Here is a 72,089-nt window from a genome sequence, read left to right as displayed (position 1 = left end):
GACTCACTAGCATCTATATACATGCTCTTTTCCCTGTAGTTGAAGTAAAATCTCCTTTCAAGGAACTTCATGTTGGCAGCCATGCGGTTGAACCATGGTGCCCCTAGGATAACATCCTCATGTTGGAGAGGAGAGATGAAAAAGTCTTCTTTGTCAATGTAGTTTTGGATATGAAGCCTCAAATTCCCAATCAAGGGAGTAACAGAGGCTTGATGTCTCTTGAAAGCTCCATTGGCGGTTACAATATCTCCCATCTCGAAAGCTTGAATGCCCAACTTATTGGCCAACTCTGTGGATATGAAATTGTGAGTAGAGCTAGGGTCAAACAAGATGAAGGCATCATGCTCCCTTACCTTTCCCAAGCATAGGAGAGAGGTGATACTTTGCAATGAGCATACTCTTTTGGAGCTTTGATCGTTGAAGCTCTAGGAGTCTCATTGCGGGCATTTCTTTTGGGGCAAGAAAGGTAGCCATGTCCTTGCTCCCCACACTTGAAGCATTTTTGGTCCTTACAAAAAGCTTCTAGCTCTTCAGGAGAGAGTTTATTTTTACCTTTGTAAACTTCCTTCTCCTTGGACCGATTGTTGTTGTTGTTGGAATTTCCTTGGAAGGAATTTTGGGAATTGTTTTCCCCCTTTGCATCATTTTTGTTGTTCCATGGGCTTGGCATTCCTTCTAGCCCCTTGTTGGAAATTGATGAGCAAAGCAACCATAGTGTGGTGGATTACTTCGATGATAGAACCAAGTTGTTGAGAGTTGACATACTCGGCCATTTCTTTAGGTAATCCCGCATAAATTGTGTTTTTGCTTGGCGAATATCTTTTGAAAGACGGTAGCCTTGAGACGTAAACCCAAAAATTTGTCCACATACTTGTGGATAGACTCGTTGGAGAGCAACTTCAAACTCCGCCATTCGGTAAGCACTTTGTCCTTTGCATCGCTTGCAATGGATTGCTTTAGAATGGAAACTCATAGAATTTTCCATGTCTTTGGGGCTTCACCGTTTCCACAAAGGCTAGCACACCATTGACGAGCAAATATAGGTGCCATCATAGGTAAGAAAAGAGATACTCTTTCCTCCCTCTTTGAATTTCTTGAGCTTTTGACCACGCAGGGTAGGATTTGCGATGTCCTCTCCTCTTGTATTCTCTAGGAGAATATTTGTTGGTTTTGTCGGAAGAGAAGGAAGGTGAAAAAGAAGGAGAAGAGTGTGACCTCTTTCTTGCCTTTTTCCCCCTTTGTTCCTCTCTTCCCTTTTGGAGTGTAAGGAGTTGGCGATCGTTTAGACCATCGTCTTTGTGGAGCCACATCTTCAGAGGAACTTAGTGATTCGCTTCTTTCTCGTTCTTTGGATTTCTCCTCTCTTATGGGAGAGAGTCTTCTTTTAGGAGTCTCATGAAGAGGCCTCCTAAGCCCTCTCTCCTCTTGGAGAAGAAGGGAAATCCCATAAGCACGAAGTTGTTGAGTAACTTCGAATTGCAAAGCAGGGTTGCCCATAGCTTGCTTCAACCTAGTAACAAGATAATTAATAAATATGGGGGCATCATCATTAGCACCTTCATATGCAAAATCAAAGTTATCAATGTTCATTTTACTTTCTTGGTTATTGTTATCCATGCTCATTAAACTTATATATAGATTACTTTGTGCTTTGGTACCCTCAAAAACCTTAGTCGCTCCTCTTATTTACCCTTGAAAATTAGTTCTCAAGCAGCCACACCCGTGGTTTAGAGACTGTTGATTGCAAATACTAGTAGAGAGGGTCTAACATTGCTCGGGTGATTATGGTTTTTGTTGAGCTTGCTCGTAGCTCAATAATGGCTAAGCCAAAGGCAAGCCCCAAGAGACTCCATTATCAAGACTATAGTTCCCAACGGTGTACCTCGAACTAAGGCCTTCTCAACCAAGATAATAGATCCTGTCCCACTTACCCTATTGCAATGAACATGCTTAACCTTTCATGGACAACTTAAGGACCTCTCTTCTTAAGTAAGAAAAGAGAAACCAATAGCTCTCATACCAATGTAATTGAAATGGCCTAAGAACTTTGAGAATAGAGAAATTAAGAGAATAAGAGTGAGCAGTTTCATGAGACTACTTTGAGAACATAGAGGATGAACTTAATTAGCAGTAGTAGCATAACCATTATACTTAATTAACTTGGCATGCAAAATACTTTTGCAAGAGACAAAATTAGAGAACATGAAAACAATTGAGGACCGCATTTATGTGGAGCCAGTCCCCCCTCCAATAGGCTTTTGTATTATAGATTCTTCCATCAAGAGAGTCTTGGTACAATACAATCTTTGTGTTCCTTGTGACCTAGGTGATGCAATGAAGATGGAAAGCTTCATGCATCACGAGCATAACATAAACTTTGTAAAAGCATTAACCATCCCAAGGCCTCAAACACCTTCGAAGGTGGAGAGAGCTAGCGGGGAATGAAGGTAGGGAAGAGGAAGAAGAAGTAACATACAAGAAAGAGACAGATTCGTACTTATCATCACTCTTCTTGCATATCATAGCATAATAGCATAATAATGATGATGAAGAAGATGGAAAGATTAAGTATTGAAGCATAGATCTTGGTTGGATTTGCTATCCTAATAACTAATATCTAATTCTCCTAAATGATTTTCTCATGTTAAACTAATCATTTAATATGGGGAAGTGCCAGGGGAGAAAAAGCTAGAATACTGGTTAAGCTAGCAGACCGGCCATAGTAAGGATCCAAAGGAGGGAAAATAGGGATCCAAAAGGGGGTCCATATGAAAAAGAGCAAGGTGCAACAATGGGCTAAAAAGACCCTAAGGTTCAGCCCATTAAGACTTTGAAAATGCTAAGGTTCCAAAATTCAAAGGTTGTGTCCAAAGGCCAAACACTAGGGAAATTGGATGCTTTGTGTGTGTCCCAAAAGTCTTCATGCATCCCGACATAGGAGGGGGCGAGCCCTAGTTGTAGGAGATGAGAGAGAAACTCATACACACACACACACACACGCGCGCGCGCTCCCTTTACACAAAGGGAATGAGGGACACATGTCAGCTCCCTAGCCCAGATGCCCACAAGGTGTACTCAAATCCTATTGGACGGCCTTGGAGGTGGACCAATGAGAATTAGGCTAGAGTAAATCTAGTTTAATTAATTTAGAAAACACTTAATAAAGAAACCAATAAGAATTAAGCTCTCTAGAAGACTATTGGACAGTCTCCCAAGGGGTCCAATGAGCATTCAGCAACCTAATGGCTTGCCTGATTCCTATTGGCCAGGACGCAAAGGGATCCAATGAGAGTTTAGTTGCATTTATTAATTACCTAAAGCTCTCACAAAAGGTGTGCGCGTATGTCTCACGTGTCAATGCAAGGAACTTGCTGATACACTATGTGCGAGCCACAAATGGCTCCAAGCACACAACAAGCCTAAACTGTGTGCGGGCCACAAATGGCTCCAAGCACACAACAATCCTAAACTAGTAAGCTCAAAGATGGCGATGGTGTGTCACTCACCGCTCTACGCTTGCTATCGTGGAGGATTCCTCACCGCGAAAAAGAGGGAGATGTCGCTATACCGTGCTCAACCGCCTCGCCTCCTTCGTGCCGTCGCAATGCTCGATCGCACTCTCTCTCTCTCTCTCTCTCTCTCTCTCTCTCTCTCTCTCTCTCTCTCTCTCTCTCTCTCTCTCTCTCTCTCTCTCACTCACTCACTCATACACACACACACACACACACACAAGGAGATGAAGGAGAAGAAGATGGAGGTGGAGCAAGATCTCTCTCTCTCTCTCTCTCTCTCTCTCTCTCTCTCTCTCTCTCTCTCTCATACACACACACACACACAAGGAGATGAAGGAGAAGAAGATGGATGTGGAGCAAGAGCACTCTTCAATCGCACAAATGAGAGAATGAGTGAATTTTAGGTTTAGTTGATTTTTATATGAGCTCGCCCCATTCACACTTGGGTGCCCATGCTTAGCCAACTAATCCGTTGAATGTTCCAGTTAGAGTGCGCCTCTCATCGGCAATTGCTCTTACCCTTTTCCTATTGGACCGACAAGCCTCGTACCTAACTTTACCAAATAAATAATACAATCTCCATCGTATGTGATAGGAATGTGCGTGAGGGTTAACATGCCCCCCTTTCTGATGTAGATTCCGTCCTCAGAAGCTATTGAGTTGAAGCTCGTTCGTTGAGGTGGAAGAGCATTTGAGATGAATGTCCTTAGCCTTCTTCAGTCACTGCAAAATCAAACAACATTGGCACAGTAATTGCATTCTCATATATAATTAAAAAGCATATGCAGTTGTTGTAGGCAGACAATTTGATTGGTAACATAATTTTAAACCATTTGTCAGCAATAAACATTAAATTGCAATATAATCAAACGCATAAACAATTGGGAAGGTAAAAAACTAAACAAGTTCGGGGTTGCTAATTCAACGGTCGAAAGGCATTAAAGATCGACTATTAATACCATGGGTAAGCTTCTTAAGTTTCTCTAGTGAATTAAGTTGTTTAATCACGAGAGCCAAGTATTTCATATTCGAGGGCTGACTAGAGGCTATACCTAGAAGAACTTGTAGTTAAGCTACAATAAAAGGAATTTCTCATGAAATCATCGCCTGACTGATTACCTTTTCTTTGACCCCCCAAAGTCTTTTCACAGTGATTCAATTTTGATGTGTGTGCTTATTTTGTATGCCTTGGGTTTTTTGCTTTTCAAGGAAAAGCGCCCACACTGGGAACCTCTAGGGCTCTAGTACCATAGGCAATACATGTGAGTGAAGTACCCAATCAAGGTGAGATTTCTCTTCCAGCTTAAGATTTTACATTGTGGCACTTTGAATTTTTATTTTTATTTTTTGTTCGTTTTTAGCATTTTAATTTTGTAACTTTGAGGGGTCCTATAACACTGTTACCCTCCCCAGGCTCATCACACTAGTAAACTCCCTTTATAATACTTAAGCTAAAGGTCAATAGGGACTAAGCCCACTAGAAAGCCCTATTACATTTCACACAATGCTGCCTAAATCGGATTAAGAACCTAAGTAACCATTGATTATTAGGAAGGCATTCCCCATGGTATTAAGAGAAGATCTCTAACACCTAGCTTGGTCAAACTAGCTTAGTCAGACTGCTTGATTTTTAAACCTAAACAAGTTATTATGACAAAAAATTACATTGACTTAAATGTTTGATACCAAGCGAATGTGTTGAATATTATGCTACCAATCACAATTAAAGCAGACAAACATGGATGCAAAAAGATAAGGGACGATGCTAATGGACAAGAAACACCTGTTTGCGTTGATGATCGCGTTTGATTTGAAAAGTGGATGAGAAAAATATTCCATGAAGGTTCAAATCCTAACCACAGCAACACGTTCCTGTACACACTAGGAAACAAAGAATACCTCTAGGAGGCACATCAGTGGAAAAAGAACTTTGCTAATCACTAAACTCTAAAACAAAAACACTCTTATTGTACTAATCCTACCTACCCTCCATCACTCGAGTGATGAGGATCAAAGGTGTTTTATGACATAGGTTTCTGTTTCAGTGTACCGGATGTGAATGTGTAGGTATGGGTCAATGTTTTGAGTTTTATTGTGCATACTCGTTTGCTAATTGCTCTTGCTCTTTATTATTTTTGTTTTTTTGAGAGGTCAAGGAGGAAGGTTGAGAGGGAATAAAGTGAATGATGGATGTCAGCAAACACTCCCCCCTTGCTTGGGTAGATCATACCGTTTGAATGTGTTTGTCACCCTTTGAAACCAATTGTTCCAAGTTGTTATGGGTGAAGGCTTTAATGAATAGTTTTTGACCGCCCTCTGCGTTTCATCTAGTTGCAAGGGTGGTAAGGTACTCTCCCATGATTTTATTTGCAACATTGTTGTAGGTGGTGAACTTACAGCGGGAGGTGCAAACTCTTTCTTTCTTTTATGGATATGTACAATGGTAGGTGGAGGTTGTGTCGAAGCTTCTATTTCCGTATAGGAACTACATAAAGAGCAAGAAGCTTCATTTGACTTCCCTATTCTTGAGCTAGGTGGAACAAATCGTTCTTTCTTCGGTACCCAAACTAGCTCTAGAACGGGTGTGTAGCATTTTGTGATTTTTTTCTTTCCGCGATTGTCGATTAGTTTTGGAGCTACGGGATTGGGCTCGCATGGGTCAGGTGACAAGTAAGAACACAATCTACGTTTTGGCACCCAGATTTTTCATTTCCTTGATAGTAGCCTTGGGCTTCCAATAATAGTTTAGGAATCCACCACCACGTTTTCTTACATTTTTTGGATCGAGTGGGAAATTTCTTACAAGACTTCTGTTTTTTAGCATCAACCATGGTCGCTAAAGAAGCTTTAGGGGCCCACTTGTATGTTTCTTCATTATATTAGGATGAGTCTTGTCAAAAGCTATATGCATTGCTTGTAGCATATTTAAGGATACGAGCATTTCATCCCCCTCAAGTGTACCTAGGTCGTCCCCCTATCTCCCCAAGTGTCTATGGTTGCTGCTAGGTGGACCCAATCCACATTGTCCCACTCAGTCATCCCAGGTAGTACATCAATATAAGGAGAATCTTCCCCAACATCAATGTCCGCTTCACACGTGTAACAATACTGCAGTGGGGCCGAGTGAATTGTGGTGTCAGATCTATGATCAATTATAAACCTGTTTCCTAGAGAATGTGCTCGACCAGTCACAAGATCCACTCGAATGACAGAATCTTGGAACTGCAAGTAGACATGGTTTTTAGACCAGTCATGCACCATTTTTGCTTCCCTCATGAAAGGACGTCCTAAGATCATCTCTGATGCCATAGTGTGTTTGGAGAAATCCATAACAATGAAGGTAATCCTTATTTTATGTCCAAAGACCTTGATTTTGAGATCTTCTAGCATCCCAATACGTTTAACAATAGACCCATTGGCCATCTTCACTACTATGGTGTGGCCGCAAGGTGAGGTCTTCCCATAGTTTCCCAATAATTTTTAGTCGCAATGCTAACCCCAGCGCCACCATCAAGGATTCCCTTCATAGTTAATCCCTTAGTAGTGATTGGTATGGTCGCATTGGATTCATCACCCTCAAAGTATTGTCCCAACTTGTTAATAGGTATTTCTATAACAAGGTTCTTATCTAGGTTGGGTTGTGGATCTAAGTGTTCCTCCTCTATTGGCATCTCCCCGGCTCCATCCATCTGTGCAAATTGTGGTAGCCCAAACTTCAGTTCTCCATTAAGGAAGTCTCGAAGAGCTGAGACTACTCAGGGTCTTTATATAGTTTGGACATGATGGTGGTTCTAACTTCTGAAGACATGAATCCATCAATTTGTCAATGTTTAACGGCACCTTTTGGGCTTCATTCCCTTGACGTGGGGAAGATGGGATCTCCATTTTTTCGATAGGATCAGGTAGTCTCTCTGTAAACATTCTTTCCATCAAGAAGTGAGTACGCCCACTTTCCCATGACTTTAAGTCACTTACTTCTTGGATGACACTAGGTATGGCTAAGGGTTTATGGACTTGGTGAGGTTGTTGTTGCGTAGGGAACACGGTGTTTATAATCTGGATCTGCCTAGGTGCTAGTTCTAGATCCCTTTGGGTATCTTCTACCAAACTCCTTAATTGCTTGACTCGCTCAATCTCCTCTGTAGGGTTTGGGTAAGTTCCTATCTTCTTTTTGGATCCTGGCCATTGTGGCTCATGAAGATCTTCCTTGTTGGTTTCTATCTTAGTGGTCGTTTTGGTCTCCATGGTTTCACCTGAATCAGAATCCTCTTCAGCGTCGTTCATTTATACGGGGTCATCACCAGTCCCTATGTTGGTCTTTGAACTGGGGTCTGGAACTGGGGTCTGACTTCGCTGCTTTTTGCAATCTCTTCCTTCGTGTTTTCTTCTTTTTCTGAGATTGGGCAATTGATGTCGTGTCTCTTTCCTCAAGAATATAATTTTGTTTTCGGAGCATCGATCGTGTGAGTACGTTTACTGGTACCACAGGTTTACTTTGTGATGGCTCCTTGGTAACTTCAATCAAGTTTAATGGCGTGATCTTCGATGCATTTGGATTATTTGGACATTGGGCAATCAAATGATCTATGCCACATGGATTACACATGAGTATCGGCATTGTAGACGTGCTCGCTTGACTAGTTTGCATAAGTGTGATGTTCTTTTGTAGCCTAATAGGACACTCGGCTACACGATGTGGACCTCCACACTCACAGCATTGAAGAGGTGGTCTCTTAGCAGTGTAATTGATATTTTGGCCTCTTGCCGCAAGAGCAGCTACTTGATATACAGGTTTGACTTGTCCCCAATAGTCCTCCATGTAGTATTGTGGACTTTCTTCAAGTACATCCATCCCATAGGCAATATTAGGGTCTATATCTTCCTCACAGCCTTCCAAACAAGCAATAGATGACTCACAACCCACTTGATTCACTGAAGTGATTCTCGGATGTGGTGGTTGCGGTCCTAGCACTGGAGGTGGTAAGGGTGTTGTTTGAATAACATTTTGGTCCCTAGGGATCATGTGTTGTGCTGTTTGTTCAAGAGGTGGGGCCGACATCAATGCAGGCACTCGAGGTGTGTCTATCCATGCTAAGGTTGGTCTATTGGCCATCGCACGCTTAAATACTATGCAATCCTTAGCTTGATGACCATACCTCCCACAGGCATTGCAGTTCCCATTGAATTTTACTCTAAAAGTAGGGCATTCATTGGTACTATGCGGTCCATAGCATACTGAGCACCATTGTTGCTCCCTTCTTGGATACATATGATTGTTTTGCGGAGCAGGATTATCTCTAAGACTCTCTTGAATAGCCTTGGTGAGATTTGCTAACATCATCTCAGATATCTTTGGCTCCTTAGCAATAGGCTTTAGGGTCATTGGTTGATGCCCGATGCTTGCGAGCTAATAGATTTAGGCTCAACAGACACTCTTTCTCCTTGAATCATTAAATTATCCTCCAATTGGATTGCATTGGTGGTGACTGCTTCCCAAGTGGTGATACCTCTAATGACTAGGCCATTGTAGATATCCTCATGTCGTAATCCCCTAATGAATCTATCAAGCAATTGATTATTGAAGCACTCATTTGGATTACAATGAGAATTCAAATGCTTCAAGCGACTAATAAAGTCTCTCACCGACTCTCCTTCCTCTCGTTGGGCTTTCTGGAGCTGAGAGGCTACACCCCAAAGCACTCCCTCTCGTATGTATTCCTTCAAGAATAGTCTCCTAAGAGTAGGGTAAATCATATTTTCTTCCACCCTTAGGGTTCTATACCAATCCCCTGCCTTTCCACTTAAGGTTAGGCTTAAAGCATTACTCTTATGCAAGTCATTGTGTTCCCCTAGAGAATTGCATATTTGTTCAAACACTTTGATATGCTTTCTCACATCCCCGTCTCCACAAAATTTTTGTGTGAGCTTGGCTATTTGTACTGCCTTATTTCTAGGCTCTGTATCAGGCGTGTTACGCATATTCTCAGCAATAGATCGACCAATAGCTTGAGCAAATGTTGCCAAGTCACCTAAGTGAGCAGGCACCGTGGGTGAAGGTGCTCCAAAGACTACATGTGGAGTAGGTATTGGCATTGGGCTTGGGGCATAGGAAGCCCTTGGGCTCCACGTTGGGTACAATGTTGTGCCATGTGGTGGTCCATAGTTCATATGTGTGGCCCTAGGCATAGCAGATGTCGGATGTGACATGCTAATGCTAGCCGGTATAGTCCCATGGAAATAAGAGCTTGGGTGTTGTGGTTGTGGAGCATAGGTAGTTGAAACAATGGGAGGGGTAGGGACTACATGAGTGCGATGACCCATAGGTGCATACGATTGGTACACACTTGTAGGTACTGTTGTAGGCATTGAGCTACCATGTAGCGGTGCTTTACTAACAAATGAGGTCCATGGCATGTTCTTGGCATGCCCATCATTGGGGTAGGCATGGTAGCCGTGGTGTCATCAAGGGAAAGATGAGCTAGACTTGGAAAGGTAAAGCTATCACTTGTGGGCTCAGATTGCACTGAGACCCCTGGAGAAACAACATATGGAGGATCCACCGGACTTACCGAGGGAGTCTCCATTTGCAATAAGGTCGGTTTTTTAGCCTTTCCTGTATCTAAGAATCTCATGAGACCCATTGAAGGCATGTTGATCCCCTTGTTTTGTCTCTCTAACTCAATGACCCTATGGATCACCTCACAAAATCTTTGCTGTTGATCATCCACACTAGTAGCACCCATTGTGGATTGTAGGACATCTAACCAACCCACGTGATAGGTGTGACTTGTGTCTAGGTCGGTCAGAGTTTTCGTTTGTAGTTCGTACTCCCAATTCTCATTTAAGAACACTCCATCTAGGATTGAGGTTCTAGGGGTGTCCTTTGAGCTAGATGCAATGTTGCTTTCTAGGGGTTTGCCCTTAGCGGTTGCTAAGTCAGGAGCACTTGATTGCTCTCTTAGCAAGGATATTGACATAGCGGCTTTCTCTTTTAACTCTCTTCGTTGCTCCACCTTGCATAAGCTCTCGACTTCCTTTTCCCTAGCCGCAATGATATATCGCTCAACCTCTTGCACTTTGGCAAGGCTTCTACCATCGGGTAATATGACCTCGGAGGGAAATAACTCTGGAGAGTCAGGAGGTGTAGTGAATGAAGTACTCACGTGCACCTTCACTAAGGGTATAGGGTCTACGTTGGTCACAAATGGAGAATTTACTTCCCCACCCCCCTCATTTATATCATTAGCTCCATGTTCGGAGCGAGTGGCTCTACTAAAGGTTTCCTTTAGGCGGCTAAGCACACTCGGCCCGGACCACGGGCCCATGGCATGCATGTCTTGGCTTGAGCTATAAGGATTAGGCATTGGGAAACCCTCCATTACGTCGTAGTCAGAGGAAGAGTCACTAGCCGCTATGTTCGGGTCTTGGTTTGTACTGCCTTGGGTCCCCGTCGAGGGCCCGGAACCTAAAGTAAGTAGATATTGAGAACTCACGTAGGTCGAAATTCTCTCTAGTTGCTCCGTCTCTAGCACACGACCAGAGCGTAGATGCATGTGCCTTTGGCACCCTACAAGCATCGGCGAATAACCTCGAAGGTTAACCGCTTACTTTTTTAAGCGTCCGTTTTCACTCGTGTTTTTTACGTTTTTAATGTTTTTTAATGATCGGTTTTTTTATTAAAGTGTGTGATAGCTCAAAACGAGCGTATCACTCAGAGGGTCGCGGTGTGCTTTACAGCACAATGTTCGGTCACCTGAAGCTCCGTTGGTCCTCAAAAAATCGATTTTTAGCTGCGTGTGAGGCTAAAATATGTAATTTTTAAAGGGCGACTGGGGCCTGAGCCTGAGCGTGAGCTTGGGCTTGGGTCTGGGAGATATTCCCGATCTCGGTCCTACCTTTAAATTTTATTTTATTTTTTTGGGGATAAGGTCGCCGCGGCCTGCGTGCGAGCACACACACACTCTACCTACCTACTTACAACTAATACACCTACTGTTACACACTAACACACTTCATTAGCTCTCACAGATCTACTTCCTACTTACTGTACTTTGCATTACCAGAACTAACAACCTTAATACTAAGACCTTATCACAGAGAAAAATCACAGTACCTTTGAAAACTCCATTAACAAACAAATACACAGTAGCAACACAAAATCCTTCTTCTCAACACACACACCCTCCTTCCTTACCTTTCCTACAATTGAAATTGCACCACAAAAGAAGCACAGAGTGCCATTCAAGCTTAGTGTATGGCATTCCCCGGCAACGGCGCCAAAAATGTGCGCGTATGTCGCACGTGGTCAATGCAAGAAACTTGCCGATACACTGTGTGCCAGCCACAAATGGCTCCAAGCACACAACAAGCCTAAACTAGTAAGCTCAAAGATGGCGATGGTGTGTCACTCACCGCTCTACGCTTGCTGTCGTGGAGGATTACTCACCGCGAAAAAGAGGGAGATGCCGCTACGCCGCACTCAACCGCCTCGCTGTCGTCGTGTTGCCGCAATTCTCGATCGCACACACTCTTTCTCTCTCTCTCTCTCTCACTCACTCATACACACACATACACACACAAGGAGATGAAGGAGAAGAAGATGGAGATGGAGCAAGGGCATTCTTCAATTGCACAAATGAGAGAATGAGTGAATTTTAGGTTTAGTTGACTTTTATATGAGCTCGCCCCATTCACACTTGGGCGCCCATGCTTAGCCAACTAATCCCTTGAATGTTCCAATTAGAGTGCGCCTCTCATCGGCAATCACTCTTACCTTTCCTATTGGACCGACAAGCCCGGTACCTGACTCTACCAAATAAATAATACAATGTCTGTCGTAGGTGATAGGAATGTGCGTGAGGGTTAACAAAGGGGAAAGGAGGACACATGTCAGAAGGCTATCACTTATGCTCCTAAAATCCTATTGGCTAGGCCTGGGGAGGTCCAATAGGGCTGCAACATGAGCAATTACCAAGAGGGGTCAACCAAGAGAGAGAGAGGGGGCTGATTTTCTGAAGGCATTATTCACTTACGCACTCACACAATCTATGTGTGAAGCAAGAAGACTCTCTCTCTCCTTCTCAAGCTTTAATGGAAAGCTTACCACCTACTCTAAGCTTGTGAGAAGGGAGGCCTACACCAACAACTCTTGGCTTTGTGATGCAAATACAACCAAGAGCCAAGATTCAATGCATGCTCATCTCCTCTATCATGCTAATTACTAAGCTAAGCTATGCTAATATGAGTGATTATGTTAGGAGATGTAGATCTTTCTCGTAAGAGTACTCCTTCTTCCTCTCAATCTACTCTCATACTTCGCAAGCTCTCACCATCTTCGAAGGTGTGTGAGGTCTTGAGTCTGAGACCATGAGGGAATTCATGTTGTGTTTGAGAAGTATTTTGCTTAGTGCATGAAGTTTCCATCTTCATTGCACTAGCTAATATTGAAGGAACACAAAGAATTGTATTGTAAAATGTCTCTCTTGATGGGAGAAACCATAATACAAAGCCTTTTGGAGGGGGGACCGGCTCCATGTAAATCCGGTCCTCAATTGTTGTCAATAGCTTAATTTCTCTCTCTTTTAAAGTATTGTTCATGCTATCTAACTAGGTGTTATGCTTTTTGTTGCTCTCTCCACCCAAGCACTCTTGTTATTCTCATTAGGAATCTATTCTAATGAAATGCTCACTATGTTCATGCTATTTTCCGCTACACACAAGTTACTAGGCCATTAAATGTTACATTGGTATCAGAGCACAAGGTTTCTCTTTTCTTGCTCAAGAAGGGAGGTCCTCAAGCTAGCTATAAATGGATGGTGTTATTAATTGCATGGTGAGTAAGTAGAATAGGGATTTTTCAGCCTTGCAGTGCGCCTGCCTTCGTGCAGATAACGGGGCATCACCGTCGAGAGCTATGGTCTTAATAGTGGAGTCCTACGGGGCTTGCCTACGGCTTAACCACTATTGAGCTATTAGAAGCTTGACAGGAGCCGGTGTTGTTTTGGTGTTGAACGACCCTCTCTTCTATTCCTTGCAATTAATGGTATTTGAGCCACGGGTACAATAGCTTGAGTGTTTTTTTTTGAAGCTTTAAAGAGGAGTAGCAACTAGGGCTTGAAGTGCCAAAGTACACCTTAAAAGTTGTTAGAATGGCTGACAATAGTAAAGAGAGTGAAATTAATATTGATAACTTTGATTTTTCTAATGAGCAGGCTACTAATGATGCCCCTATGCTTGTTAACTACCTTGTTTCTAGGCTTCAAGAAGCCATGGGCAATCCATCCCTCCAAAGTGAAGTGCAACGGTAGCTTCGTGCTCATGGGATTCTCCAAGCTCCCCACCATGACAAGAGAGCACCTAGGAAGCCTCCTTGTGAGACTTCCAAAAGAGGCCTCTCTCTGTTTCGGGAAGAAGAAGAGGATCCATACGAAGGGCTCAGAAATTTTCTCCTTGATGATGCATCTCCTTCCCAAAGGAGAATTCAAGAACTCCCACCGAAGGAACGAGAAAGAAGTGAGTCTCCCACCACCTCGGCGGAGATGGCTCCACTAAGACGACGGGCTTAACCGAAGAAATGGTGGAGTATGTCCCAAAGGCCACGCAGCATATCGGCGGTTATACACCATACTATGGTGGCCTCTCGAATCAATTTCCAAATAGGGGCTAAAAGAAATTTTAAGCCCACGGAAAACAAGGGTTACAATGAGCCTAAGGGGAAGGACAATGTCCAAAAGTCTCCTAAGGGAAACTCCAACAAAGCTAAAGAGAAGGGAGTTTACAAAGGTAAAACTAAACTCTCTCCTGAAGAGCTTGAGCGTTATCGCAAGGATAACCGTTGTTTCAAGTGCGGCGAGCAAGGGCATGTGTACCACGCTTGTCCCCAAAGGATCAACCTCCATGAGCCTCCTAGAGCTACCTTGGTCGAAATCCAAGAGGAGGAAACTCGCCACAAAGGATCTCATCTATGCCATGCTTGGGGAAAGGTAAGAGAACATGATGCTTTTATTCTCTTTGACCCTGGTTCTACTCATAATTTCATATCCACAGAGTTGGCCACCAAGCTAGCCATACAAGCCTATGAGATGGGAGATGTCCTATCCGTAGACGGTGCTTTCAAGGGGCAAGAAGCTTTAGTCACTCCCTTAATCGGGAAATTGAGGCTCCATGTCCAAAGCTATGTGGACAAAGAGTACTTCTTTATCTCTCCTCTCAAGCATGAGGATGTAATCCTAGGGGCACCATGGTTTGATCGCATGGCTGCCAATGTTAAATTCCCTGAAAGGAGAATCTCCTTTAAGTTCAGGGAAAAAGACATGTACATAGATGCTAAGGAAATGGGTAACACCATATCCATTGTACATACGCAAGCTTCAATAAGTCAATAAAGAGATCTATTTCCTTGTACATGATTTTTGTTAAAGACTCTCAAAATGAACTAATGTTTTAGCAAAAGAAAATATACACAATCAAAAGGAATTAGAGTTATTCAATTTTCTCAAGGGGTTTCAAGATGTCTTTATTGACGACATCCCTTGTGAGTTACCTCCTAAATGAGGCAATGATGACCATGCAATTGAACTTCTTCCAGGAATTTCACCGCCTAACAAACCTCCTTATAGAGTTTCTCAAGCTCAGAGGAGTTTATGCGGCAAGTGCATGAGTTAGTTGAGAAGGGCATAATTAGGCCTAGCTCATCTCCATTTTTCTCACATGTTCTATTAGTGCAAAAGAAAGACGGCACATATTGTATGTGTGTCGACTATAGAGCACTAAATAGGATCACTATTAAGAATAGGTTTCCCGTTCCACGGGTAGAAGACCTATTTGATAAGCTACAAGGGTCGAGCTACTTCAGTAGGATTGACCTAAAAAGTGGCTATCATCAAATAAGGATAGTTGATTAAGACATTGTAAAGACCGCATTTCGCACTACGTTTGGTCTTTACAAATATATTGTCATGCCTTTTGGCTTGACCAATGCACCAGCCACATTCAACCGCTTGATGGAGAAGCTATCCATGCCTCACCGAACCTTTACTGGAGTGTTCTTTGATGATATCATCATCTACTCTAATTCATTAGATGAACACAAGCAACACCTCCATGTAATATTTCAAGTTCTAAGAGAGAATAAACTTTATGTTAATCGAAAGAAAAGTGATTTTTTCTTGCAAGAGATTCAGTATTTAGGTCACATTATCTCTCAAGATGTCATCCAAATGGATCCATCAAAGTTAGAGGTAATAAAAGGATGGCCTAAACCAAGAAATCTTCATGAACTAAGAAGCTTTATAGGTATGTGTGCATAGTATAGATGCTTCATAGAAAAGTTCTCACTAATAGCAGGACCATTACTTACCTAACAAAGAAAAATGTTAGGTATACTTGGTCTGCCAACGAGAACAATGCTTTCGAAAAGCTTATCTCTCAACCTGTGCTTAAACTACCGGATCTCTTAAAGCCATTTGAGGTCAAATGTGATGCTTGTGGTGATTGCCTTCGAGCTGTCTTGCTCCAAGAAGGGCACGCCATAGGCTATGAAAGTTGAAGGCTCGACCCTGTTGAGCAAGATCTAGGCATATATGAAAAGGAAATCCTCGCAATTCTACATGCCTTAAATTCATGGAAGCACTATTTATTGTGGACTCCTTTCATTCTGTGAACGGATTACCAAAGTCTTAAGTACTTCATGACGTAGACCAAGCTCTCCGACAAATAAATAAGGTAGGTAAATTTCCTTTCGCAATTTCATTTTCATATTGCTCACATTGCTGGCAAGCATAATCAAGTAGACGATGCACTCTCAAGACGACCGAGAGTGAATGCGATTTCCAAAGCAATTCACAGTGATCTATCTTCTATGATAGATGAGTATGCTATTGATCCCGATTTTAGAGACGTGATTTTAGCCCTTGCATTAGGGAAGAAAGAGGAACCATTTACTTTACAAGATGGTTATCTTCTCTATGGCAATGGACTATGCGTTACTAAGTCACTACATGAGAAAGTAATGTATGAATCTCATGCTCCTCCTTATGTGGGGCATAGAGGGATTAAGTCTACCCTAAAAGGGATTGAAACATATTTCTATTGGCCTACCATGAAAGCAAACATACAAGAGTAAGTTTTTAAATGTGTGGTATGCCAAAAGACAAAATTTGATAGAGGGAAGCAACCTGGATTGCTTCAACCTTTGCCAATCCCTAATTCACCATGGGAGAGCATATCCATGGATTTTATCTTTGGATTTCCTAAGTCTATCCATGGGAGTACGGGAATATGGACGATAGTAGACAGGTTCTAGTAAACAAGCTCATTTTATACTTGTCAAAAAGACTATCAAAGCCCATCAAATGGCAACCCTCTTCATTTCACAAATCTTCAAATACCATGGCTTGCCAATGTCCATAGTGTCGGATAGAGATCCTAGAATGACCAATAATTTGTGGAAGGGTCTCTTTGAGAATTTAGGGACAAGGCTAAATTTCTTTTCGGCCTATCACTCACAAACGGATGGCCAAAGTGAAATAGCTAACCTAACAATTCTTGATCTACTAAAAGCCTATGTAACGGAATCAGATCAAAGGTCCCAATGGGAGAAGTACTTACACTTAGTGGAGTATGCCTACAATAACACTGTACATACTTCCACGGGAAAAGCAGCTTTCGAGGTAATTGAGGGAAGATCAAAAAGTCCCTTGCTACTTAAGGTACACGGGAAGATCTTTGTTGCAGATGAGTATAGCCGAGACCTACAAGAATCTTTCCAAAAGATTAAGGATGCTATCTCTATCTCACAGCAAATGCAAAAGGCTGCTGCTGATAAGCACAGAAGAGCCCAAGCCTTTAAGGAAAATGATTGGGTCTTATTAAAATTTCCCAAGGCTCAATTAAGGCACACGACAGGCAAGAATCCTACGGGACACCAAAAGTACTATGGTAAGTTAGCAAAAAGGAACTATGGTCCCTTCAAGATTCTTAGGCCAATTAATGAGATGGCCTATTAACTCAAGTTGCCCAGCCACTAGCTCATACACAATGCTTTTCATGTGAACCTATTAAAGCCTTACAAAGGAGAGCCACCTCAAGAACCTACTATTGAAGACCCACCGGAGATCCGAGGATCAAGAAGAGGTGTTGCAGTCCGAGTCCATTCTCCAACATGAGACAAGGTACTAAGAGGCGGTAAGACTATCCGATGATATCTTATTAAGTTTAAGAATTATCCTTTTGAAGATGCTAGATGGATGCAAGGCATACAATTAAAGGATAACACTAAACCTTGTCAATGCTTACAATGCTTCCCAAGAGTAAGCAAATGTACAAATGTTAAAAATGAACAAAGTTTTTGTCTTATAAAACTCTCTTTTTCTTTATTGTGCACAAAAATGAAGTAGTATGCATGCTTAAATCAAGTTTGCAGAGATGATGTCTCCCAAACACCAAGTAGAGCTTGTCACTCTACTATGGAAGATTGATAGGACTAATGTGCAGACATGCTTGCGACAGCTTAGGCTCTCAAGCGCCAAATGGACTAGTCATCCATTTTAGAATGATGTCGTAGGGTAACATAGGGATCCTCTACCCGCTAAGAAAGGGCTAATGAATATGCTTTATCTTCTCTACCTCATAGTCGAGGACGACTATGATTTCAAGAGAGAGGTACTGTCATAATAACTAATATCTAATTCTCCTAAATGATTTTCTCATTATAAAGTGAAAATTTAATATGGGAAAGTGCCAGGGGAGAAAAAGCTAGAATACTGGTTAAGCTAGCAGACCGGCCACAGTAGGGATCCAAAGGAGGGAAAATAGGGATCCAAAGGGGGGGGGGGCATCTGCAAAAGAGAAAGGTGAAACAATGGGCTAAAAAGACCCTAAGGTTCAACCCATTAAGACTTCTAAAATGCTAAGGTTCCAAAATTCAAAGGTTGTGTCCAAAGTCCAAACACTAGGGAAATTGGATGCTTTGTGTGTGTCCCAAAAGTCTTCATGCATCCCCACATAGGAGGGGGCGAGCCCTAGTTGTAGGAGATGAGAGAGAAACTCATACACACACACACACACACACACACAAGCTCCCTTTACACAAAGGGAATGAGGGACACATGCCAACTCCCTAGCCCAGATGCCAACAAGGTGTACTCAAATCCTATTGGATGGCCTTGGAGGTGGACCAATGAGAATTAGGCTAGAGTAAATCTAGTTTAGTTAATTTAAAAAACACTTAATAAAAGAACCAATAAGAATTAAGCTCTCTAGAAGACTATTGGACAGTCTCCCAAGGGGTCCAATGAGCATTCAACATCCTAATGGCTTGCCTGATTCCTATTGGTCAGGAGGCAAAGGGGTCCAATGAGAGTTTAGTTGCATTTATTAATTACCTAAAGCTCTCACAAAAGGGGAAAGGGGGACACATGTCAGAAGGCTATCACTTATGCTCCTGAAATCCTATTGGCTAGGCCTAGGGAGGTCCAATAGGGCTGCAACATGAGCAATTTAGCAAGAGGGGTCGACCAAGAGAGAGGGGGGGCTGATTTTTTGAAGCCATTATTCACTTACACACTCACACAATCTATGTGTGAAGCAAGAAGATTCTCTCTCCTTCTCAAGCTTTAATGGAAAGCTTACCACCTACTCTAAGCTTGTGAGAAGGGAGGCCTACACCAACAACTCTTGGCTTTGTGATGCAAATCCAACCAAGAGACAAGCTTCAATGCATGCTCATCTCCTCTACCATGCTAATTACTAAGCTAAGCTATGCTAATATGAGTGATTATGTTAGGAGATGTAGATCTTTCTCGTAAGAGTACTCCTTCTTCCTCTCAATCTACTCTCATACTTCGCAAGCTCTCACCATCTTCGAAGGTGTGTGAGGTCTTGAGTCTGAGACCATGAGGGAATTCATGTTGTGTTTGAGAAGTGTTTTGCTTAGTGCATGAAGTTTCCATCTTCATTGCACTAGCTAATATTGAAGGAACACAAAGAATTGTATTGTAAAATGTCTCTCTTGATGGGAGAAACCATAATACAAAGCCTTTTGGAGGGGGGACCGGCTCCATGTAAATCCGGTCCTCAATTGTTGTCAATAGCTTAATTTCTCTCTCTTTTGAAGTATTGTTCATGCTATCTAACTAGGTGTTATTCTTTTTGTTGCTCTCTCCACCCAAGCACTCTTGTTATTCTCATTAGGAATCTATTCTAATGAAATGCTCACTATGTTCATGCTATTTTCCGCTACACACAAGTTACTAGGCCATTAAATGTTACATTTGCATTCCATAGCCAAGAGTGTTGGTGTAGGCTCTCAACTTCTCAACAATCTTGGAGAAGGAGATGGAGCTCTTGCACTTTGCCAGGCAAGAATGAGCATGAGAGTGTGTGTGAGAGAGAGTATACCCCCCAAGCACACCCCTAGCTTGCTTAGGTCGACCCCTCCTTGTAGCTCATGATTGGACCCCTACAAGCCTAGTCAATCACATGCAGAGTGTATATCAAGCAACCATGCTAGCCTTGGGACAATTGTCCCCCTTTCCCCTTTGAGAGAGAGGACTTGATAAATGCATAAACAGTTAATTAAATTAGCTAAATTATCATTGGACCCCTTGAGAGTCCAACCAATAGGCTTTAGGCATCTTATGAGGGCAACATGGAGAGGAACTTGACGTGTGTCCCTGTTGCTTCTTTAGGGAAGGCTTGACTTGTGTGAGGGTGTGTGTGCTCTCTCTCATGCTTTTACAATGAGGGATTGCCTCCCCATGAGTAGGGATACTTGTTGACTTTTGGAACACCTTGAGCCCTTCAAGTTTGGGGAAGGTTCTCACCTCAAGCTCAACCCTAGCACCTCAAGCACCTTAATCAGCAAGCACGAAAAGCACCTCAAGCGTGGGCCATGTTCCCACATCAAGCATAGTTCTAGCTTGCCTAAGGTCAAAGGACTTTTAACCCTAACCTTTGGAAGTCTTTAATGAAGCTAACCCTAAGGTCTTTAAACTCCATTAGCTAGCATTGCTCTTTGACATACCATCTCTCATTTGGACCCCTTTAACTTTGGCCCCATGTTGAGATAAATCCATAAGCACGTCTATATTTTAACCCTTGTTCCCGTTTATTCTCCCACATTAAATGATCAGTTTAATATGAGAAAATCATATGGGTTGGTTAGATATAATATTTTATGACACATTCTCTAGCTTGCATTAATAACCACTAGTAGATTACATTAAAATCACAAATTACCACCTCTTGTGTGTGTGCATCTTTCTGACATCTTTGCATTGCAATTGCTTATATTGATTTATGTTTGACTGTAAAGAGATCCACTACCATTGTGAGAGGACTAGACATTGCCCCAACTTTGTTTGGCGGGAAGACCTTCCTCAATAGCATTCTTTATGATGATGTCATCCACACATTTGTATGTATGCCAAATTTTTTCAAAAGAAAAGAAAACCAAAGGTGGAGCTATCAAAGCACCACATGAATGAGCTATAGCCCGAGCAAGAACAACAACTCGTAACGTATGAAGGAGGAAACAAGGAGCAAGGGGAGGTGTTATAGCAAATTTGAAGGCATTGATGACTTTAAAGAATATGGGTAATCCTTGTTACCATATATGTGGTAGGTGATGTGTGTGAACACAGTTAGGACCACCGACGCACTTTTTTTCTCACTAGGAGGGTTTTCCCATTGTGCATTGTATATACGCCCATCGCTCTAGGGCTATTTGTGCACTAACCAATATACTCTCTCTTGTGTGCCTTGATCTCCCTTATCTTATCCACCAAGCTGTGTATGCATCCCTATAACGTTAATTCCAACAATTGGTATTAGAGTAGGTCACGTCCTCCTAGTATTGTTGCCAGCACCCCTTCCCTCACGTTCTTAGGTATTTGCGAGCTTTGACGAGCATTCGTAAGTTGACGAATACTTCGAATAAGCTCATAGAGTTCAATGTGCTCATATTTTTCATTCGAGCTAATGTTGGCCTCTGTTTTCACTACAGACAGTACTACGCATGCAATTTTGTCATTTTTTGTAAAATTTCTATCATGCAATTTTTGCAGAACAGGTTTCCTACAGTCCTCTTTGGGTTGTTCTATATAGCACGTGTTAGTCCTACTTTGTTTTTCCTCTTTCAGGGTGGTTTTTACATCGGGTGTAGTCACTTATGATGGCCGACAACGACACACGTGTTTTCAAAATGAGGATAAATTGGATGGGGATAATTGAGAGAGAGAGAGAGAGAGAGAGAGAGAGAGAGAGAGAGAGAGAGAGACTCATTGTTTGGGAAAAGTGTGCCTCAACTTAGCCTTGAGCCGATTGAGAAATCAAAACAACTGATTGAAGGGAGGTGCTTGAAAAACTTAAGAAAATAGAATTAAATTTCAAAAAATCCCAGATTTTTAAAAAAAATTCCTCTTTGAATTTATCCTAAAGGGAATTTTGTATGATGGCAAAATTGATGTTGGGATTTCCTCTTTGAATTTACCCCAAAGGGAATTTTGTTTGTTTGCAAAATTGATGTTTCCCAACAGGAGAGAGGGGGAGAGTGTTCTAGAAAATTTCCAAAATGTTGAAAACTTCCATTGAAAATTTTGTTGAAAGGAATTGGGTATGGTTGCAAAATTGAATTTTCCCAAACGAAAAATGGCGCTACGGGGAGGGGGGGGACACAACACTAAAGGGCACGGGAGAAAAGAGATGGGATCTGCGGTGGGCGTCCAAAGGGGGAATCTCGAGGCGGATGGATGGCGGAAAAAAATGGGCGTCGATCGGAGGCTCGGAGATTCGAATCCGTGCGATCGCCATGAGAGCCCAATGGTTTAACCGCTACACCCGCAACGAGGAAGTTGACATATGAACAAACCAAATAATGATAAATAAACTCGGATAGCCCCCTCTGCTTGTCCAAGTTTACCTTTTCGTGTCCTAATTTACCTCGGCATCTTATGATTGCACGCGTCTCGATCATCGTATCTTGACTTCGCTACCGTGGATCCCACCCTTTGAGCTTCAAAAATTTCCCGCGCCCTTTAGTGCTGAGAGGGGGGTGGCGCAACCGTCACGCATTACATATGCTGCATATGCATGACGGGCCAAAACCTCTTTACCAAGTTTTGGCTGACTCGACTTGGTGTGGCACACTGACAGCCCACAGTGTACTGAACACCTCGAAACTGGATTGAATCCCAATTTTACAACTGACACATGCAGTCGAGAGAGAGAGAGAGAGAGAGAGAGAGAGAGAGAGAGAAAATGAGTTGGTTGGTAGCTGCTGTTGTGGTGACCATTGTGGTAATTTGGATAGGGGTGCACAGGTTGGAGCAGCGCCATAGCCAGGACCCAAAGACATGGCCTATTGTGGGCGCCCAATTGGAAGCCTTGCGCAACTTCAACTGCCTGCATGACTGGTATCTTGCCTTCTTCAACCATCGCCACCGCACTGTGAAGCTCTCCGTCATCTCTGGCACCATCTTCTTCACTGTCGATCCCCTCAACGTGGAACACATCCTCAAAACCAACTTCCCCAACTACCCCAAGGTACCCATTCTTCTGCCTCAGTTGTTCTTGCGTCTTAAGAAGGTTCATATTTTTTGTCAAGGGAATGGTTGGCAGCAGGTGAATTTGTTTCTTTTAAGCTCAATGTAGCCGTTTCATTATTCCTTTGCTTTTTTGTGACTAGAATTTAATGCAAGAGAGGAATTGTCAGCTCAGCTCAACTGCTGCAGCAGGGTGTTAATGTCTCTAGAATTACTTGAAAGATCATATTTTGAATACAGTTGCAGCATTCATTTGTGCTTTAGGACTTGGATGGCAGGGGGAGAGAGCACACCATATAGTGCATGATTTTCTTGGGGATGGGATCTTTAGCTCAGATGGAGAGATATGGAAGAAGCATCGGAAGGTGGCAAGTCTCGAGTTTTCGAACAGAAAGTTACGTGATTTTAGCTCGGATGCTTTCAGGGAGGGTGCCCTCTGCCTTACAAAGATTCTCCAGTCTGCAGCATCTTCGAAGAAGATTGTGGATTTGCAGGTAATCCTGGCATCCTCCATTTTATAAAGCACAAGCATGTAGATTCTTACCATGCAACTTTCTTGCACATAATTGTGTGTTTCATTGGCAACCTAGTTACACACACTAATTTGTGAGTGCAGGTACACACACACTCACTACTGTCTAATATGCATATGTGCACATGCATATGCGTCCCCCCCCCCCCCCCCCCCCCACAAAAAAAAAAAAAAAAAAAACCACCACAATGCGCACACACACACTCTTGCGTATGCTTTCTCTGCATGCATATTCTACATGTTGGCAAAGCATATTCTGTTTGTCTCCTTGAGCATTGTTTGTAGATCTATAGTGGTGGCCAGTATATGTCAGCTCACAACATTGGAAAAGTTATATTATATTTCTACAAAATGTATGTGGCTAGCAGACGAATGTAGGTGCAAATGTTTTCAGCTATAGGTTTTTGTGTTTTTTGTTTAGAAAAACCATGCCCCCTGGTTTGAAGCATTTAAGAATGTTACTGATTATACAAACAACCCAAATTGAGGATGTCCTGAAGAGCTGGCAGCCACTGAAGTGCTTCACAAGCATGTATTTACCTGAGCAAGTGCAAGTGCCTCCACAATAATATCATATTGCCTGATTTGTGGGTTTCTTATGTGTAGGACCTGTTTATGCGAATGACATTGGACTCAATTTGCAAAGTGGGATTTGGAGTTCACGTGGCCGGCCTCTCACCAGACCTTCCTGATGTTCCCTTTGGAAGAGCTTTTGACAGAGTGAATGAATTGACGACCCTTCGTTTCTTCAATCCCTTCTGGGAGTTGCAAAAGGCTCTCAATATTGGCAATGAGAGAGTTTTGAAGCAGGAAGTGGAAACCTTGAATTCTTTTACAAGCAATGTCATACAAAAGAGACGAGCAGAGCTGCAGGGCCAAAAGGAGGTAATGCATGGTTTCAAGGAGTTGATTTTATGGTTTCAGCTTTTTAACATTGAGTGGCACTTTCTTTGCCAATACTGAATGGCACTAGGCCTGATAGAAGCTATTGGTGATTCTCATTCTTGATTTGTTATTGTGTCGGTAATGGAGTGGGAGATATCTCTTAATTCATTGTACATCTTTCCCTTTCCACTACCAGGAGACTATGTATATATGTCTATCTTTGTGTGTGTGTGCACGTGTGTTTCTTTATGCATACATGCATGCACATATGAGGCGTGTGTGTGTGTGTGTGTGTGTGTTGTGGGTCTGTGTTTCGATGTGTACACACATACATACGTATGTACGTATACACATGCACATCATACATACATCATAGAAACATGGAACGCAGAACGGGAATGAAAGACCAGAACGGGAGCAGCTCCCGTTCCACCTATACTCCAGAGTCCAGTTATCAATCATATAAAACATGTTGAGCCTCTAGAAGTGGATACAAACACTTTTATCAATTAAAAGAGGCTGACTCTATTCATAGAAAAAGTATACATATAGATGCATATATACACACAGCCAGACAAACAAGGAGACTACAACAAAGGATTAGAAGCATTCTGGCCAGACACCCAGAATGCTCCTAAGAAGTTTATTTAATATTTTGTATTTAGTTTTTCACATTTACTTTCACACTTTCACACTTTTCACACTTAGTGCTTTAGTACTAAGGTACCCAGACATTGTAGCAGATTCACCACTTTTGTATCAGTTTGGTCTCATAGGTCATTCTGGCCTTTTGAAGATGTTAATATAACATTTCATTTCATTTCTCTCTCTCTCTCTCTCTCTCTCTCTCTCTCTCTCTCTCTCTCTCTCTCTCTCTCTCTCTCTCTGTGCACAGAAAAAGGAGGGCTAATAGGCCTGTAGGCATTACATCAGCCCGTAGGCAACAACACATATAAATGGAACTGAGAGTGAAAAAAACCCCTGAAATATAACCATTACAACAAACCATAGGGAAAAAACCACTAGTGATACAAAGTTACAAAAGATGGGTGATACGTCAAAAACTGGGGACAGAGGTGGTAGGGAAAATTATATCGGAGAGCTGAAGCAGAAATAGGCCATCCACACTTTGACGAGGAGGCCGAAAACCCCACCAAAGAATCTCCAATATTAGACTTTGGATCTCTCAGGCCCACCCCAACAGAATAAGCATCACCATTGCACAAATACTTTTGCACCAAACTTGGGAGAGAGAACCTCAAGCCATCCTTGATGTCAATCAACATGGCTATGATGCTCTTCTAACTTGCAAACAAACAAGCCGAAGATGTGGCTTAACCCATCACGGCCTCCACACGTGCCTAAACCACCCACCTATCCCATCCACCCACCTGGTGTCCAGCAAACTAGAGAACTAAACAAAACAACAGGCAATAGCAAACGAAGCATGCTAATCATGCGCACACACCCCACTTGTAAGCAGACACATACATATGCAGAACACATGAACGCACACATCACATACGAAAAAAAAGACACAAGCAGACAAACAAGGAGACAAGCAACAAACAAAAAGACTTGCGTACAGAAACAGGAAAAGAAAAAAAAAGCAGGGCGACAAATGCAGGTTGCACAGGCAGCAGGTACATTGCTAGTGAATAAACTGAATATGCAATTGGTTAGGGCACTGATCTCCTTATGGGGACGATATAAGGTGTCCAGCTAGCTTGCCTGACCAAGACTAAGAAACCCCATGTCCCAAAAATAGGGAAAAATATGGAACGGAGCCAGGTGGAAACCAGAGGCTGACAGATGTGGTAACCAAGATGAGGCACATAGAGCATATGAGAGATATACATTCCCCCTTTGCCTATCGGGATAAGCTCCATGGCCCCTTCCCTGTGTACATGTGCCATTGACTTGTCTTTGAATATGATTGAACCTTCATACTGCCTCAAATTGTGCATCGAATCACGAGAAGAAGTCATGTGCCTAATAGTACCACTGTCAAAGATCCAATCTCGAGAGTCCAGGAAAATAAAATTTGCTCTTTTGCTCCAAAGATATCTTTGTCTTGAGGAATCTCCGTTTGTGTAATAAAGGCGAGTGTTGAAGTCACTGTTGCACATTTTGTTCTCTGGAAAGGACATTTCGTCCAGTAATGGCCCTTTTGTTTACAATGATTGCAATGTCTCTGGGTTTTCAAGGCTTCCGGCTTTGCATCGGGACACGGCTCACTTCGTCCAACCTTCTGTTTTCCATTGGAGTTTGCAGCCAAAGCCTCGGTATGAATCAGAAGATCTCAATCTAGCTTGATATTTGAACTGCTTCTTCTAGTAAAAAAAATGCAGATCCTCTAAAACTCGCACTGGACGCGACAATACCGGATCTGAATCTGAACAAACAGCAAGCTAACTCTCTGAAAACTTAATAAAAGCGTCGAACACGTCGCAAAAATGCTCCAAGGTTGGACCTCAACAAGGAAGCTTTAATACCATGTCGGGAGTGGCAGCGAAAGATGGCCAGATATGGCTGAAAACAGCGAGAACAGGTGCACAACCTCTCGTATCCGATGGTGGATACCATCAACCTCCAATTGTGGAATCTTCAAGAGCAATCCCCTCACAATGATCTCCTAAGAAGTCTCTTCCACTTCAGATTGCTCCTCAGGCTCCCTGTCCATTGGCACCTCACCTTTGAAAGGTTTCAACAGACACATGAAATGCATTGTGAATCCTCCAAGTGTGTGGTAACTTCAATCTGAAGGATATATCATTGATCTTCTCTTGAATCTGGAAAGGGCCATAGTATCGCATACTTAGCTTTGGAAAAAAAGCCGCTCCTTACCCTTTCGTTTCCGTAGGTATGCCTTCTCAAACCGTAAAAGCACCCAATCATTCTCCTTAAGCTGCAAGTCACATCGATGCTTGTCTACTGCCTTCTTATGCCGTGCTTGAGACTTCTCAAGAGCCTCGCGCACCTTGGCAAAAGCAATATCCAGATCCCGAGTGTACTGATTCTGCTTCAAAAATCTTATATTTGGTGCTTAGAAAAGGTGGAACTTGCTTAGCATCCTCGATTACCTCAAATGGTGCCTTGCCCATGGACGTATGAATTGTGTTGTTGTAGGCAAACTCCACCAAGGGAAAATACTTTTCCCATTGAGCCTTTTGATCCGGAATATATGACTTCAACAAGTCCAAAACCACTGAATCGGCTATCTGAGATTGCCTATTAGTCTGTGGGTGGAACGAGGACAAGAATTGCAACCGTGTGCCAATGTTTTCCTAGATTTCCCTCTAAAACAAACTTGTGAATGGGGGATCTCTGTCCAAAACAATAGACTCAGGCATGCCATGTAAGCGGACAATCTGTGAGACAAAGAGTTTTGCCAAATCATCGGGCTTAATTGTCTTCTTAGCGGAATCAAGTGAGCCTGCTTACCGTATCTGTTGATGACTGTCCAAATGCCATCATTCCCACTTTGAATCTTGGGTAGATAAAAAATAAAGTCCATTGCTACGCTTTCCCATAGTCGAGAGCGTATGGGTAGAGGCTGTGGAAGACCTGGTGCCTTGTGCTTATCAAAGTTGACCTTTTGGCATACTAAACAACTGCGAACAAACTCATCCACATCCTTTTTGAGCCTCGACCAATAGAAATACGCTCGACACCTTTCAAGGTGGTATCTATGCCGCGATGGCCTGAAAAGATCGACAGTGGTACTCTGTCATAACCTTTTCCCTCAACGGCTGTGTAACACACAACATCGTTTTCTGTATCAAATAGCCTTCCCGTATAGTATAGCTTGCAACTGCGTCCCCACTTTATATGAAACCGGCTCGTAGGGCGGTAGACTTTGGCTTTCACCCAAAATACTTTACTTTACTTTCACCCAAAATTCTTTACTTTACTTTAGACACACACAGAGTGAGTACTTTGCAAAAGGAACCTGCGACGGGAATTAACACTTATGCACATACATGGCTCGGAAGCTAGAATGCTCCGAGCAGACGCCAACAACTTGTTGTAGGCCCCAAAATTGGCGCCCCTTTCGGTTTTTCTTTATTCTTTAACAAAGGGAATAAAACCTGTGATTTCCTACAAGCTGTCCTGCATAATCCGGGTAGAAATCCATCTGTTCTGGCCCGATTTCGGCAACATGACTGTACTAGGACGCTTCACAGTCAGTATCCTGACGCATACAGACACTTTGCAAAACCTACACTTTGCAAAACCTGGCGAGAATCTGCAGCACACTGAATTGTTCTGTTTTCTGCTCCAAAAATGCACCAGATCACCTCTATAGCATCCCCTCACGTCCCCGAACCTCTTGGGGGTATTAGGGACTATTTAGGGCCAAAACCCTAAACCTGCAAAAATACACATCAGGCTGTAATTCCCTGTTTCGGGCTCCGTTTCGCGTGCCGGTCGCATCCGTAGCAAGTCCTCAAGCTCCCGCACCTGTAGGGCTACTTGCCTTTTAAATCGCACGAGATTTCTCACGCGAAACCTCTCCGAATTCACCTGTACCTGTGGGGGATTAGCCACTAGCTAATCCAATACGTGTGCAAGAGGCTCTTGCCTCGGCAATTGTGCATGAACCCACACAACTGTACATTAGTCAAATGAGAAGCCCACTTGAGGGGCATAACATAACTGCTCGTAGGGGGGAGAGAGAACAGTGTGTAGCGTGCAGGGCATCACTCTTGGCACTGCACTTTACATAAGAGGGTAAGCAAGCATTCCATAGCTCTTCTACCTGTTGCAATCCGCCTTGCTGCTGAAAATTGCGCCCCCTTTCTCTTGTAGGCTCGCCCAATCTCTCCCAAAGTGGCAGAATTGGTCACAGAGTGATACCTCGCCCAGTTTCCGACTGTCATAATAATCAATATCTAATTCTCCTAAATGATTTTCTCATATTAAACTGATCATTTAATGTGGGGAAGTGCCAGGGGAGAAAAGGCTAGAATATTGGTTAAGCTAGCAGACCGGCCACAGTAGGAATCCAAAGGAGGGAAAATAGGGATCCAAAGGGGGGGCCATTTGCAAAAGAGCCATGTGCAACAATGGGCTAAAAAGACCCTAAGGTTCAGCCCATTAAGACTTCCAAAATGCTAAGGTTCCAAAATTCAAAGGTTGTGTCCAAAAGGTTAAAGCTTAGGGGGAATTGGATGCTTTGTGTGCTCTCCAAAGTCAACACATATCCCTACATGGGAGGGGGTGAGCCCTTCTTCTAGGGGATGAGAGAGAAAGCCACACACACACACACACACAGGCTCCCTTTACACAAAGGGAATGAGGGACACGTCAGCTCCCTAGGCCACATGCCCACAAGGTGTGCCCAGTTTCTATTAGATGACCCTTGAAGTGGACCAATGAGAATTAAGCTAGAGTAAATCTAGTTTAATTAATTTAAAAACATTTAATAAAAGAAACCAATGAGAATTAAGTCTCCTAGAAGACTATTGGGCAGTCTCACAAGGGGTCCAATGAGCATTCAGGAGCCCAATGGCTTGCCTGATTCCTATTGGCCGGGAGGCAAAGGGGTCCAATGAGAGTTTAGTTTAATTATTTAATTACCTAAAGCTCTCACAAAAGGGGAAAGGGGGACATGTAACAAACTTGGACACTCCAAGTCAAGAATCAACCGCGACAGCACCAAATAACCACTTCAAAACAATTCACAGATCACAATAGATTTGCACTGGCCCGGCGGAGTTCCGTGCCTAGAGATATTGGCCCCAAAGACTGGCGCCCCTTTCGGTATTTCTTTTTGTATTAATCAATCATGAAAGTACAAGAGAGCGGTTAGGGTTTCACTCTCAGACTCTGCGTCCAGATGCTCTGAGAAGTGAGGCCCTCACCACTAATTTAAAGGTTACAAGGGATGCCCAAAAGCAGAGCCCCAAAAGCTTTTAAAATCAAAAGCATCAGTTCTTTCTCTCTCTTAGAGAGTCTTTTCTCTTTTTTTTTTTAATAAAAAAAAGCAAAAGCAAAATTCGCGTCGCTCATCATTTTCCAAATTTTTTTATTTTTTTATTTTTTTATTTTAATAATCCGCCTCCGCGATTTCCGGAATTTAGGGTTTTTGGCAAAAATTAGGGTTTGCAGGAATTTTAGGGTTTCTGGCAGAAATTAGGGTTTCCGCTGTCCGCCACGTCATCACTTTGTGACATACCCCCCTCTTGAAAGCATTGTAATCGACCGCGATTACGCCTGCAAAACCGACAAAAGCCATAAACCGTCTTAGCAGACACTGACTGTTAGTACCTACGTACTAGGAACACACATCTAGCACATGTACAAAATCGACAGTCACATCACATGACATCACAGGACATCACCAGACATCACAGGACATCACATGACATTCAACATTCATTCGGATCTTAGACCATGATTTATCGGCAATGTAGCTAGCAATCACATCTAGGTCCAATCGGGACCTCATCGATGTCCGATTGACTAACCCCTATTGCAACCATGTCTATTCGAGATCAATCAGACCAAAATGCTGCAGTCATTTCGTCTATCAGTTCCTGTACTCACAAGAAGTCAAGAACAAATCAGTATCATAATCAGGAATTCCATTTCATAAAGTCATCCAGCAGAATACTGTCAGCTCTCAGTATCCCTGAAGCTCAAAGAGACATCAGTGACTTTAGTATCAAAATCGAGGCATCTGTTGACAAAGGAGTGGAGCGACTCCCCTCTTGTGCATCCCACTGCACCAGATCTTCGGCCAAGCTGAGTTTCTGGGTTCCGTTTGGAGTAGACTATGCTAAACCAAAACATCGAGGTAAAGTTTCACAATCTGAGGAGTATCTGCTAGGTCCTCCTCCTCCATCCACTTCGCATCAAATGCAGGAAAGTTCTTGAACTTAACCAAGAACCGCCTTCGGACTTTACCCTTTTTCTTTGGATCCTTATGTGCCAAAATCTGTTCAGGAACAAGGATCTCCTCGTTTTCTTCCACTTCGGGTTGCTCATCAAGCTCCCCATCATCAGGCACATCACCCTTAACAGGTTTCAAGAGACTCACATGCAATGCATTATGAATCCTCCAAGTATCTGGCAGTTCCAATCGGAAGGAGACATCATTTATCTTGTCAGTAATCTGGAAAGGTCCGTAGTATCACATACTAAGCTTTGGAAAAAGCCTCTCCTTTCCCTTTTTTTTTTTCTTAGGCGTGCCTTCTCAAAAGTAAGAGCACCCAATCATCCTCCTTCAGTTTCCAATCGCGACGATGGCGATCCGCTGCCTTTTTCTGTCGTTCTTGAGACTTCTGTAAAGTCTCGTGAACCTTGGCAAAAGCCGTATCCAAATCTCGCGAATATTCATCCGCTTCAAATTTCTAATCTTTCGTGCTCAGGAAGGATGGAACCTTCGCAGCAGTTTCAACAATCTCTCATGGCGTCTTCCCCGTCGAAGAGTGTATCGTGTTATTGTAGGCAAATTCCACCAAAGGTAAGTGCCAACAAATAGCCTGTACTCTCGAAAAATCCTGTCCATCATCCGGTTAAATGTCGCAGGAGCATTGGTTAAGCCAAAAGGCATCACCAAAAACTCAAATAACCCAAAAGTCGTCCGAAAAGCTGTCTTGTAGACATCTCCTGGCGCTATCCTGATCTGATGATATCCACTCTTCAAGTCAATCCTGCTAAAGCACGAGGATCCCTGTAACCTGTCGAGTATATCATCGATCCTAGGAATCGGAAATCTGTTCTTGATGGTGATTTCGTTGAGAGTGCTATAATCGATGCACATTCTCCAAGATCTGTCTTTCTTCAAAATCAACAACACTGGAGAGCAATACGGTGAAGTACTAAGCTGGACAAGACCCTTTTCCAAGAGGTCTTTCACTGAGTTCATAATCTTTTCATTCTGTACTCGGCTCACACAATAAGGTGGCCGATTCGGTGGTGTGCTTCCAGATATCAGATCAATGGTATGATCTTCAGGCCCTCTCAAAAGCAATCGGCATGAGCGTGGAGAAAAAAATCTTGGCGTTCTTTTCTTCAGGTCAAAACATATTCAACTTTTACCCATGGTTCAGTTCTCCCAAAAGAATGAGTAAGAAAACTGAAGTTCATCAAGTACAATCTCTAAGCCCTTCATTTATCAAAGTCGCTTTCTCGGCCCGGTAGTCAACCACGGCGTAGTTCTTGTGGTACCAAGGGATCCCGAGTAGAACGTCACTCACGTGCCCTGAACACCCCTGTCATTGCAAACGAAGTTTGCCAATGCTCGGTGTAATGGCAACATCCCATCCGAGTGCCAGTCGAACTACCTCCGCCAGTGGCGTCAGTCTGTCGGGCGTAGTTCCAAATCGAGCTGCCAATTCCAAGTGAAAAGAAGTTGGCCTTGGCTCCTTCAAAAGAGCTTCCTGATCCTTCGCTTTGCCCCGAAAGCGGCAAAGTTTGTACTTTCATTCATTAGATTCGGTGTAGGTCCCACGCCATGTGGTACCAGTTCTGCTTTTCTATCTGCCTTTTCTGCCACATTCCTCAGCTGCTCTCGAACTCTCATACCTGTCGTCGTCTTTATCATTCTGTTCTTTCTGTGCCTTATCAGGGCACTTTGCGGAAATATGTCCATGTTCCCCGCATCCAAAGCACTTCCCCTCTCTGATGAAGCGAGCTCTCTCCTCAGGAGTAAGCTTGGGTCGTGCATCCTTTTTTTTTCTCTGGGTTGCTCTTTTTCATTCTACTTTCATTCCCAGAAGTCTGTTTGGCTCGTTGTGTCATGGCCTCATCTGTGGGGTAGGTCAGACTGCCAGAGTGAATGGCAAAGCCCCGCTTCGCATGACTCATCAACTCCTGAATAGAAGCTGACTTCTGTTCCAAGCAGTGATCTCGGATCTCTGTAGGTAGACCCAAGGTAAACCGCTCAATTTGTTCTCTGAACGAGATCTTCTTGAATGAAGAGGCGGGTAGAAAAGAGCTCCAGAATCTTTCACAATAAGAATTCACTGTATCGCTCTTGGTCATCCGGAGATGGTTCCAAGCAGCTCGTATATCTCGCTCAAACTCTTGAGTCAACCAAGAAGAAATAAAAAGCCTCTTGAATTTCAGCCATGTAACTGGCACAGTCTTGCTTAATAGAAGCGTGGACCACCAAGTACGAGCATTCCCCTCAGAGTAAGAGGCAGCTCTCCGAATCTTGGAGTGCTCTGAATAGCGTCCTCCCGCGAAAGCGATGTCAAACTGCTGTATAAGAGACAAAGCCTTCGAAACATCTGAGTATCCTGAAAAGTATCAAACTTGATCGAGTGGCCACCTTCCTTAAACTCTCGGACTTTCTTGCTGTTATCTTCGAGAAAGTCATACTGGTTGGCTTTGTAAAAATTCTTCTTGTTCGCATAAAACTTTCCGTCATCGGAATCTGAGCTGTCTGTAGACGAGTCCTCAGTAGAACTGTCAGTCTCTGGGCGAGATGTAGCCTTCTTTGCCTTTTTCTTGCCCGTTCCGAAGCTTTGTGTCTTGCTTCGCTTTTTGCTTTTTTTTCTGTCTTCTTCGCTCTAATCCGAGGAGCTAGAAGAACTGTCAGAAGAAGAAGAAGAAGAACTGGGTACTCCTTCAAATCGAACACGCTTCTTCCGTTTCTTTGCTTTGTCGAATGTCGACTGACGACCCAAATATCCCGGGAAGTCAGTACCTTTGTTCTGCTTTTTGCCGTGCTTTTTGCCGTGCTTTTTGCCTTTCTTTTGCACGTCGAAAAGCTGAGCAATCCGTGCATCAACCACGTTCTCCAGTTCCTTCTCCGTATATTTCTTGGAGGTAGAAGGTTTCTTGAGAGCGGGTTTCGGGAGTGGTGTTGTGGTTCTCTGCCACTCCATCTGTACCTCTTCCAAAGAGATCTGGTTCATATATTTTGCCATCTTCGGGTCCTTGGCAAAATTGAGCATCATCTTTGTTGCATCGCCGATCAACTGGCGACGCTCTATCTCTCGCCGCTCCGCCTAAGTAGGCCAAGGCGGGCCATACTCTTTGTCTGAATCTTCGTTGTGATCCCAGCCCGCATCTCCAGATGCAGAGGGAGTCGACTGATCATTGCCTGAAGCCATAGGTGCCGCGGAAAAAAAATTTCAGGGATCGGATTTCTCGTAGAAGAGAAATCGGCCGTGCTCTGATACCACTGTAACAAACTTGGACACTCCAAGTCAAGAATCAACCGCGACAGCACCAAATAACCACTTCAAAACAATTCACAGATCACAATAGATTTGCATTGGCCCGGCGGAGTTCCGTGCCTAGAGATATTGGCCCCAAAGACTGGCGCCCCTTTCGGTATTTCTTTTTGTATTAATCAATCATGAAAGTACAAGAGAGCGGTTAGGGTTTCACTCTCAGACTCTGCGTCCAGATGCTCTGAGAAGTGAGGCCCTCACCACTAATTTAAAGGTTACAAGGGATGCCCAAAAGCAGAGCCCCAAAAGCTTTTAAAATCAAAAGCATCAGTTCTCTCTCTCTCTTAGAGAGTCTTTTCTCTTTTTTTTTTTAATAAAAAAAAAAGCAAAAGCAAAATTCGCGTCGCTCATCATTTTCCAATTTTTTTTTATTTTTTATTTTAATAATCCACCTCCGCGATTTCCGGAACTTAGGGTTTTTGGCAAAAATTAGGGTTTGCAGGAATTTTAGGGTTTTTGGCAGAAATTAGGGTTTCCGCTGTCCGCCACGTCATCACTTTGTGACAGGACACATGTCAGAAGGCTATAACTTATGCTGCTTAATAGTCATTGGCTTGACTTGGGGAGAGCCAATGAGGGTTCAGCAAGAGCAAATAGCAAGAGGGCTCGCCCAAGAGAGAGAGGGGGTTGATTTTTGCAAGGCATTATGACACACACTCACACAATCTCATGTGTGAAGAAAGAGAAGACTCTCTTCCCAAGCTTTAATGGAGAGCTCATCACCTACTCCAAGCTTGTGAGATAGAAGCCTACATCAACACACTCTTGGCATGTGGATGCAAATCCAACCAAGAGCCAAGCTTCAATGCATGCTCATCTCCTCTACCAGGCTAATTACTAAGCTAAGCTATGCTAATATGAGTGATTATGTGAGGAGATGTACATCTTTCTCGTAAGATACTCCTTCTTCCTATCGATCTACTCTCATACCCTGCTAGCTCTCACCATCTTTGAAGGTGTGTGAGGTCTTGGGTCTGAGAACGGGGATAATTCAAGTTGTGTTTGCTAAGTGTTTTGCTTAGTGCATGAAGCTTTCATCTTCATTGCACTAGCTAGTCTTGAAGGAACACAAAGAATTGTATTGTACAATGTCTGACCATCAATCACCACTGGAACCACATCTAAAAATGCAATGTCGGCCAGCTATCAGGTGATTTGCACTCGTAGCCCCACCGTGGCTAACCTTAATCCGTTTTGTCCAACTTTAGTGCTCACTGGCCGTCCGGCCTAGACTCTCACTGTCCGCCTCACACCATGCAACTCGGGCATTGGCATTTCCAGAGGGGTGCCTTAAAACAAGTCAAATAAAATTTCCCCAAAAAGAAATCAACAAGTAAAGTTAGTTGCCACAGACTCGTGACATAACCCCCCTCTTGAAATCGCGAAAGTCCTCGTTTGCATGAATATTAGTCCATTAGTGTGTACAGCACTTCGTGGACACTGTATCACGGCTGTCAACCTTTTCGTGTGTACACACCTGGTCGACATGGTACGAGGCATAAATGCTCATAGTTAACACTCTTGTGTATTCAACACTGGTTAACTCATGTATGGTCTACCTGTGAGACTATTCCATTGACATAGTGTCACATTGTGCCACTGGCTTTAATAGAGTCCATAACTTTTAGTACACTTCGAATCCTTTCAAGCATAATAAACCAGCAGTTTAAAAATGCGTCAACATGTACTCATTAGAAGCAATTACTTTACTCTTGACAACTGACAAGACATACTTACTTCTATAGCACTGAACAAACTTTTGGACAAAGCTTTAATTCCCCAAGGGCAATTGCCAAGCAGGGTACACTGCTATTGCACTAAATCCATAGATACATGAGAAGTGCTACCTCCTGGATCACCCCCCTCTAGCGCAGGTCTCTTTCCTTTTGACCTTTGCTCTACTTGAGTTGGAGAATACATAGGTGGTAAACCAAAGGCTTCAAGGTAAACCTGCAATACATTTGGTGATTCTAACAGTTCACTCTCTTCCATCCACTTTGCATCCATAGGTGGATAGTTCTTGAAATTCACCAAATATCGCCTTGTAACCTTGCCTTTGACATTTCTTTCCTTGTGTGCCATGATCTGTTATGGGACCAACATTTCATCAAGCTCTTCAACTTCAAAAGGCTCCTCTTCAATTGGCATATCCTCTGGCACATCACCAATAAATGGTTTGAGAAGACTCACGTGAAAGGCATTGTGAATCTTCTAGTTCTCAGGTAATTTATCCTATAATTGACGTCACTAATCTTCTCTGTTACTTGAAAAGGCCTATAGTAACACATACTAAGCTTTGTTAAGAGAATTTCTTTACCTTTTCGCTTCTTTAAGCGTGCCTTTTCAAACCGCAACAGTACCCAATCACCAAGTGAAAACAGCAATTCATGACGGTGGAGATCAGCAGCTTTCTTTTGCTTTGTCTGTGTCCTTTCAAGGGCATGCTTTATCTTCTGGTACATTTCATCCATATTCTGTACATCTTGATGTGCCTGAAAGATCTTTTCCTTGGTATGCAAAATGGGAGGAACTTTCACATGACCTTCGACAATTTCAAAAGGTGCTTTGCCTGTTGAAGAATGCACTGTATTATTGTATGCATACTCAACCAAGGGCAAATACTGCTCCCACTTCGCCTTGTGCTCTGACACATAGCACTTAAGCATATCCAAGACAATAGAATTTGCCTCTTCTGACTGCCCATTTGTCTGTGGATGAAACGATGATGAGAACTTAAGCGTAGTGCCCATATTCTCAAATATGCCTCTCCAGAATAGACTTGTCATCCGTGGGTCACTGTCATCCGTGGGTCACAGTCACTGACAATCGACTGTGGCATACCATGGTACTTAAAGACATTGCACATAAAGAGACGTGCCATCTGATCTGGTTTTATCTTCTTCCTAACAGGAATGAAATGAGCTAGCTTGTTGAATCTGCAAATAATGGTCCAGATTCCATCATTCCCTCTCTTTGTTCTTGGAAGATCAAAGATAAAATCCATTGCTATGCTTTCCCATTGTTTATCTGGAATCGACAATGGTTGTAACGGTTAGGTGCAGCGAAATGAATGTTGTATTTTCTCAAGATTAGTGATCTTTATTGCTCAAGGTTCCTTTTAGTTCTTAGGGAAAGAGAGAGCTTTCCGTCTTATGGAGAGTGCTATGATCACGAACAAAGTGAGTGGATATTGTGCGTGCAAGTGAATGAGACTGAGAGAAGGAGAGAGAAGAGATACGACACCCGAGAGTTTGTAAAACCCTCCTCCGAAGGCCCCACTCTCGTCGGCGAGAGTGGTCTACTTTGATTGCACAAAGGTGTACAATGCGTATGCAATGGACTATGCCGATGACGACGACGGTGATGATGACGGCGACTTCGTGGCTGAAAACTGTGATCTTCTATGGGCTGAATTCGGTGGCTGTTTCGAGGCTGAAAATGACTGTTTTCTTGCTGTGGTTATGGCTGAAAATGGTGGATCTTGCGGGGGTTCCTGCTGATGGTAAAACGCTGAAGTGTTGTGTCTGGCCAGGCTGCGTTTTTAGGGCTGAAAGCACCTGCTGGAAACGCTGCAAAAAAAGGCTGAGAACACCTGCTAAAAACGCTGATAGGCTGATCTGTTTGCTCGCGTTTTTGCTGAGGCTGAGATCCCAAAACGCTAGGCCTTTGGGGCTGATCTGCAAGGTAACTATCGCCAGAAGGGGGAACTCCAAGGGCGATGGTTGATGCTGTGGAAAGAAAACGCCAGGTATGGGGAGATGGTGGCCATGCTTACTGCTGGGGGTGCTGAGGGGGGTATTGCTGAGAAGTTGCCTGCTGAGCGGGAAGCTCCTGCTGCCTCTTCTGCCAGAAAGTGCTAACTTGGGTTTGCTTATATATTAACTTAGCAAAATTTCCCTACCTACTTTTGTTGGAAAGTCACTTAAAAATAATAAGTGAAAATAACCAATAAATAGAAAAATAGGCTAAATGTACTGGAAAATTCCCCTAACTGATGCTAATGGATTCTGATAGGAATTCCGATGATCATGCTGTGTGCATTGATCGAATCTACAACGAGGTTAGTTTCGCTAGGAAAAGCATCCACTAACACGTCATCCTTGTGAACAATCACTTCATCTTCATGCAATTCATCATGCTTGTCTTTTTCATCCAAATTATCATGCTAATCATTATCCTTCAAATCATCATGCTTCTCATAATCATGCAAGTTTTGTGTGTCATGCTGTGGAGAAAAAGAGACTGAGAGAGTCTCCTTATCTCGAATTCTTTCAACCTTGTCCTGCATATTAGCAATGAGAGATGGAGAAGGAGAAGTATCCACTCCCTGAAAGACAGTAGGAGAATCACTGTCGGCATTGAGAGTTATAGTGTTAGTCGAAAAATTTATGAAAGCATCAGTTTCACGAAACCACTTAATGCCTAAAATCATATCACATCCTGAGAGAGGAGAAACAACAAATCTTCTAGTGAAGGCAGTCTGTTGAATTGCAAACAACACATCAAGGCACTCCTCCGTGATGAGAGCGTCCATACCGGGACGAAAGCCAAAGACCTCGATAGGAGATCTCAGACTAACTTTGAGGCGGGCTCTCTCAACAAGAGAGGAACTGATCACATCATGCATACTACCTGGGTCAAACAATATGACAAAACGGTGCCCCGAGGTACGACCATAACATTTAATGAGAGAATCATCAATGGGAGGGTCCTGAGAAACTGTGGGCACAATCGTGTTATCATTCATTGCATTGACAGATGTAGTGGGTGCTGTGGGTTCTTTAGATTCATTCGATTCAAGCTTAGGACATGTTCTTTTCATGTGACCCTTAATGTGACAATGAAAACAACGACCTTCCTTAGAATAAGTGCTTTGTTCTTTCGACGTGATGTATCCTCCTACAATTCCTTGTGCTACCTTTTCATCTGGAGTAAGCTTAGGTTTAGCAGTTGTGTTAGCCTTACCCTTAGATTCATTGGAAGAATTCTTTGATGAGAGACTGTTGGAAGATTGGTTAGAAGAGTTACCATTCTTACCATTCTTACCGTTCTTATCGTTCTGCGGGTTCTGAGAAGTCTGCGAGGTACTTGTGGAAGTCTTGTTCTCCTTAGGCTTTCCCTTGTTGTGCTTCATCTCCTATGCGAGAGCAATCGCTACTGCCTTGTTGAGATCGATTGGATCAAATACCTCCACATCGTACTTGATATACTCGTCCAATCCAAAGAGAAAAGCCTCTTTGCGCTCATCATCCGACATGCGTAATTGGGTACCTAGCTGTAAAACACGATTAGAAAAAGACAGAACCGGCATACCATTTTGCTTGAGAGTGCGCCAATCGTCCTTCAATCGTGCCAGGTACTGAGGTGGCATAAACCGCGCCTTGAGCTTGTCTTGGAAATCGGCCCAACTAAAAGAGAGGGGCGTGAAATCGTCAGCTGCCTCAAGGTGCGCGGCTAGCTGTGCCTCTTGCCATGAGTGGTACCAATTAATGGCATCACTGGCAAGGTACATAGCTGCCGTCAAAACTTTGCTATTTCTTGTCTTCTTAGTTGTCGCAAAATAAGCATTAAATTGATACAACCAAGAATGAATAACTGTAGCATCCATCTTACCGTCATACTTACTGAAAGTCAACTTTTCTGTGACTGGATGGTTGGAAACCGCGTCGTGGCTTGCGCCACTTGACGAACTCCCACGATCTTTGGGTGGTTCGGTCTTCGAGGCTAGGATGTGGGAAATAAATTCTTGATGACGAATCTCCCTTTGAGCCTCTCGTTCATCGTGCTCGCGTTCGAAAGCAAGTCGATGTTCTTCTTGTTTTGCGGCAAGAGCAAGGCGCTCACGTTCCTGAGCAAGGCGATTTTCTTCTTGTTTTGCGGCAAGTGTGGCGTTTCTTTCATCGCGCTCGCGGTCCTTGGCTTCTTGTGCACGGTCCTTTGCTGCTTGTTCTTCTTCTTTGCTTGCGAGTTGTGCCAATGCAACTCGATTCGTTTCTTGTTGTTGTGCCATCATGTCCAACATCGACTTGACCATCACCTCCATAGGAGTGAGGACAACTCGTGGCATAGATGGCGAAGGGGGAGGGTTGGAAAAATCTCCTAGCGGGGAGAATCCTTCGTCGCCTCTCTCATGCTCATCACCTGAATGCGAAGTATCCATGCCGCTTCGGGTGACGACCATGCACTAGGATCTTTGGTTCTTAAGTTCACGAGGAACTTGGTTCTTGAGGTTTTATTTTGCTTGCAAATTGCGTTGGAGAAGGATCTTCTCTTCACCCGAGTTCTACCCTTTTCTGCGGGCGCACCCCTTGGCGGCCTTGCGCTCACACCAAGGTTGCTTTTTCCCACCTCACGTCGATTGGCCGGCCGCTAAGTGCACGGTCCGCTCTCAATGAGTGAAAAAAGACACAAGGGGAGGCTGGACAAGCCCTTCTTTCTTGGGATTCCTATCACTCTTCAACAAAACACGATTAGGAATCGCCACGTCCAAGTAAACTTGGGTTCGTGCGACCGCAACAAGCAAAAAAATTCTTGTGGTTCTTGTGGTTCTTTCCTTGAGTAATGCAGAACACTTCCAAAGCTTTGATACCAATGTTAGGTGCAACGGAATGAATGTTGTATTTTCTCAAGATTAGTGATCTTTATTGCTCAAGGTTCCTTTTAGTTCTTAGGGAAAGAGAGAGCTTTCCGTCTTATGGAGAGTGCTATGATCACGAACAAAGTGAGTGGATATTGTGCGTGCAAGTGAATGAGACTGAGAGAAGGAGAGAGAAGAGATACGACACTCGAGAGTTTGTAAAACCCTCCTCCGAAAGCTCCACTCTCGTCGGCGAGAGTGGTCTACTTTGATCGCACAAAGGTGTACAATGCGTATGCAATGGACTATGCCGATGACGATGACGGTGCTGACGACGGCGACTTCGTGGCTGAAAACTGTGATCTTCTATGGGCTGAATTCGGTGGCTGTTTCGAGGCTGAAAATGACTGTTTTCTTGCTGTGGTTATGGCTGAAAATGGTGGATCTCGCGGGGGTTCCTGCTGATGGTAAAACGCTGAAGTGCTGTGTCTGGCTAGGCTGCGTTTTTAGGGCTGAAAGCACCTGCTGGAAACGCTGCAAAAAAACGCTGAGAACACCTGCTAAAAACGCTGATAGGCTGATCTGTTGCTGGTGTTTTTGCTGAGGCTGAGATCCCAAAACGCTAGGCCTTTGGGGCTGATCTGCAAGGTAACTATCGCTAGAAGGGGGAACCCCAAGGGCGATGGCTGATGCTGTGGAAAGAAAACTCCAGGTATGGGGAGATGGTGGCGATGCTTACTGCTGGGGGTGCTGAGGGGGGTACTGCTGAGAAGTTGCCTGTTGAGCGGGAAGCTCCTACTGCCTCTTCTGCCAGAAAGTGCTAACTTGGGTTTGCTTATATATTAACTTAGCAAAATTTCCCTACCTACTTTTGTTGGAAAGTCACTTAAAAATAATAAGTGAAAATAACCAATAAATAGGAAAATAGGCTAAATGTACTGGAAAATTCCCCTAATGGATGCTAATGGATTCTGATGGGAATTCTGATGATCATGCTGTGTGCAACCGGAGGATATGCATCTATGCTATGTGACTGGGCATGCATGGTCTACGAATAGACTCACAAAAGTGCCAGATCACTGCTAATCTAACTTGACTGAAATGACGGGAACCCTGCTATGGTGTAGCTTGTCCACGGACACATAGGGTTGGGATGTGTCACATGACAGTAACAACCCTGGCGCCTTTTGCCTATCAAACTTGACCTTTTGGCAAATCACGCATGCTCGCACAAAGGCATCCACATCTCTCCTCAAGGTAGGCCAATAAAAGAATCTCTCAACCGCTTTCACTGTAGCATGTATACCACGATGCCCTGCATATGTGGGACATGACTCTCTACCATGACCTTATGTCGCAATGGCCTAGTGACACAGAGTCTGTCATGCATCATCATAAAACCATCTCTGAGGAGGTAGTGCTCATGACGTTGTCCTTCTTGTAACTGTTCGAAGATCGTTGCAAAATCTTTGTTACTCGCATATTGTTCCTTCATGTCATCATGCTCATGATGATAAGGAATTGACACAGCTGAAATTTATGGCTTTCTTGATAACGCATCAGCCACAACATTCTTCTTGCCTTCCACATGCACAATCTGGAAGTGAAACATGGAAAGAATGTTTGCCCATCGCATATGCTTTTCCGATAGCTTTGACTATGTCAGAAAGTATCGCAAGGTTTGATGATCTGTTTGGACAACAAAATCAGTACCTAGCAGGTAGTGTTTCCAACTTAAGAGCGCATGAATCACAACCAGTAACTCTTTTTCATAGATCTGCATGGTCATCTCTTGCCCTTGCAAGATTCTGCTCTCATAGGCTACTACCCTGCCATCTTGCATTAGCACTGCACCAATGCTACTGCCACAAGCGTCACACTAGACTACAAATGACTTCTTGAGGTCTGGCAAAACAATGACTGGATCTGAAATTATTCCCTTTAAGAGATTAATAGCTGAAATCTCTTTTTGGGTCCATCTAAAAGTGACCTCTTTCTTTTGCGAGGCATGTAAAGGTGAAGCAATCTCTCCAAAGTTGCGAATGAATCTTCTGTAATAAGAAGATAGCCCTAAGAAGCTACGGACATCGTGCACATCCTTAAAGCTGGCCATGTCTTGATTGCTTCTATAACCAAAGGTTTCTCGACGTCTACCTTCCGATGTCCTTCTTTAAGTTCATTCCCTTGGAGGACTAGTGCGAGCGCTACACCATTGGATTACCATCACCATTGTAGGAATATTGTTTGTCCAAGCAAGTTTCAACCATGCAAGAGTTTATGGACCATGCTGCGGTCAACGACAAAATGATGAAAGGAAAGTTGGAGTTTACCATGGAAGCAACTCCGGCCACTAACCAGTACTCCCGACAACAACGAACTCATTCTTGGGAATCTTGTGAGAAACAACCTCAACGGCCTCATCTACCGCAGCGTCAATGAGACACCTTGTTACAAGAAGGCCGATGCTTCGAATGTTTCCAAACAGGGCATACGTTCAATACATTTCATGAGCGAGCCTCGACGTCCTCAGAGCAACCTTCTGCTCCCACATCAAATAGATCCCCGGGGCCACCTCCGACTAAGAGGGCTAGACTTGCTATTGGACTAGTACCCAATATTTATGGTGTACACCTCGAGAGTTTTAATGAATTATGCAGAGCTTATGGAAAAGTCAACGGATTGAAAGCCTTGATCTTCTTTGACCCTGGAGCTATGGAGAACTTCATCCATCGAGAATACTTGAAGCAGATGCATTTTGATTATGATGCAGAGGGTGGAGAAATTGAAACTGAGCTAGCCACAGGGCAAACTCAGAAAGTGGTACCGCTCATTGGTGCTCTTCCAGTGACTATCCAAGATTATAATGGAAAAGCTGATTTCCACATTATGAAGTTGGGCAACTGCGACGTTCTCTTGGGCATGCCCTGGCACGATAAGAATGATGGGGCTCTACAGATTCGGAACCGAACCATCGCCGTGATACAGAAGGGCAAGCCAGTCATCCTCAAAGTTCGGTTGTCCGAACAAAACCCTGAACGAACTCTCTAGTTGTTTTATAGTTAGATACTTGTGAACATTGTTTAAGAAAGTTTTATTTGAAATTTGTTTGAAATGGATGCTATCTATTTTAAACCTGTCTTAGTGCCGGTTTGAACTGGTGACTCTGGTTTTAATACTAGTTTCATTAGTTGGTGATTTTGCTCCCGGATGGAGTACTGAGAAATTTTGTTTTGGTATTGTTTGAACCTGGAAACGACGCAAGCCGTCGTTGTATGTTTGAAAACCTCGGAACAACGCAGGCCGATGTCTGGGGAGTGTTCCATTGTATGCTAGAAAACCTCCGAACGACGCAGGCCGATGTCTGGGGTGCGTTTGGTTGTGTACTTGAATCTCCAAGCGACGCAGACTGCGGTCTGGGGAGCATTTGGTTGTACAGTCTTTGAGCTCATGGCCCGGACCTTTTTAGGTTATTTGCGGGGGGAGTGACGAGGTAGTCATTAAGTAGCTTCATACCGCGGACCGTTTGACTCGAGGGAGTGCTAAGCGGCGCTGTTTGTTGTGTCTTGTAACATGCATATGTGAGCATTTGTGTTGCATTGTGATGTGCCAACCATTGAATATTCCCAATTGGATGAGATTGCTTGGGTATGTAATTTTAGTGCATCAAGACCCATGGAAGATCAGTGCGGTCAGGGTGTGATGGCTAATTTTACTATGCGGGAATATCAAGAGTTCCGATCTAAACGAAAGAAGAAGCCAACTCCTTGATCAAAAGAGCTGAAAGGAGAAGCCAACTCCTTAACAAAAAAAGAGCAAATTGAATGACCCTTAATATTTTTTTTGAGCTGGCTTGAGTTGTTTTGCAAATATGCTGTAATCGTGGACGATTACTCTCTTTCAAGAAGGGGGGATGTCACAAACTGCTGACGTGTCAAGTCAGTGAAGACCTAAGCCAACTTGCAGATCCCGGCCGAGGGGCCTAAACCCTAAGAAGAACAAGCAACAGCAGAAGAAGAAGTCCTACCAACTTATGGGACCCCGTCCAAGTGGCATAAAGGAATTAAAATAAAGCAAGACCCACACACACACACACACACACACAAAGACTTGTGTAGCAGCTGTACGGACAACCCGGAAATTGCGTTGCCATGCTGACGTGGCAGCCTGTACGAATTTCCGCGATTTGCGCTGCTAACGTGGCAGTTGTACGGATTTTCGTAAATCACACTCGTAGCGTTTGGGCATCGCTTTTGGACCAGATGCTTTTGAGTTTGAAGTCTTTTCATGTAAATTGCTTTTGGGCCTAGGGCCTTTAATTTTTAAATAAGAGGCTAGGGCTCATTCTTTGACACTTTTCTAGGAGAAGGTGCAGAGCGTGGAGTACCGGCTTGTACTGTGTTGATGCAATATAAAGAAATACCGAAAAGGGCGCCAAGGTTTGGGGCCAATACTCTCTGGGGTGGAATTCCGCCACTCCGTGTCGCGTGTCATCTCTCTCTCTCTCTCTCTCTCTCTCTCTCTCTCTCTCTCTCTCTCTCTCTCAGTTCAGTTGTTATTAAAGTGCTAAAAGTCTATTCAGTCTGTTCTTTCTTATTGGCACGTGGTGCCCGTCTTATGACAATAGCAACATGTTGTATCCCCCTATAGGTCTAGCTGTCGGGATGACTGAAGGGCTAGCCGAGCATATCTATCTCTCAGAGGTCCCATAAACTCTGCATGAAGGATACTAATATAGTAAGTGCCTCGACCACGAGAGGGGGGCCACTAGCTCGGCTCAAAGAATCTCATGTGGCACTCAGGCCTTAGCCCAAACATCCTCTCCGATCCTCCCAAGGTTGCTTAAGTTCTCGTCAGTCTAGTCTCTGCTGCTCTCCTCAATAAAAACACCGGTCCACTGAAGACGGTTGAGTATACAACCTGTCTTGGGGTAGTCTCTGCTACCTGATCTGCCATGGTGGCCCGAGGTCGGGGGTATTTTTCCAAGTACCCCGTGCCAATGGTTACCACCTACAAGCTCCTTTCCATAATTTTTTCCCAGTTCTCCCCATTTTCTGAGTCATGGGGTTTTATAGTCTAGGTCAGGCAAGTTGGTTGGACACCTTATAACTGATAAGGTGTCCAGTGCCTTGAACAATCGTATTATTAGTTTGTGCATTAGCATAGCAGAATTTGCCAACGTTTTTGGTCTCTCTCTCTCTCTAGCTATTCCTCCCTCTAGCAATGTTCTCTCTCTAGCGATTTCTCTCTCTAGTGTTTTTCTCTTTACGGTGTTTTTGTTCCAAATTGCCATATCCTCTCTCTGCCTTTGAGTTATTGCAGACGCGAGAGATCGGTGAGATCTGGATGTATTGCTAAATACGTTACAATAGATCATGATTCTCATCCAAGATCTCGACGGGGATAGTGATGTGAATGTAGTTTGAATGTTCAGTGGCTGTCGTCTTTGTGCAAGTGTTGGATATGTGTTGTCTAGTGCGTAGCTTGGTGCCTATGTTGGTTTTGCAGGTGTAATCTAGGGTGATTACAATTCTTTCAAGAGGGTGGTATATCACAAAGTGATGATGTGGCACGACTAGTTGGATGCACTCAGGACAGAGGGAGGTCCAAACCCTAGGGAAAGATGTAGATAAAGTTATAACAACTCGCAGAACCAATTCCGAAAGGCCAAAAAGAAAAGATTCGATTTTATAAGTTGTCCCAACTCATATGGTCCTGTTTGATGGGGCCCAAGGGACACTAGAACCCTAAAATAATGCAAGACCCAGAAATCGCGTGGAGAATGCTGACGTGGTAGCACTGTACGGAATACCCACAATTCGCACTTACTGCTGACGTGACACTGTACGGATTTCCGGGATTTGCGTTGGCTGCCACTAGCGCCAGCTTCTAGGCCCAGGATGCTTTTGGCCTTGCAGCTTTTCATGTAACTGCTTTTAGAAGGCCATGGGCCTCTAAATTAACTGCCAGGGCCTCACTCTGGCCATTGTGAAGCTGTGAGAGTTTGACAAAGTTGAGGACTTTTTTCAGTTTCTCTCGTGTGTGTTGCATCATATTCTTGGCTTGGGGTGCCCAAGTCTATTACATTTAGTCACATGGTTTTAGCATGGATAGACTGCCTCTGTTCCAATACTCCTTGGATGCACCCTCCCTATCTCTCACACGTACAGAGATTACTAGACTCATACGTCAGGATCTGATTCAGCTAGATACAAGGAGCACATGGATACAGCCGACACAGGAGTTGGGGCATGAAGATGGCTTTCTAGAGAGAGCATCTTTTCCAAATAACAAAGGGCGGATATGTGATCAGACCGGCCTATATGGACAGTGGACACTCATTTATCCCATTGGATACGATGTGCTATTGGTCACATGCACACATCATCGCATGAGTTAGAAAGTGAGACTGGAAGATTTAGGAGAGGACCAGCAGAGGCCAGGATTTGCCAGTTGTGTCATATAGAGCCAGAGACAGTTACATCACATTTGTCATTGTCCGGTATGCTATAAGATATGAGGCCGCTTTCATTGTCTATTTAGAGAGGGCTTTGGACCGTTGGCTAAAGTCATGAGATATCAAGATCGAAGATGCCTCGGGTTGTTTTTGCTAGAGCTGCGCAGACACAAGGAGAGTCTCTTGAGGAGATCAGGGAGTGGCAGACATTCACAAAGGGAGTTCAGTGACTTTTTTAGAGCAGGGACTCCGCTGTCAGAGGAGCAAGCTTCACGGCAGACTTCAGAGCCCACCTATACCAGAGGTATATTAGTTGACAGAGTCATTGAGCTTTAGAGAGCTAGACGCCCACGTCTAGTGAGCAACCACGACATCGACGGAGGCTCCATCAGAGAATCAGGTCTATTCTAGGGGAGACGTTCAGTACGACTATTTATAAAGGCGGACATTGGCAATGCTCTTCAGCAACTGATGCAGTACTTTCTCAGACGACGCCCAATGTTAGGTATCCTCAGGCATTGATGATTATTTTATTTTTCACTTTACTTCATTTTTATTTTGTACCCAGACATAGTATTAGATCCACCAAGATTGTATCGGTTTGGTCTCATAGGTCATTTTGGCCTTTTGAAGACAATATAACATTTCATTTCATCCATCTCTCTCTCTCTCTCTCTCTCTCGGTGCTTTAGGGCACACATCTTGGACTGACCTCTTCTTTCCTTGTGGTCAACTTAACCATCTATATGCTTACCTAATTAACTAGATGTGTGTGTGTTTGTGTGCACCCTCCATGTATGTACAGGTATATGCTGTAATGCCTATCATATCGCTTTAAAATGCCACCTTTTTCCAATTTGTTTCTGACGAGTATTGTTGTGCCATCAAGCAGACCAGAGCAGATCTCTTGTCAAGGTTCATGGCATACGATGAAGGGCAACCTGGGGCATTTACTGATCAAGAGCTACGGGATGCTATTTTAAATTTTGTGATTGCAGGGCGAGATACCTCTGCTATCACTTTGTCCTGGTTTATTTACTGTGTCTGCACACACCCACACGTTGCAGATAAAGTGTTTGAGGAGACAGTGGAGGTTTTAGGCTTGCAAGAACGAACTCACAAATATGATTTTGAAGAGGTTGCAAAGAGAATATCGTATGAAACACTTAGCAGAATGCATTATTTGCATGCAGCTTTGACGGAGACAGTACGACTCTACCCTCCTGTTCCAAGAGTAAGTTAATTATACCTTGAGTATTTCAATGCACGTTGCATTTTGTGAGCATCATGTAACCTTCATTTAAGGCTGCATGATCGTTAAACTATTTCCAAAAGACTTATAGATGATTCATTCCTCCGAGTGCTCTTTTTAGTTTCTGTGCTCATTTTGTGCTTTATTTTTCAATGCTTTTGCCAGCCCATCTCCAATCACATAGAAATTTTGCTGTGCAATCCGAAAGCCCATTTGCAAAACTTTTTTCTGTTTACATCAATCCGAAGTTGCATCATGTATTTTGTCCTGGTAATGCTGCACAGTGCACACTAGTTCCATCTATTGAAGAGAGGCAATGGTGCTTGTGGCCTTTAGTGCAATTTTTGTGATGTGTTATGAAATCATCTTAGCTAGGCATCTCTACGTGTAGAATGTCATTGGGGTATATCCTGTCTTTGTCAGTCGAGGATTCAGGTGGATGATCAAGCAAGTTTGGTAGATGTATTGGTTGTTATAGTTAGGATTGATTAAGGCACTGGTACTGTCCAGTAGGCTTTGGGTTGATGTACAAGCTTTGTCAGGTTAGCCAAACAATGTAGTTCATCTCTTCAGAGCTTCTCTCGGGTGGTATTATGCATGTGTTTGCTCTCTGCTTATGCAAATTGCTTTGTTAGGTACCCATCTTCTCATGTTATAAAAGATTAAGTGTTGTTATTGTCTCTGGTGTTCTTAAAATTAATGCTTGTGAATGTGCATATCATCAACATACCACTATTTTGGGTTTAAAGTTCTAAGGATAAAAAACAGGATCCCAAGGTTGCTTTTGGCGATGACGTTCTTCCAGATGGGACTCAAGTCAAGCGCGGGAACCGAGTTGCGTATGTCCCTTATGCCATGGGCCGAATGGAGTTCCTGTGGGGAGAAGATGCATTGACCTACAATCCAGATCGTTGGCTCCAAGACGGGGTTTTCCAGCCAGAATCGCCTTTTAAGTTTTCTGCGTTTCAGGTACACACCTATCACCTTCGATTGCAATTTTGTCAAATATATGAAAGTTATTTGTTGCTCTGAGCCTGTTTCAAGTAGACGGGCTCGTATGCTTGGTTGGAAGGCAAAATCGTCTGTGTGCGCATGTGCATGTATGTCCCACACGTGCATGCTCGTGTGAACCTGTTTTAGGGGGCGGGGTGTATTGTGCGTGCATGAATATCTCTGTGTATGCAAGGACACTCGAGGTTGCTTGCTCATGTGCTTGCACCATGGCTCTATGCTGTTGCTTGTGTGTTGAAGTGGAAGCTCTGGAATCGATGCCTCTTTAGACATAGCTAAAGTCTTACTGTTTGAGAGAGAGATGAATACCAGCTGATCAGCATAAGAATGTGCAGTAGGATGGTGGTCTTATGATGCAATTTGACATGAATAAATGTGTTTGACCTAGGCTGGGCCGCGAATATGCTTGGGCAAGGAGTCTGCCTACCTACAAATGAAGATGACGGCAGCATTGTTGTTGCACTTCTTCAGGTTTCAAATTGCCTCTGGCCATGTTGTGCGATATCGAATCACATTGGTGATGCCCATGGCAAATGGGCTGCTTGTGCATGTCTTGCCTAGATGAGTATGCTTTCTGTTATACATGTAAATGTAATTACTTGCTTCCTAGCTTTTCATGCTACTTTGTTATGAATATAATCAGATCATTGATAAGTTCTGCATAAAAACCACACAAATGAATTGGCCTTTCAGTTCATTATTATTTTAGTTTAATCACCAACAAATGTGCTTGATTTGCCTGATTATCGATGCATATGATGATTGTGTCTTGTCTGTCAAAGTAGTAAAGCTTTCTGTAGACCCAAAAAAGAGAGATTCCTTGAAACTTTATTTCTGCCGAGCGAGCTTCCAGAAATTTATGAAGTTTATAAACTCATTAAGTCTTGCCTCACATCCTTTGGAGGGAGAGAGACACACCTTTACCCTAATTACTATTCTTTGGGGGAGAGACACACACCTTCACCCTAATTACTATCCTTCGGAGGAGATTTAATTCCATTTTCACTAAGAAGTTCTAGAAGCTACATGGTGCTCTAGGGAAAATAGCCCTTTTCAACTTGAGTTTTCCAATTGTCAAGAAAATGTGAAGAAGTGGATGCTTTGAAGTTGGAAGATTGAAGTTGGTGAATTATTTCTCTCGCTTCTTGGGATAGGGATAGATATCAGGAAGCTGGGCAATAAACTCGCATATTATACAAAGTTATGTCACCCCAGTTTTATTTGGAAATCAGGAATAAACCTTCTCTTTAATTGTTGATGAAAGAAGCTTACTTTGATATTCCAATGAGAGTCATTACATATGGTAGTCTTAAGGAAGATATTTTCGAAGAATATTATCATGCTTGCAAGGGTGATTTTCCTCTGGCTTTGAGTTGAATATTTGAGTCTCCACAATTTGCTTTGAAGGTATCATTATACCTTGAATGGCATGGCAAAAAATCTATAAGTAACAGTCAAAAAGAGTAGTACATAATCATTGTAGTAGCGGCTTTCAACAAAGTCGAAATGCAAGAAACAATAACACGATTGTGTAGTTCAATGCAGGCAAGTCAATTATTGCTTCAAAAGACTCACTACCTCTCTAAGCCCAGATCAATGCTATGCACATTTGCACCAATTATTTCAAGCTTAAACAATGTTGAATGGCCTTTTATTTCTCCTCATTATAGAGTAAGACCATTGTTGTGCATGACACCAAATCAATATGGCGGTGCTGACATGCCATGGTGAATGAGTGGCAATGTAATGCAATGTGGATGACAAATCGGGAAAAAGCCCAGGTGAGAATGATGAGAGAGAGAGAGAGAGAGAGAGAGAGAGAGAGAGATTTGACTAATTGTCCCTAGCATTTAAGCTGCAACAAGTGGGTATTAGTGTCTGACACTGATGTTGCAGGCCGCCGTAAGTATGGACAAAATTTTGTTGCTTTACAATCTTTATGCAAACAACACACCGAGTGGGGTGTAAAAGGCAAATAAAAAATTTTAATGGCTTTGCTTTTCAAATCTCTCTCTCTCTCTCTCTCTCTCTCTCTCTCTCTCTCTCTCTCTCTAAAAGACACACCCACACACAAGAAAGAGATTACTCATGTCAAAGGGAGAGGAATAAAATGTGATTAGCGAGTTTACTCGCAAAACTCATTGATGAGTCCACTGTCCCCCTTGCTTGAATGAGAATTGCATGTGGCAGTCTTGATCATTGGTCTTGTGTAAGGTTGGATTGTGCAAACTAGTGACTGAATGATGGTGGTGGTGCATGTGAATTGTGAGGGCCAGTGCATGGAAACTTTGTGGATTAATGCCAATGGATGCAACCCATAAATGGCCATTAACCCTGTCGTTGCCTACAAACTTTTTCGTCGGTACATGGACATTTACAGAGATGCAGCCCAGCAATGACCTTTTACAAAGGTTCAACCTTACATGGAGTGAAATCTGCTTTGATACAAGTTTTGCGTTTGAGCCATTGCATGATCAACTTGGGACATTTGTATGATTGTAGAGGCCTTGTGGCATCAAATTTGGATACATGTTGATACACATAGGAATTAAGCCTATTTTGTACACATTACAGATCAATTTGATGATGCACTGGGAGGTTGGTGTGGTGAGATACTTTGCATTACGCGTGTTTCTTCATGGATGTTAAAAAATCAAACTTTGCTTTGACCTATGAAAGCCCTCACACATGAGCAACCATGGAAGCTTGAAGTGTTACTTTGTCCCAAGATGGGGGGTAATCTTGAGTCTACCATTATTCTGTCATCGACCTCCCAAGGCCCCTTTTTAGGGCATGTGGTGGTGACCATGGAAATTTCCAATGGCTCTCTCTCTCTCTCTCTCTCTCTCTCTCTATATATATATATATATATATATATATATATATATATATATATATATATATATATATATATATGTCCCACACCACAGTTATTTGCACAGCTCTCACCATGGTGACTCATGTTTGAGGCATATGAGTCAAGCATAATGTTGCTACACTTTATGTGCACACACTTTATGTGTGTGCACATAACTTCGAGTTAGATGGTCATGAATGTACACTAAATCGATAGCAACATTTGGATCAAGTTGCAACCTTTGAATTCAAGTCATAGGCCTACCTAAGGTTTCATTTAAGGTTAATTTAGGGCTAGATTATGATTGATTTACGACCAGTTTAAAATTAGTTCTACGATTAGTTTATAACCAGTTTTAGTGTTACTTTAGGATTAGTTTAAGATTTAGGTTTAAAAGATGGCCTTGTGGATCCAAGCTATTGTTGATTCATCACAATGAAATGAAGCAAGTGGCTGATCAATTCAATTGCATGCCTGATTTACTTGCAAAAACACGACGATTGGACGAAGATGCCGATCTTGTAAATGTATTCCACTTAAGCCTACTACATCCTCATGGTTTACCTTACTGAGCCAAGAGGGGTCTTACTATTTTGGTTAATATTTATTCTCATGAATATGGTGAAAGGTAGACCAAAGTAAGCTCTTAATTATAAAACATTTTGTATGGTAAGAGGAGAAAGACCCCTCAAGGTATGAAGTGGGCGTGTTTTACTTCGACAGATAAGCTTTGTGTATTTATAAAGCCTTTTTGTATTTTATTTAGACTTTTTATTATTGTCAATGCAGCAGAGGAAAATGCATGAGCAACCTTAAACATGAGACAACTCCTCTCTCTCTCTCTCTCTCTCTCTCTCTCTCTCTCTCTCTCTCTCTCTCTCTCCTCTGTTTAATTAGACAGAAGATTGCCTGTTTAAACAATGGGTGTTCAACTGACTACGAGTGAAAAGGATCCGTTGCAACAGTGGAAACTGGAACAGTAATCGGACAGCATCCTGCAGTCTGCTCTATGGGATTGCCTCGTCGCCACTAACGGCCTCCTTCATTTCACAGGCTCGTCTGTTTTAGCTGCGCTTTTAGCATGGCTATGGACAGGTGCTCTTAGTTAATCCAAAAGAGATTTTTCATATCACACAATCTTAATGGTCTAGTTATTGAACATTTTATGTTATGCTCAAGACATTGGCACCTTTGTTGGCGCACATGTTCAAAAAATTTATATGCGAATCTTTCTTGAGAGTTTGAGTCAACATTAATGTGCTGATCTTGATGGATGGCATTTCTATGCTTCCCTGTAACTATCGTGCCATCATGATGGGCCACACATTGGGCAAGCTTTACACTTTTTTCATTGATCATATACCTAGACTTCAAGCTATCATTGAGGAGACCTGAGCACATGGACGTCGTATCTATTGCTGCTTTGTGGATTTTTGCAAGGCTTCTGATAGAGCACCTAGAACAAGAATAATGCATAGATTTTATGATATGGGTGTTTTGAGTGAGACAACATGGGAAATCTTGACACTTTATATGGGATGATGATAGGTAGTGTATGTGCAGGAGAGGCTATCATAAATAACACACACCACCCTTGGAGTGGAGTTGGATGTCCAGTCTCCTACACTCTATATATGTGTATTGATAAGGTGTTAGACTTTATTGATAGAGAGGAGATAGAGGTGCACAATTATTAGGCACTTGGATATCCTTATTGCTTTATGCGGACGGTATTGTTCTCATTGCTGACTCATCAAGGGAGCTACAGTGGCAACTTGATGCATATGGAGCTATGCATTAATTGTGGATTTTTCTCTAAACCTTGGCTACAAAATCTATTTGCAGATATTGCAATCTTTGTGCTACTCTTTTTGCTAATTTTAATACTCTTAATAGATAGGGGACTAAAGGTAGAGGTAGAGGGGGTGGATGTCTCTTAGGCTATGCCTTCACTTGCTCCTTGAGAGATATCACTTACATCAATAGGTACTTTAGTTATCTTAGGAAAAGTTTGAGATCAATTTTTCCCCTATAAGAAATGGAAGAGAGAGAAAAATGCTTTTCATTTTTCAAAATGTAAGCAAGAATTTCAAAGCCATAAATTTAGAAAAAACCTCCACCTTTTTACCATTTGCCTGGGTTTTGGAGCCCCACATGAAGTGTCGCTTTTAAATCTCTTGGGAATTGTGTCCCACGAGATTTAACCTTTTTACCATTTGCATGGGTTTTTGGAGCCCTATATGAAGTGTCACTTTTAAATCTCTTGGGAATGTATCCCTTTCCAGAAATTCTCCCTCCCAAAGCACAGGTTTCCTCGTTTGGCCCAAATTTAAAAAAAAATCCTTCTTACTTTTGTCAAGCACCTCCTTTTCACCATATCCAAACCCAGCACCTTCTTCTCCATATCCAACATTTGACCTTGGTATTGTAGCCCATGAATCCTCATAGGGGAAGTATCTATCACCCCCATGTTGAGATTGAAGATTAGATATTCTCCCCTTTGAAAAAGAAATAAAATTTATAAAACTTCTCCTTTTGCCTTTGGAGCAATGAGATAAAAGTGAAAGAAGCACATTGAGTTATTGAAAAATAATAGACTGTATCCCATAGACCCCACCACCAAAAGCACTCTACCATTCGTCAACTTCATTAATGAGATTTATAGGAGATGACATAAAAGGGATATTTTTGTTATACACAAAACCTTGCAGCAAAGAGGAACATTCTTAAGCTAGAGAATCATTTGCTACAATAGTTCAAGGATTCTCTTAACCATTAGTTTCAAAAAAGCAAGAATAAGTTAAAGAACCTACAATCATTACTAAATACAATTGGGAGAACGAGGACAGAGCTTGGACTTAGATAAAGATTAAGGAAGCTGAAGAATATTGAGAGTCTCCAGAAAGGAAGTGGAGATTGCAGTACAAGAATGAAAGCAGTGAAGTAAAGGGTAGTTTATAGAAGAACAAAAGCAGTGCGGCGGACTCCTAGTTTATCCCCATGTTGAGAATGGGGGAGAGCGCTCCCGTTATCGGGCCCTGTCTCAAACCTAGCCACACATTTAAAGTCGAGATGCTGGACCAAGGAGAACATTTTGGGCCAGGACTATGCCCCATTGTCTATTGCCTCCAACAAGGATGAGTCGTGGCACTAAGTCACGGTTTGTCGAGATCGGGCACCAAGCCGTCACCCTGAGCAGTTGGACCAACCACCATCGTACATAGGGTTTTTTATTGGATTTATAAAAAAAAACATTTACAAAAGAGAGTTTTTATTGCATAATTACATTTGCAAAAGAGAAATTTTACCCAAAAAAATAAATAAATAAATTTACAAAAGAGTATTTCTCTTGCATTTTGGCAGAACTCATAAGTTTATGAGAAAATAAGGGTTGTTTTATGACCGCATAGGGTGTAAGGATATTGTTTTTCAAAATACCCTTTGAATGCACGTGATATAAATGATTTCTTTAGGACCCCCTTGAGTATCTACTTTAAGTCACCCCCTTGAGTATCTACTACATGGGTGCAACAAAGGAGTTGAATCCTTCTAATTGGAACAAAGTCCCATATAGACACTCTAAAGATCCAAAATTTCAAGAATTTTTAAATATTTCCCTCTCAAATGTCGACATGTGCAGATTGAATGTGTGTATAGATGGAAAGGGATGGAGCTTGTGACAACTCTTCTAGAGTGAGACTCATAGTTACTAGACATAAATTTGAGTACCAAGTAAACTAGTAAGGTTTGATAATGGTTCAAAACTTCAATTATCGAATAATTATATGACATAGAATCAGACAATGCATAGAATCAATTATTGAATAAACAGATTCATATAAGTCTGGCACCAGACTTTAGACAAGTGGTAATCATTATCAAGACATAGAATATTAGAACAAGCTGAGTGGATAGTTTAGTTGTAGAGTCACTAAATAAGACACAACTAAAAATATTATTCAAATTAAAAGACTTAGTGATAAAATAGATCTAAGACTTTGAATAGATTGATTGATAGCTTGGGATCAACTTTTGTTTCAAAGTGATACAAATGGCACATATGGTCAACAATAGCCTCTCTCATAAGGTCTCCAAAATGAGATTAGTGGTCCTACTTATAGGCATCGCCATTAGGTCTCTAATGGTTCAACCCGCATACAATGTGGAACTACTGCAACACCTTAGTATGGAATATGTTGCAACACCTCAATATGGGACAACTCCCAGGAGTATAGATTTCATCCCTGAGAAAAGTGCTATCAAAACAGACATCAATGAGGTTGACAAGAAGACCGTTTCCAGAATTCACTTTGGGGTGTTTGATTGACCAAACCAATGCAGCGTCGAGAGAAGCAAAGCAACAGAGTAAATTTGGAGTTGTGCGATCCTCACACACACACACACACACACACACACACACACACACACACACGGTTCACAATATAATACAGAAATTGATAGTAGCACAAATTAAAACTGGTAATTTTCTCTCTCTCTCTCTCTCTCTCTCTCTCTCTCTCTCTCTCTCTCTCTCTCTCTTTATATATATATATATATATGAGGATCGCACTCTTATGCAACAAAATGTACGTCGCAAAGCATATGAGGAAAGAAGCAAGAAGGTTAAGGTGTCATCTCAAGAAGAAAAGCCAGTTGAGAAGGATGCAAGGCCACCCAACAAATAGGGACACATGATCTATTAGACCAACTCACGCTTGCGAATAAGCTTTTGGAATTGTAACGGGTATCCATGGAATGCGGGAATTGGCATTGATGAGCTTACCAATAACTCCGATGTGATACTTCTTGTCAAAACATGGGAGCATGATGCGCAACGAATTCTTGGATTTGACAAATACGATGTGCATTCTTTGATGTGGGCCAAAAATGCAAAGCAACGAAGAGGCCAAGGAGGCGTAGCATGTATGACCAAAAAGGGTTTGAAAGATGTTTCCATTGTCAAAGAAGATAAGTATAAATGCTACTTATGGCTGAAAATCAGCCCACCAAATGGTCAAGTCATGTTTGTGGCTGGTTGCTACATTCCTCACTATGACTCCAACTTTTATGCTCGCTTAGATATGGATAGAGATCATCCCTTTGTTGAGCTAGAGAAAGACATTGCTCATTAAAAGTATCAAGGTGAAGTCATTGTTTTTGGAGACATGAATGCTCGCACAAATACGTTACAACACGACACGCAACAAGTCGACATGCCGCATGTCTCAAGAAGAATGGATGACTCATACATATATAATCGAAGTTTTAACGATGCAAAAAAACTGGATCACTATGGAAAGTCACTTCTACATATGTGCAATAGTACCGGAATGCTCATTGCAAATCGTGTATCTATATGGCAAGGCACCAATGACTTTACATGTAGAAAGCACAATGGTGATAGCATGATTGACTATATGTTGTTCTTGGAAGCCACTCTAGAACGCATACAAAGCTTTACACTTGGTAAATGGAATCCGAAATCGGATCATAGGATGTTATGTATTGACCTCAAGTGTGGTAAACGGCCCGATCATGTAGCCTCCTCATGATGTGAATCATTTGTACCTACGTCTAGACTTCAAACGAGCACTTATATATGGTGATATGGTGGACCAAATGTTAAGCACGATAGAGCATCAAGAGAGCCCAACATTAGAATGCAAGTGGAAAGTTTTCAAAGAAGTAATTTGCTCTTGTGCGAAGGAATGCTTTTTGGTGAAACACATGTCTTACAAAAGGTCTAAGAAGGGTAGTACCAAGAAGAAATGGTTTGACATGGAATGTAGTCAAGCCGAAAACCACTTGCTAAGATTGGATGCAAGGAAAGACAAGGAAGTTTACTTGGAATGTTCACACACATACAAAGCACTTGTTCAAAAGAAGAGGAGAAGGTGGGAAGTCAAAAAACAACTTCTTTTAGCGCAAGAGAAAGCACATGCATGTGGCAAGTTTTGGCAAAATCTAAAAGGCAAGCGCGTTGAGAGCTTTGGTGACTTAACCCTTTAGGATATGTATATGCATTGCAAGAACCTCTATGAGCAACACAATGTTGATAAGATGGAGTGTTGTAGCTCCCTTCCGTTTATGTCTCCCTTCTTTACCATTGAAGATGTATGCCGCGCGCTTGAGAAACTTGCTACTCACAACTCAGGGGACCTTCAAGGTGTCAAGGTTGAAATGATTAAATGGACAAGCAAGAAAACACGATATTGGATATGCGATATGTTTAACCTTGCACTTCAGCATGGCATTCCTCATGATTGGAGTGCAAATTGGATCAAACCTTTGTACAAAGGAGAAGATGTAGACAATGTGAACAACTATCACACTATAATGGTTGGTTCTTTGATGGCAAAGTTATTTGGATGTATCATGGAGATGAAGATAAGTGAACGGGCTGAAAAGAATGGCAAACGTGCGCTTGGCCAAGAATATTTTCGAAATAATCATAGCACTATTGACCACCTTGTCACTCTTCGAGTTCTTATGGAAGCGTCTCGATTGAAAGGAAAAAAGTTGTATTGTTGCTTTGTGGATTTCAAGAAAGCTTTTGACATGGTACCGCGAGGAAATCTTTGGAGACATATGCAAAGCCTTCAAGTGCCAAGAGAATTTATGCATGCAGTCTTTCGTATCTACTAGAAAGTGATATGTCGATTACGTATGGGAGATGGAATTTCAGAATTTTTTGCAAGCACCATTGGTGTCAAACAAGGATGCCCACTTCCCCCAACCCTCTTTGGGCTACACATCTATGAATTGGAATGCATGGTTCTTGATTTTATGCAGCAAGAAGGCATAGAAGAGGTTAAGATCGGAAATGCGGTGATCATGCTTTTTCTTTATGCCGATGATGTAGTGCTCCTGGCACATACCTTAGAAGATGCACAAAAGCTTATGAGTGTCTTGGAACGCTTTTGCCTACATAGCAAGATGATCGTGAATGGATCCAAAACCAAGGTTATGCTTGTAAAGACCCTCAATGACGAAAATCCATGCATTGTATACAACAATGAGCAACTTGAAACTGTAGATCACTTCAAGCACCTTGGCCTTGAGGTTCCATCCAATCATAAATGGAAGGATTGTGCAATGCGTCGCTTGGAAGCCAGAAAGAGGGCTTATTATACATTTGAGAACATGTGCAATGCTGGAGAGATCAAGTGTTGGGCTCTCAAAAAGTACCTCTTTGACACATTGGTGACACCGGTGCTTCTTTATGGAGTGGAGGTGTAGGGTGGAAGCATCGGGAAGTCTACTTGGAAAGAGTTTGAGAATGTCCAAAAGCGTTTTCTCACCAACTTTCTTCAAGTCAAGACACAAACACCCTACATGCTCTTACTTCTCGAGTCCGGATCGCTTCCCATTGAGGTCTTGGGCATGCAAAGGATTGTGGAGAACATGCTTAAGACACAACGTAGCCCTTTGCATCGACTTCCTAGAATCGCATATGAAGCAAGTCAAAAGGTCCAAAAGATATACAAGAGCAAAATACTAAATTTGGGTTGGATGCTTGACATCAAGAAATGGTTTACGAGATGGGATGCATGTCACTTGATCAAGGATACGTCGATCGACTCCCAGGTTAATGAGGCCTTCTTACAACGCCAATGTATCACGGCTTGGGAGAAATCCGAAGGTTCTCGCTTTAGCCATTACACCACACACGTTGCTCCAAACTACAAATCTCTCTTCTTCTCCGAACGAGGTAACCAAACCCATCCCTACATCCTTGAGCCCATCCCGTTGAGTACGATCTACACCATTGCCTCCATTCGTCTTAGCTCCCATTCTCTACGCTGCGAGACAGCACGTTGGGGAACTGGCGAGGAGTCTCATCAACTTTGCACCTTATACCCTCGTCAAGTGCGAGAGAGTGAGCACCACACACTACTTGAGTGCTCAGCTTTTGATCACATTAGGTCCTCTTTTCCCCATATATTCAACCATGAGCTCTCCCTACATACCTCCCTCTCCCAACCACGATGTGGACTCTCTATTGTGATGCTCATTTTAGCCATTTTTGAGCATCGAGAGTCACTTATGACCTCCACTCACACCACGTGACATGTTCATTTGGTCCCATAGGTCATATTTGACCTCCAAGGACGATTATAGAACTCTCTCTCTCTCTCTCTCTCTCTCTCTCTCTCTCTCTCTCTCTCTCTCTCTGTTGTCTGTGTAAGAGCGCGTGCGTGCCCCCACCCACACACACACACACACACACTTCTAGCTTCAAAGCAGAGAATGAGCGAGAGGGATTCCTTTGCTTTGACACTCTGAGAGAGAGAGAGAGAGAGAGAGAGAGAGAGAGAGAGAGAGAGAGAGAGAGAGAGAGAGAGAGAGAGAGAGAGTACACTCTCACGTGTGTATACACAAGAAAGAGCCAGAAGGTATACACTCTTTCTCGTGTGTATACACGAGAAAGAGCCAGAAGGTGATGTTTTTTGCCTAGTGCATAGGCAAGTAAGCCTAGGCATTCTCCAGATTCGGTGATTTTGGTAGAGAGAGAGAGAGAGGGCACTTGTTTTCTCAGTGCTTCACATCAACGTTTGGTATCGATGTTGATGTCTTTCTTAACTATCTCCCCCCCCCCCCCTCCCTCGACGTTCTCGTGGACGCGTGATTTCGTGCAGACGACATCACTCGTGACATGCGCGGGTGAGGTACGTCTATCATCATAGAGGAGAGACACCTGACATCGTCACCAAGCACATTGGACATGGTTTCAGCATAGTTTTGGCTTTGATCTTTGGTGCTTTTGGCATTTCGTTCGACGACAAAAATCAAGATCCTAATCTACACCGACATGCAGGTTAAAGGGGGGCTTTTGTGCCCACATACACCAATTTCTTCAAGTTTTCAGACACATAGAGGGTTACAACATCTTCGAAGCATCCTTGGCAGTCATTTTTTGCCGCAGTTTCTCTACTGATGACTATGTATTAACAAATGTGCATTTTTCTTGAGTACACAAAGTGCTATTGGCCTCTTTTGAGAGCAGATATCCTCGCAAGGGTTTTGTTTATTGGATGCAACAATTCTTGGCGCTTGTACATTCAATTGTAGACACTGCCTATTGTACACCTTGTGGAGCCCACTTTTGGCAATTTTTAGCATCGCCCGAATGTTTTCGAGACTCGGACCGAAAGAGCCCTTCCTGAGACTGCTAGTCATTGAGTCGTCATACCCTTTTTTGTGAGGGTCATTGTGTGAGGTAGATTTTGATCTTGTCTATGTGTTGTTTAACATTCGTTTTTGGTTGAGATATAGCTCCCCAAACAGAGAAGACTCTGCCAGATTTCTCCCACGGGTGGTTTTTATGCGTTCTTGGCACATTTGACTATTTACATAGTGATTTTATTGTATATTGTCTTGAGCTTTTCCTCTTGTTACAAGACAAACTTTGTGAAAATTCTCGCATAACTTTTTCCATAAGTCTTCTGTCACATTCTCTTGAAATATGGCTGCTAGTAGTGCTTTGGACAAGGATGAGTGCTACATCAAAAAATTTGATGGCACAAACTTTGCAATTTGGAAGCAGCATATGCAAGATGTATTAATCAATAAGGGATTGATAGCACCATTGTGTGAGAGATAAGAGAATGTATACACTAATGATCAATGGGATGATTTGAATGAGCATGCTATGGTGACCATTCACCTGCACCTTGGTGAATCCATTTACTTCACAATCATGGATAAGACCAATGCCAAAGATTTATGGGATGCCTTATGTGGGGCATGGGATGGTAAAAGTGCCTCGAACAAGGTTTTTCTCATGAAGAAACTTACGCGCATGAATATCAAAGAAGACATTAGCATTAGCTTTCATTTGAATGAGTTTGACAATGTTTTTTCATAGCTTACTTCCAAAGGTCTATAAGTTTGATGATGAGATGAAGGCCATTTTCTTGCTATGTTCATTGCCGCCGTCATGGGATACGTTCAATACAGCCATAAGCAACTTAGCACCTAGCGGTAAGCTAGTTTTCAGTAGTGGCAGCCGTGGCAAGACAAGGAAGTGTGATCGTAGTCGCAGTCATTCTCAAGATTTCCAAAATGGTCATAGCAAGAGTCATAGAAGAGACATGAAAAATGTTGAATGTTATCACTACCATAAAAGGGGACGTGAAGAATAATTTTCGTGCATTGTAGCATGAAAAGGGCAAAGAAAAAGCAAAGTATCATACACCTAAAAGCACTGTGAAGATAGAAGAACTAAATGTTGTTAAGTCTCTCACTGCTGAGACTGTTCTTGATGCAATGAAGCCATCAGATGAGTTGATCTTCACCTCAGATTTGAGTCTTGATGCATTGTTAGCTCTTGACGAGTGTTATGTCCAGAATTGGATAGTGGATTCAGGTGCTAGCTTTCATGTGACTCCTCATAAGGAGTGGTTCTCCACATATACTAGTACACATGGTACATTGAAGCTGAGGAATTCTTATGAGCTCGATATATGCGGTATTGGAGCCATAAAACTTTGTATGCGTAATGACACCGAGTTTATGTTGCAGAATGTGAGACATGCACCCAAATTGACAAAGAGTTTGATGTTTATTGTAATTAGACGATTTGGATTACACTATCAATTTTGCACATGATTCTTGGCTATTCAAGAAAGGAAACCTAGTCATTCTTAAAGGCTAGAATTCTAGCTCATTGTATCGAGTCTATGTCTCTTCAGTGCAAGATAATTCTATTTGTGTAGCCAAGTTGTCGTCTATAGAGTTGTGGCATAGCTAGTTAGGACATATGAGTTAATAAAGAATGAAGGTACTGTAGCATTCTGGTTATATCCCTGTATTAGATTACTCTTGACTTTTCTTTATGTGAGCACTTTATTTATGGAAAACAGACTATGCTGACCTCATTGCCTTTAAACAAGGAGTTAGAAAGTCCTCTAGATCTTGTCCATAGCAACTTATGCAAACCTATGCTTGTTAAGTCTCTAAGGGGACACTATACTTCCTAACATTTATAGATGTCTCTACTAGGAAGGTGTGGGTTTATCTCTTAAAACAGAAGATCAAAGTGTATTTTAAAAGTTCTTAGAAATGACAGAAAACAAAAGTAGAAAGCTTAAAGCTTTGCAAATTGACAATGAAGGCAAGTACATCTCCTCTAAGTTCAAGGTCCTCTATGGTAAACGTGGCATTAGAAGATAGTGCACCACACCTTCCACACCTACTCAGAATGGTGTGGCAAAGAGGATGAATAGGACTATCCAAGAACGGGTCACCTCTATGTTGTCTACAAACACTTTACCTTATGAGTTTGGGAGGAAGCTGTTTATGACATCTATTTACTTGATAAACCCGTCACCTAGTGCATCATTGAAGTATAATATCTTGTATGATATGTGGACATGCAAACAACCTAATTACAACTGATTATGTGTATTTGGATGTGAGAAATTCTCATATGGACCAAAAGAGCTTAAACAAAAGTTGGATCCCAAATCACATAAGTGCATCTTCATTGGATATGGTGTGGATGGAGAGATGGAATATCGTCTTTGGCACCACGAATAAAAGAAGGTTATATGTAGCTCATAAGTGATATTCAATGATTCTAAGATGTATAGACAACCATTGAAAAAGATTGAATATCGCGAAGTAAGGTTTGAGGATGTTACCTCACCACCAGTTATGCAGAATGTTTGACGTGCTAGTGATGCATCTTCCACTAGTACACAAACAAATGTAGTTCCAAAGAGAGAGAAATCTAGCAGTCACACACTCAGAAGATCTACTCGTGTATCTCGTGCATTTGAGTTTTTTCAACCAGGATTGTACTATATTGCGTTGAGCCCACTTGTTAGAAAGAAGCTATTCAAATGGAAGATAGCATGAAGTGGGAGCAGGCTATGCAATCTGAGTATAACTCGACTTTAGTCAATGAGACTTGGGATTTGATGGAGTTTCTAGAGGGTAAACAAGCATTTCCTTACAAATGGGTTTACAAGAAGAAGTATACAATAGAAGATCCCAAGCTTAAATATAAGGCTAGATTGGTTGCTATAGGATTCAAGCAATAGATTTCAATGAGATTTTTTCTCTAGTGGTCAAGATGACTACATTGCATCTTTTGTTGGTTTAGTAGCTATAGAGGACATAGAATTGGTCCAAATGGATATGAAGACGGCGTTCCTTCACGGGGACCTTGAATATGTCTACATGAAACAACCAGAATGTTTTGAGATAAAGCTTGAGAAGCCAATAAGGGCAAAATTTTTGTGTAGACTCAAGAAAGATTTGTATGGACTAAACCAAGGCTTAAGGAAGTGGTACATTAAGTTTGATAAGTACATTCAATCCCAAGGTTATGTATGAAGCCAAGAGAATAACTGCTTGTACACAAGGAGGTTGAAAAAATGGTTTCCTCATCATTCTAATCTTTTATGTGGATGATATGCTTATAAGTGAGAAGTCCAAAGATGAGATTGCACTTCTCAAGGATGCCTTAAGCAAGCAGTTTTCGATGAAAGATTTGGGTGCTGCACATCATTTTCTTGGTATGTATATCAAGAGAGATCATAAACGTGGAATACTTGGACTATCACAAGAAGAGTATATTCACAAGGTCTTGCAACATTTTAACATGCAAGTAGGGAAAGCATTGAGTACCCCAATGGCTGCATATGTAAAACTTAGCAAGAATGATTGCCCCAAATCGGACATTGAAAAGGTAGAGATGCAAAAGGGGCCATATTATTTGGTAGTTGGTAGTCTCATGTATGCCATGGTTAGCACACAACTAGACATTGCATTGCAATGGTAGTTGTCAGCAAGTATATGGAAACCTTGGACATAAGGGATTGGGAAACAGCAAATCAAATCTTGCAAGGGTTCAATCAGCAACAAGTGCTACACTTTGGGAACAATGATGCATCCATAGTTGGATACACCGATTTTGATTATGCGGGTTGTTGGACACTAGAAGATCCACATCTGAATACATTTTCTTGTTTGCTAGAGCGACAGTCTCTTGGAGATCATGTCTCAAAAGTTTCACTTTGTCTTCCACTATTGAGGTTGAGTATGTTGCAGTTTCAGTGCCAGCAAGGAAGCTGTGTGGTTATCTCATCTAGACCTTGGTACACACCAAACTCCCGTGTTACATTGTGACAGTAAGAGTGAGATTATGCTAGCAAAGAACCCCGTGTTATATTTTAAATCAAAATACATCGAGGTCAGGTATCTTGTGGTATGGAATATTTTGGCTAGCAAACACATTGAGTTAGCCACATTCCACATTGATGAGAACCCAATGGATGCTCTAACAAAGAGCCCGTCCTCAGAGCGATTTGCACATTGCAGAGAGATGATGGACACAATGTGAAGCTATGTGCATGCTTCACAATCGTATAGTTGTACATACTTAACCCTACACTTACAGCCATGGACATGTTGGCCTTCAAGTGGGAGATTATTAAGGTTTTAGGCCAAGTGGCCAACCGCCCATCTACATTATTCTTCTGGTCATAAAGAAGAATAAGGAGTTGTGCGGGTATTCTCACAATAGCTCCACCAGAGACAGTGTCCCTCTCCTTCTCTCGTTTTCCCTTCTTGCAAAAACCTAGCAGGGAATCCCATCCCCCTCAGCTTGTTTGAAATTCGCTAACTTTTTGCAAAGAGAAGACTAGAGCCAGTCACTTGTACGTGTTGCTTTAACACAACATACGTTTCAATTTGATATTTCCCATGGAATAATGATTGTGTTGACTACGTAACATAACAGATTCTACATTTGTTAATATTCTGGAATCCAATTTAGTCTAACTCCTTTGTGCATGTTTGATAACCTTCAGCTCATACAATGTAAACATGACAAGCTTTGCGAATCAACAACAAGAGAATCTACAAAGGAATAGGCAGAACACTACATCAATAAGTCATAAAGGTTTGTTATTTGTATTTAAATCTCCATGTCTATGCATTTGCTTGGACCGCATAACAGGGCAAGGATCGCATTCCTTATAATTCTTAAAGAGGCACAATGCCAACTCTCCACCATACTTTTGTATAACACTTTTGTATGTTGTACACTATATGACCTATAGTTTGTATCATTTCCTCATCATATGATGAAAAGTGTAATCACTCTCATGTTTTTCCTCGTAGATGTTTTATGTAGCTTGATAAGACAATGTTCTTTGCCTTGCACACTCAAATGAGACATCTACTCAATTACTAGGTCAGTAGTCTACTTTACTCTAATTTCATCATTGCATGGATGTGTAGTGCCCCCGTGGCATGCCATGAGGCAATGATCGCTTGCATGGCACGACACATGGGCAACCACTTGTCCACATGTCATGTCATGCAAACGATCACCACCCCATGGCATGCCACAAGGACGCTACGCACCCACATGGTAGTCCACATGGACTACCATAGGGGTCACACAGTTCAAGTGGACCATTTTTTAGGAGCATCCCTTATAAAAGAGAAGAAAAGCCCCCTCCCCCCCCACTTTGGTGCTCCCACTCTCCCCCTCTCACTTGCACTCTCTCTCGTGCACTCTCCCTTCTTTCTCTCACTCACCCTCCCTCTACCTCTTTCTCGTCTGATCTCCCTCACCCACCCTTTTCCTCCCTCTACCTCTCTCTTTGGCCTGCCCTGTACCTCTCTATTGTTCTCTCTCTCCCTCTTGCCCACCCTCTCTTGGGATAGTTTCCTACGATGTTAAAACTCTCTTCTTCTTCTCTCTCTCTCTCTCTCTCTCTCTCTCTCTCTCTCTCTCTCTCTCTCTCTCTCTCTCTCTCTCTCTCACACACACACACACACACACACACACACACACACACACACACACACACACACACATTCTCACACGAAATCAATCCAAACGAGTCGATCGTCAGGACGAATTTCCAATTCACATGACTGAAGAGAGTGGTTTGTTGCAACATCTGTGGGTGTTTCATCCATAGCAACGCTTTGCACACATAGATCCATCAGTGGGTGCAATGACTTTGATGAACATAGAGTTGCAAAATGTCGATAGCAAACCATTGAGTGACCTCTTTGGTTTTGTTGTTGATAGTCATATTTCAGCATGGTGGATTAATACACATATTGTGTCATACAATTACCTCTTGCCAAAAATTCATCTTTGATGTCTTTTGACCAATCCAAGAGGAGAGAACCAAAAGATCTTTCTTGCTCACATGGACAAGTCTTTTGCCAAAGTTCCATTTGATAATAGACTTTTACTACAACCAAAAGCTTTCCAAGTAATTCTCTACAATACAAATAATACAAAGTCTCCTTCTTGCCGCCTTTTACAATCAGCATTGAATCCTTGTGTACTTTCCAAGATCCACCACTGAGCATAGTGAAATAACCATTTGCCTCCAATTGCCAACAGATAACAAACTAATGCCAGGGACATATCGTACATCCTGCAAATTCATCTCTTGGCCATTTTCAAGAGACAAATGAATGGTGCCAACACCCTCTATCTCACATGCATAGTTGTTGCCCAAGTATACCTTGCCTAGGCAACATGCAGTGTATGAAGAAAATGACTCCAAAGAGCGAGTAACATGAAAAGATGAATTGATGTCCACTATCCAAGATTGGGACAGTCCATCATTATCTAAAATCAAAACGTCAATCACTTCCTTCTTGGTGATGTGCATATCACTTGTTGCTGCCATAACATCTCCATTCATGCATGAGACTGCAATAAACACTTCTTCATGAACAAACAATGATTGTGTTATAGAGCTCACAAATTCTATAATTAAAAGAGTCGATCAACCTATGATGGAACGTTTTGTCATACTTGAAGCTTTTTTTGAGCAAGATCTTGTATCTTTTGATAGGCGTAGTGTTTGTGGGAGAGAGTTGGTAATGTCTACCACCTTCGTTGATCGAATTAGATCCATTTCAGTTATTCATATGAGCTCAAGGAACACAATAAAGAGTGTATTACTTAGTGTGCAGTGGAAAGATAAGTTAGCCCTAGAGTGATGGGTGTATATACAATGCACGGGGGGAAAAACCTCCTAGTGAGGGAAAAAATGCAATGGCTGTCCTAAGTGTGTTCACACATCACTACCACAGGTAACAAATCCCCCATGGAAGTGATGCGGTGAACGAGAGCTGGCACACAGAGTATAGGGAAGTTACATGCTTTGAGGACATGATCAGTCCACAAAGGGGAGTAAGCCCAAATAGTTGAGGAAGGCTTTGAACTTCTCACGTGACAATGCCTTTGTGAAAAGATTTGCAAGGTTGTTCTGTGTTGGCACATAAGCCAAGCTGATCTCTCTTGCTGAGAGTCTCTCCCTAACATAGTGGTAATGCACCTCAATGTGCTTTGTGCGAGCATGAAAAATTGGGTTCCTCGCAATTGCTAATGTGCTCTGACTATCAGAGTAGATAGTATTTGCAATGTCATGTTCAACACCCAAATCATAATGTGTATGAGCCATACACACTCAACCATAGCTATGAAGACTTCCTTGTACTCAACCTCACAACGAGAAGTGTCCACAGTAGATTGCTTCTTGCTCAACCATGATATGCATGATCTGCCAAGCATGAAACACAAACCACTTGTGGACACTCAAGTGTCAAAATAACCAACCAATTTTGAGTCCGAAAAAGCATGTAATTCTAGCGGCAATGACCCCCCCTTGGGATAAGACAAGCCAAGATGTAAAGGGTCACTCAAGTAGCAAAAAATCCTCTTAACAGCCTGTCAATGCTTAGACCCTGGGCTATGCATAAATCTGTTGACCTGTGAGACTGCAAACTAAATTTTCAGCCTCATGTTGCATACATAAATGAGGCAGCCAACATCAGTTTGGTAAAGAGTGACATCGGTAGGATCACCAGCATCATGAAGTCTCAAATTCAAACCTATTTCCATAGGAGTGGCAATAGGTTTGCAATCCTCAAGTCCAAACTTACATAGCAATGTCTCTTTGTAAGTTTTCTGACACAAGGCAACCCCACCATCACACTGCTTAAACTGTATACCCAAGTAATGATGCAACGGTCCTAAATCTTTCATCTTGAAAGTAGCATTCAAATCAGCCTTAAATTCAACAATATGTCTCTCATTTGGTCTAGTGATCAGCAAATCATCCACATAGAGAACCACAATGAGAAGTACATCACCCTCACGCTTTACATATAATGTGCTTTCTGTTGGACTGTTTTATTACGAAAGCCTTGTTTGACCAAATGAGTGTCAGGTTTCTCATACCAAGCACGAGGAGATTGCTTCAACCCATACAAAGCTTTCTTACATGTACACACTTTATCCTCTTGTCCTTTCTTGACAAAACCGTGAGGCTTTGTTACATAAACTTCCTCAAATATGTCACCATTCAAGAAAGCAGTAACAATGTCTGATTGATGTACATCCCAACCAAAATGAAATGCCAATGCACATAGAAAATGCATGATACCCATACGATAAGTGGGAGCACTCTTCATAATCTATGCCCTTTTGTTGTGCATAACCTTTTGCAACAAGTCAAGCCTTATAGCAATCAATCTCTCCATTCGGCTTGCGTTTCAACTTGTAAACCTACTTCGTGCCAATGGCTTTAAGTGCATCATATTCTGATTGCATGGTAGCCATACAATTTTTTGAACTCTTTGCTTCATCTTAAAAGATAGTGGTTCCTCAACATCATGTAAGCTAGACACAGCCAAAGCATAACAATTTGATGCATAAGATGCATGGCAAGAACCTAAACGAGTACGACTAGACAAAGGTGCATCCAATTTACTATCACACAAAGTATGCACTTGCCATTTAGGCATACCTCTAGCCTGCTCATTCTCATCCCTTTCCTCATCAAGTACATCATATACATTTGCATCAGTAATAGGCTGATCTATAACACTTTTAGAAACCCCCATAGGCTATACATTTGCCTCATTGCAATTTACATTCGATCTTCCACCACCAAAAAGAGGCAACAAAGTGTCATAAATGTCATGTGAGCTTACATTAATGTCTCTAGTACATGACAACAAGGACTGAACACAATCTTCCACAAACACAACATTCCGTGAGACCAAGATACGCTTTGTTTGCGGATGATACAACTTATAACCTTTGCTTTCACCACTATAACCAACAAAAATGCATTTGACAGCCTTATCATCCAATTTCTTGCGTTGCGTTTGTGACACCAAAGCATATGTCAAACATCCAAAAACATGCATGTGCTCAATAGAAGGCTTTCTATCATGCCATGTTTCATATGGATTCATAGACTGCAAAGCTTTCGTAGGCCACCTGTTTAGTACATAAGTGGCACACATGATGGCCTCAAGCCAATACGAATGTGGCAAAGCTTGACTCTTGACCATAAATCGTGCCATTTCCGTAAGTGATTTATCTTTCCTCTCAGCAATACCATTTTGTTGAGGCGTATAAGGCATTTTACATTGGTGTTTTATCCCACGCCTATCCAGAAATGCATTAAAATCATGAGACATATACTCCCCCTTTGATCGGAACAGTGGGTGTCCATAGTACATTTCAAGAATTGTTTGAAGCACATAAATACTTTGGACGTCGCTTTAAGCGGATTTACCCATGCATGCCTGGAGTAATCATCGATGAAAGTCACAAAGTAAAGGTAATTGCCCAAGGACGAAGTTTTCATGGACCCATAAACATCTCTGTGCACAAGATGCAACCTGCATGTGGCCCTAACTGAACCATCCTTTGAACACTTTGAACATTGCATCTTACCCAAAATACAGCCTTCACAAACATGTTTGATAGGTGCTCAAGTGGCAGCAAAGAAGCAACCATATTAGATTTCTACAAACGCAACAAACTGGCAAAATTTAGATGCCCAAAACATGCATGCCAAAGTTTTGCATCTAAAATAGCCTTAGAATCCACAATTGCATTTACAAATTCTGCCATATAAAGTGAGCTTATATAGACCACAGTATAAAATGCTAGAAGTAACAATTTTATCACCAAAACTGAGATCATGTACTATACATCTGTCATCCACAAATTTGACTACAAGACCAAGTCTAGCAAGTGCAAATACAGACAAAATATTCTTCTTGATCCTAGGTACATACAATGCATCAACAAGTATGAAGAACTGTCATTTGTAGCAGTAAGCACAATCTTTCCAACTCCCTTGACCGGATAAGAGGCATAGTTGACACAAGTGACTAAATTCCCATGAGGGACATCCTCGAGAGAGGTAAACTAGTCACGATGAGAGGTAACGTTCTTTGTAGCACCACTATCAAAGAACCACA

General features: G+C 42.4%; 1 protein-coding gene across 2 annotated transcripts; it reads left to right on the top strand.

Annotated features, from left to right (window-relative positions):
- Window positions 1-22,613: 22,613 nt before the first annotated feature.
- Window positions 22,614-50,654, top strand: LOC147444944 (cytochrome P450 704B1-like). 2 transcript variants are annotated; one of them, XM_086527451.1, is made up of 6 exons: window positions 22,614-23,054; window positions 23,332-23,547; window positions 24,192-24,470; window positions 48,587-48,928; window positions 49,715-49,915; window positions 50,346-50,654. In XM_086527451.1, the coding sequence occupies exons 1-6, from the start codon at window positions 22,722-22,724 to the stop codon at window positions 50,520-50,522; spliced, it is 1,548 nt and encodes a 515-aa protein (XP_086383577.1). In that variant the 5' UTR covers window positions 22,614-22,721; the 3' UTR covers window positions 50,523-50,654. The 2 variants fall into 2 exon arrangements, with proteins under 2 accessions (XP_086383577.1, XP_086383578.1); XM_086527452.1 differs by having other exon boundaries at window positions 22,924-23,054; window positions 23,318-23,547.
- The last annotated feature ends 21,435 nt before the right edge of the window (window positions 50,655-72,089 follow it).

This window comes from Adiantum capillus-veneris, chromosome 13, assembly GCF_014529385.1.
Source record: "Adiantum capillus-veneris isolate H3 chromosome 13, ASM1452938v2, whole genome shotgun sequence".
In the NCBI taxonomy this organism is placed as follows: domain Eukaryota; kingdom Viridiplantae; phylum Streptophyta; class Polypodiopsida; order Polypodiales; family Pteridaceae; genus Adiantum; species Adiantum capillus-veneris.
Note: the sequence above shows the minus strand (reverse complement) of the source record. Positions and strands in the feature narration are given on the sequence as shown.

Coding starts and splice junctions, on each gene's coding strand:
- LOC147444944 (XM_086527451.1), top strand. CDS start 22,722: ATGCAGTCGAGAGAGAGAGAGAGAGAGAGAGAGAGAGAGAGAGAGAAA. Junction 23,055..23,331: donor ACTTCCCCAACTACCCCAAG/GTACCCATTCTT, acceptor CTTGGATGGCAG/GGGGAGAGAGCACACCATAT. Junction 49,916..50,345: donor TTAAGTTTTCTGCGTTTCAG/GTACACACCTAT, acceptor TGTTTGACCTAG/GCTGGGCCGCGAATATGCTT.